Source organism: Asterias rubens, chromosome 6, assembly GCF_902459465.1.
Source record: "Asterias rubens chromosome 6, eAstRub1.3, whole genome shotgun sequence".
Classification (NCBI taxonomy): Eukaryota; Metazoa; Echinodermata; class Asteroidea; order Forcipulatida; family Asteriidae; genus Asterias; species Asterias rubens.
Window position 1 is genome coordinate 13412658 of NC_047067.1, and position 72089 is coordinate 13484746.

A 72089-nucleotide genomic window follows, 5' to 3' on the forward strand; every position below is an offset into this window, starting at 1 on the left:
ATTGTTTCGTGTCTGTGGCATAAATATGCGCAACAAGGGCGGCGAAAAAGCTACCCCTCACCCTAAGGGAGAAAAAGGCTAAAAAATTAAGTTTTTCTTCAAATAATGACACTACACGGAGGCCCATATCATATCCAAGATATTATTGGATTCGCACATACTATACACTAACGGAAAGCGCTAATCATGGGCTACAGTTTCATGTTTTTGTTTTGTGTCTGTGGCTTGGATCTAAGCGATGCAAGCCGACAAAGGAGGGAGCCATTTTCGGCAATTTTGGGCAAGTTTGAAAACGCCAGGAGACGGGGTGCCGAAAATGGTTGGCATACAAGTTCGCTCAGAGTCTGTGAACTTGACCATTATTCCTGAACTTGGTAGGCTAGAGAAATAATCTGGGTACCTGTGTGTGGCTTGACAAATACCGCATCCGATGATCAACTTGCGGAGACCCTGCATCAACTCCGTGGTCCCCCAAAAAACGTTTAAGCAAGCCTACTCCAAATGGTTGGCACGAAGAGTGTTTTCCGGACGTCAATATTAGCCATTCTGGAGAGAAATTCAAAGTACAAAGGTTATTTTGCACCCCAAGAACTTTTTTGATCCACACATACTATACACCAGAGGAAAGCCCTATTCAAGGGCTACACGTTTATAATTGTTTCGTGTCTGTGGCATAAATATGCGCAACAAGGGCGGCGAAAAAGCTACCCCTCACCCTAAGGGAGAAAAAGGCTAAAAAAGTAAGTTTTTCTTCAAATAATGACACTATACGGAGGCCTATATCATATCCAAGATATTATTGGATTCGCACATACTTTACACCAACGGAAAGCGCTAATCATGGGCTACAGTTTCAACTTTTGTTTTGTGTGTGTGGCTTGGATCTAAGCGATGCAAGCCGACAAAGGAGGGAGCCATTTTCGGCAATTTTGGGCAAGTTTGAAAACGCCAGGAGACGGGGTGCCGAAAATGGTTGGCATACAAGTTCGCTCAGAGTCTGTGAACTTGACCATTATTCCTGAACTTGGTAGGCTAGAGAAATAATCTGGGTACCTGTGTGTGGCTTGACAAATACCGCATCCGATGATCAACTTGCGGAGACCCTGCATCAACTCCGTGGTCCCCCAAAAAACGTTTAAGCAAGCCTACTCCAAATGGTTGGCACGAAGAGTGTTTTCCGGACGTCAATATTAGCCATTCTGGAGAGAAATTCAAAGTACAAAGGTTATTTTGCACCCCAAGAACTTTTTTGATCCACACATACTATACACCAGAGGAAAGCCCTATTCAAGGGCTACACGTTTATAATTGTTTCGTGTCTGTGGCATAAATATGCGCAACAAGGGCGGCGAAAAAGCTACCCCTCACCCTAAGGGAGAAAAAGGCTAAAAAATTAAGTTTTTCTTCAAATAATGACACTACACGGAGGCCCATATCATATCCAAGATATTATTGGAATCGCACATTCTATACACTAACGGAAAGCCCTAATCATGGGCTACAGTTTCATGTTTTGTTTTGTGTCTGTGGCTTGGATCTAAGCGATGCAAGCCGACAAAGGAGGGAGCCATTTTCGGCAATTTTGGGCAAGTTTGAAAACGCCAGGAGACGGGGTGCCGAAAATGGTTGGCATACAAGTTCGCTCAGAGTCTGTGAACTTGACCATTATTCCTGAACTTGGTAGGCTAGAGAAATAATCTGGGTACCTGTGTGTGGCTTGACAAATACCGCATCCGATGATCAACTTGCGGAGACCCTGCATCAACTCCGTGGTCCCCAAAAAACGTTTAAGCAAGCCTACTCCGAATGGTTGGCACGAAGAGTGTTTTCCGGACGTCAATATTAGCCATTCTGGAGAGAAATTCAAAGTACAAAGGTTATTTTGAACCCCAAGAACTTTTTTGATCCACACATACTATACACCAGAGGAAAGCCCTATTCAAGGGCTACACGTTTATAATTGTTTCGTGTCTGTGGCATAAATATGCGCAACAAGGGCGGCGAAAAAGCTACCCCTCACCCTAAGGGAGAAAAAGGCTAAAAAAGTAAGTTTTTCTTCAAATAATGACACTACACGGAGGCCCATATCATATCCAAGATATTATTGGATTCGCACATACTATACACTAACGGAAAGCGCTAATCATGGGCTACAGTTTCATGTTTTGTTTTGTGTCTGTGGCTTGGATCTAAGCGATGCAAGCCGACAAAGGAGGGAGCCATTTTCGGCAATTTTGGGCAAGTTTGAAAACGCCAGGAGACGGGGTGCCGAAAATGGTTGGCATACAAGTTCGCTCAGAGTCTGTGAACTTGACCATTATTCCTGAACTTGGTAGGCTAGAGAAATAATCTGGGTACCTGTGTGTGGCTTGACAAATACCGCATCCGATGATCAACTTGCGGAGACCCTGCATCAACTCCGTGGTCCCCCAAAAAACGTTTAAGCAAGCCTACTCCAAATGGTTGGCACGAAGAGTGTTTTCCGGACGTCAATATTAGCCATTCTGGAGAGAAATTCAAAGTACAAAGGTTATTTTGAACCCCAAGAACTGTTTTGATCCACACATACTATACACCAGAGGAAAGCCCTATTCAAGGGCTACACGTTTATAATTGTTTCGTGTCTGTGGCATAAATATGCGCAACAAGGGCGGCGAAAAAGCTACCCCTCACCCTAAGGGAGAAAAAGGCTAAAAAAGTAAGTTTCTCTTCAAATAATGACACTACACGGAGGCCCATATCATATCCAAGATATTATTGGATTCGCACATACTATACACCAACGGAAAGCGCTAATCATGGGCTACAGTTTCATGTTTTGTTTTGTATCTGTGGCTTGGATCTAAGCGATGCAAGCCGACAAAGGAGGGAGCCATTTTCGGCAATTTTGGGCAAGTTTGGAAATGCCAGGAGACGGGGTGCCGAAAATGGTTGGCATACAAGTTCGCTCAGAGTCTGTGAACTTGACCATTATTCCTGAACTTGGTAGGCTAGAGAAATAATCTGGGTACCTGTGTGTGGCTTGAAAAATACCGCATCCGATGATCAACTTGCGGAGACCCTGCATCAACTCCGTGGTCCACCAAAAAACGTTTAAGCAAGCCTACTCCGAATGGTTGGCACGAAGAGTGTTTTCCGGACGTCAATATTAGCCATTCTGGAGAGAAATTCAAAGTACAAAGGTTATTTTGAACCCCAATAATTTTTTTGATCCACACATACTATACACCAGAGGAAAGCCCTATTCAAGGGCTACACGTTTATAATTGTTTCGTGTCTGTGGCATAAATATGCGCAACAAGGGCGGCGAAAAAGCTACCCCTCACCCTAAGGGAGAAAAAGGCTAAAAAAGTAAGTTTTTCTTCAAATAATGACACTACACGGAGGCCCATATCATATCCAAGATATTATTGGATTCGCACATACTATACACTAACGGAAAGCGCTAATCATGGGCTACAGTTTTATGTTTTTGTTTTGTATCTGTGGCTTGGATCTAAGCGATGCAAGCCGACAAAAGAGGGAGCCATTTTCGGCAATTTTGGGCAAGTTTGAAAACGCCAGGAGACGGGGTGCCGAAAATGGTTGGCATACAAGTTCGCTCAGAGTCTGTGAACTTGACCATTATTCCTGAACTTGGTAGGCTAGAGAAATAATCTGGGTACCTGTGTGTGGCTTGACAAATACCGCATCCGATGATCAACTTGCGGAGACCCTGCATCAACTCCGTGGTCCCCCAAAAAACGTTTAAGCAAGCCTACTCCAAATGGTTGGCACGAAGAGTGTTTTCCGGACGTCAATATTAGCCATTCTGGAGAGAAATTCAAAGTACAAAGGTTATTTTGAACCCCAAGAACTTTTTTGATCCACACATACTATACACCAGAGGAAAGCCCTATTCAAGGGCTACACGTTTATAATTGTTTCGTGTCTGTGGCATAAATATGCGCAACAAGGGCGGCGAAAAAGCTACCCCTCACCCTAAGGGAGAAAAAGGCTAAAAAAGTAAGTTTTTCTTCAAATAATGACACTACACGGAGGCCCATATCATATCCAAGATATTATTGGATTCGCACATACTATACACTAACGGAAAGCGCTAATCATGGGCTACAGTTTCATGTTTTTGTTTTGTGTCTGTGGCTTGGATCTAAGCGATGCAAGCCGACAAAGGAGGGAGCCATTTTCGGCAATTTTGGGCAAGTTTGAAAACGCCAGGAGACGGGGTGCCGAAAATGGTTGGCATACAAGTTCGCTCAGAGTCTGTGAACTTGACCATTATTCCTGAACTTGGTAGGCTAGAGAAATAATCTGGGTACCTGTGTGGCTTGACAAATACCGCATCCGATGATCAACTTGCGGAGACCCTCCATCAACTCCGTGGTCCCCCAAAAAACGTTTAAGCAAGCCTACTCCAAATGGTTGGCAAGAAGAGTGTTTTCCGGACGTCAATATTAGCCATTCTGGAGAGAAATTCAAAGTACCAAGGTTATTTTGCACCCCAAGAACTTTTTTGATCCACACATACTATACACCAAAGGAAAGCCCTATTCAAGGGCTACACGTTTATAATTGTTTCGTGTCTGTGGCATAAATATGCGCAACAAGGGCGGCGAAAAAGCTACCCCTCACCCTAAGGGAGAAAAAGTTAAACAATTAAGTTTTTCTTCAAATAATGACACTACACGGAGGCCATATCATATCCAACACATTATTGGATCCAAACATACGATACACCAAAGGAAAGCCCTATTCAAGGGCTACACGTTTATAATTGTTTCGTGTCTGTGGCATAAATATGCGCAACAAGGGCGGCGAAAAAGCTACCCCTCACCCTAAGGGAGAAAAAGGCTAATAAAGTAAGTTTCTATTATCTAGTTACATTATACGGAGGCCCATATCATATCCAAGACATTATTGGATTCGCACATACTATACACCAACGGAAAGCCCTAATCATGGGCTACAGTTACGTGTTTTTGTTTTGTGTCTGTGGTATGGATCTAAGCGATGCAAGCCGACAAAGCCGACAATTGTGGACAAGTTTGACAACGCCAGGGGACGGGGTGCCGAAAATTGATGGCATACAAGTTCCCTCAGAGTCAGTGAACTTGACCATTACTCCTGAACTCGGTAAGCTAGAGAGGAAATCTGGGTACCTGTGTGTGGCTTAAATAATACCACATCCGATGATCGCATTAAACAGACCCTGCAACAAGTCCATGGTGCTCACAAAGACGTTTAAGCAAGCCTACTCCGAATGGTTGGCACGAACAGTATTTTCCGGACGTCAATTTTAGTCATTCTGGAAAAGACTTCAAAATACAAAGGCTATTTTCAACCTCAAGAATTTTTTTGATCCACACATATTATACATCATTGGAAAGCCCTATTCAAGGGCTACAAATTCATGCTTGTTATATGTGTGTAGCATATATCTGCGCAACAAGGACGGCGAAAAAGCTACCCCCACCCTAAGGGAGAAAAAGGCGCAAAAAGTAAGTTTCTCTTGAAATAATGACATTACACGGAGGCCATGATCACACCAATACATTATTGGATTCGCACATACTAAACAACAATGGAGAGCCCCAATCTAGGGCTACGATTTCGTGTCTTTGTTTTGTGTCTGTGGAATGAACCTACGCGATGCAAGCCAACAAAGGAAGGAACCCTTTTCGCCAATTTTGGGCAAGTTTGACCAAGTCATTCAGGAGAGAAATTCAGGAGAGAAGTACAAAAGGCTATTTTCAACCCCAAGAAACCTTCTGATCCACACATACTATACACCATCAGAAAGCCCTATTCGTAGAAAAGCCATATCTAAGGGTTAAAAGTTCATGTTTGTTTCATGTATGTAACATAAATCTGCGCAACCGGGGCGGCACAAGAGCTACCCCTCACCCTAAGGGAGAAAAATGCTCAAAAAGTTTCTCTTGAAATAATGACAAGTACGCGGAGGCCCATATCATATCCAAGACATTATTGGATTCGCACATACTATACACAAACAAAGAGCCCTAATCAAGGGCTTCATTTTCATGTCTTTGTTTTGTGTCTGTAGCATGGACCTAAGCGATGCAAGCCAACAAAGGAGGGAGCCCTATTCATATCCAAGACATTATTGGATTCGCACATACTATACTCCACCGGAGAGCCCTGATAAAGGGCTGCAATTTATGACCTAAATGATGCAAGCCGACAAAAAAGGGGAAAACACCCAATTTAAAAACAAAAATCTCCAACTTAGGGCAATGTTCACAATATCAGGGGTAGAGGTTGGCATACAAATTTATTTGTGAACCCGACCATAACTCCCCAGGGAGCTGAGATGGTTTAAGGAGTGAATTTAGGCCCAGTGACCAGGGGTAATAATTTGAAGCGCTTTGAGACACCTATTCGGGAGTGAAAAAGCGCTATATAAACTCAAAATATTTATATTATTATTAACTGGCGGGGACCCTGCAACAAGTCCATTGTGCTCAAAAAGACGTTTAAGCAAGCCTACTTTTGGCCAATATTTTCAATTCTATTTGTACATGCATAGGCCCAGATAGTAGTACAATTAAAATAACTTTCACCTCAAATTGTAATTCAAACGTTTCTTGAAACCATCAAATACAAAGCATCGAAAATGAATACAAATGTACACATTCAAGTTCAAATTGCCGTTTTTGCCTATCATTTTCACTAGTTTATGTGTGCACACGCCCTGATAGTTGTTTAATAGACCGATCCACTAAGATCCGCCCAATTGCGTATTGACCATTCACAAAGCAACGAAGGTCCGACATGCGTGCGCGTATCTTGGCGCGCGCGGCAGAGTTGTGCAGAAAAGCATTGGAGAGCCCCACGTGTTCTTGCTCACACGTGCGTCGTGAGCGGAGCCTACTGGATCGGTCTATTGATATCACTGTCACACCAAATTGTCATGCAATTGTCTCTTGAAAGTAAACCTACCAAATAAAGCATCTAAGGTGACAATAAAGTTAAACTAAATTTGTTTAATTAAAGTTACTTGCGTTTAATGCCTAACCAGAAATGCAATACTGACTGCTTTAATGTATGTCTGTCGCCTTGGACCGGTCACCACTAGAACGGAAGATATTGTAGAGGGGTTGCAAAAGTATTATCTCTAGCATGGTCATGGGGGTTTAAGTATTTTTTTGACTGAACTTAGTTTAATAAGTATCACGTCACGTATTACAATGCACTAACAATTATTGAAATAAATATGTCACTGCCCCTTTAAATTATGCTTGACACCTTAGACTGGGCGCTGCTAGGTAAGGTTGTCAACCTCCCTAACATCTACTGACCTTGTGTGGCCAGGCCTTAAAAAGGTGCAATCATTATTGCAAATATTTGTAGGGGCTTGTTACGCACGTAATCTTAATTAAACAAATTTAATTAAATTATACTGGAACCCCTATGACAGGGCTAGGGATAAACATTTTGTAAAGTTTGGAACCTCCTTAACATTTCCGACCTAGTGGTGCTCAGTCCAAGACGTCAAACATAATTTAAAGACGCAGTCATTATTGCATTACTTGTTAGTGCATAATACGCGCGTAACTTTAAATAAACAAATTCAATTAAAATGTATTTGCATTTTTGATACCTTGAATATTGCTGATACATTATTCGGGAGGGTTGCCTTGTTTCAAGAGACATATGACAATGATGTCAATTATTCTGCAACTATCAGGGCGTGTACACACATACACTAGTGAAACAGGCGAAAACAGGCAATTTTGAATTTATGCATACTTTGTTTTGGGTTGTTTCAAAATTGATTTCAAAATTTGAAGTGAAAATGATATAACTTTTACTACTATCAGGGATACATACATACATAAATGTAAATAGAGGCAAAATGGCAACTTTAAATTTTACAAACTATGCATATTTTCCCTGCTTGCTGGTTTTCTACTTTTTCGATGTGCTGTTGCAATTTCGTGTACAGGTCAAGTCTTCTAGCGCCTCCTTAGCTTATATGTACTGGTAATGCTTCAATGAACTAAGAATGGTAGATCTGTATATGACTCTTTGTCTGTACTGTAAATACGTACACTGTATTTAATAATACGAAAGTGTATGGCCGCCAGGTCTATAGGTATGGCAACTAGTACCGCGCTGTTGCATTCTTGCAGCCAACGCCCAGTCCTCCCACCGAACAAAACTCAATTTCCATTCGCCTTTGCTTTGCGTATAGGCATCAAATAGTGTTCTGTATCGGGCGACATAAAAATTACACAGACACATCAGTCTGACTCCAAAGCATGGGTAGCAGCCGCCTTGACCACTTGAGCATTGACAAAGAATATCGGTTATAATTTTTTTAAGTTTCATTACCTCGAAAAAGATCACAGTTTGCAGAAAGTGTCTTGTAGCCATCTTGGCATCTACGGTCTTTCTTAGCTCCAGTTCTTTCTTGGATGCCTCCTCTGATGCTAAAACTCTCTGTCTGTCCTCTGAGGAAATGCTGGTTTTCTCCCCTCTCTCGAGACGTTGGATGATGGTTATCCAACCAGATTTGCTTGTGTCAGTTTTCTGATTTCTGTCCGCAGAAATGAAAACGGTGCTATTTTCTCGCTATTGTAAGCTGTTGTGCCTCTCCCGCTCGAAGCTCTTTGAAACTTACATCAGCCTCGTTTGTTGTTGCGTTTGTGATCGACTGGAGCTTTCAGTCGAAATAATGCTGAAAATGTTTCGAATGGCAAGTCAGTGTTAACCCCAGTCGGCTCCTCTTTTTTTATACATCGTTTCTCGATAGTACTGATTTACTAATGTAAGGTATTGACGTGTATCCTCTGGCGTATAGCGGTCTGAATTCTTCTAGCGCCTCTTCTATACAGGGTTATGCTTCATTGAACTAGGAATGTCAACTATTTTCTTGACTTGTTGTTGGTATCAATGGATGATGTAAGATTCTCTGTGTAACAACGGGACAAACTTTAAGATGTCCCACAGCTTTCATGAGAAGTTGGCAAGGCACCATTTCGTTTTAAGATTAACTATGGTGGAAGGATGGATTAATAAATATGAGGTCCGAGTACTGAGTAGGCATGTGTACAGTGCTAACACACATCGGTGTGTGTGGGTAAAAAACAAAATGAATATTCTTTATCCCCGATGCAAATTTAACATTAATAAATCTGTCGCAGTACCCGCTGCTAAAACATAATATTCGAACTGCCTCTAGTGTAGCCACCGGGCAATCTATGTGGTTTAGTTGGTATGACACTGCTCTAGAATTTCAAGGGTCGTGGGTTCCAATCTCACCCGAGTAATATGCCTGTGATTTTACAAGTACTGAGTTTACAAGGTTGTTACACACATCTGTGCGTAAGTGTAAAAATCCTCATGTCGCGCACCCCACTTTGGTGGATCTGGAACCTGAGATCCGATCTGGGCCCAATCTCATAAATACCACAATAGCCACATTATGCAAACTTCTGTTTCTGCTAAGCAATACTTTTATGTGCTTACGTTTTTTTGTATTCCTGCATGCCTACGAAATTGGTCCCAGTATATAGCTGCTTAAAGGCAGTGGACACTATTGGTAATTACTCAAAATAATTATTGGCATAAAACCTATCTTTGTGACGAGTAATGGGGAGAGGTTGATTGTATAAAACATTGTGAGAAACGGCTCCCTCTGAAGTGCCATAGTTTTCGAGAAAGAAGTAATTTTCCACGAATTTGATTTCGAGACCGCAGATTTAGAACTTGAGGTATCGAAATCAACCATCTAAACGCACACAACTTAATCTGACAAGGGTTATTTTTCTTTCATTATTATCTCGCAACTCCGATGACCGATTGAGCTCAAATTTTCACAGGTTTGTTATTCTATGCATATGTTGAGATACACCAACTGTGAAGGCTATTCTTTGACAATTACAAATAGTGTCCACTGCCTTTAACGGCAGATTTTGCGCTTACTGTGTGATTTCCATTCCAAAGCAAATGCAATACCTAGGGCCCTTCTTCTTGGAATAAACACTTAAACCCATCGCTTAAAGGCACTGATGGACACTTTGGTAGTTACTCATATAATTGTAAGCAAACAAACTAGCTTTGTATTAAAGTCACCTGGAAGTGGTATTTTTTCAAAATAAAACTTTTGCCACTAATATATGTGTTTTGATGAGTGGAATGTGAATAAACAGTTAACTAAGGTTTTACAAAATCGGTTCTTATGTTATTTACAAATTTGAGAGTAGACCCAGACCCGAGAGGGCGCTGTTCGTGACGTCAATCGAGGCAGACTTTGCCTGTAATGCGTAGAGTAAACACAATTGCAAAGTACATGTACGGACCAAGTCGTGAGTTTGTACGTTTCAAAAAAAGTTTTACCGGCAATGCCGACCAGGTGTATTGCTGCTGAATGCAGAAAAACACTTTTTGAAACGTACCAACTCACGACTTGGACGTACATGTACTTTGCACGTGTGTTTACTATACGCATTGCAGGCAAAGTCTGCCTCGATTGACGTCACAAAAGGGGTAGGCGGAGTCAGCCCCCAAACAACTTTATATATTTTTGAAACATATAAATCGTGACAAACAATTACTAAAAAAAATGTTTTATTGTTCGTAAGCATATACTCCTATGTTTGAAAGAAAAACAATTCTATTTCCAGGTGACTTTAAACAAACAATGAAGAGCTGTTGACAGTACAAAGTATTGTGAGAAAAGGCTCCCTCTGAATGAAGTAGCGTATTTTGTTATTAATAAGTAAATTGAGACCTCAGATGAGGTCTCTAATTCAAGCATCTGTAAACACAATCTCTTGCAACTTCGACGACCAATATTGAGTCAAAATTTTCACAGGTTTATTATTTTATGCATTTCTTGAAATACACCAAGTGGTTGCTTGTACCGTGCACAGAATCGGCGCTTACGGAAGCAGGGAACAATGAACTAACCTCAAGCGTATTTCACAGGTTAGCGGCGAATTTTGGCTTATGTGCGTGTGTACTCCACGTTACTAGACATTCTACGCTTACAAGGCTAGCGCAGAAACTCGGCGCTTGCAATAGCGGGGAATCGTGATCGTCAGGGCAGAATTCGGCGGTAAGCAGAGCCATGAAGTAGGGCCCTGGTCTTTGACCAAAGGTGTCCAGTGCCTTGAATTTGGAAGCATTGCAAGATAATAATTTGCCCAATCAGTCTTCATTCCTGGTTAAATCTCTTTAAACAGATTAATGGACGAAGTTCGAGGTCCTTTCAAAATTTGGAATAAGTGGAAAGCGTAATTCCGAAAGGATGTCAGTTGCAGATGGTTTCATATTTTATTTCTTCATAGGTTCGAGGTTAATGATGTTTTTATCCAGATTGAACCATTTTTAACCATAATATTGAGGATATGGTGCACTTGTTTTGTCAACTAGCCATAAGTTTTTCAATTTTGGAAAAAAGTAAGTAAGAACAAGTTTTCTATTAAAATGTAATATTGATCTTCTGAATATATTATCATGTTTGGTTACAATTGTTTAAAGGCGCTTGACACGTTTGGTAGGTGTATCTCAACATATGCATAACATACATGTAATAAACCAGTGAAAATTCGAACTCATTTGTCGTTGCGAGATAATAATGGAGGAAACAACACCCTTGTCGCACAAGTTGTGTGCTTTCAGATGCTTGAATTCAAGACATCTTCATTGCTCGTTACCAAGTAAGTTGTTATTTGTTACAATTATTTTGAATAATTGCCAGTAGTGTCGTGAGCTTTTAACCAAGATTTGTTTAAAAAGTAATTGATTTTCCTAGGCGAGCAATACATTTATACCGATTTAGAATTGATCCAATCTCTCAATCTTTCAAGACAAATTATGGAGAGACTGGAAATTATTCAGAACGACTGAATGCTTTTATAGTAAGTGGTCTTTGATAAAGAATGAAATCAAAACCCTCTCCTACAATAATTTGCTTTGTATCCAAGTCTTCTTTGTTGTTCAATTAATTCCAAATTTATTTAGCTTAGGTTTTTTTTCTGTCTCTCTTCTCTCCTATTGTTTATTTATTTATTTGTTTATTTTTATTTTGTGTGTATTCAGTGTTGATTTGTGAAAAAAACTATTAAGATAACTTGTTGGTTGCTTAAAGGCAGTGGACACTATTGGTAGTTACTCAAAATAATTATTAGCATAAAACCTTACTTGGTGACGAGTAATGGGAACAGGTTGATAGTATTAAACATTGTGAGAAACGGCTCCCTCTGAAGTAATGTAGTTTTCGAGATAGAAGTATTTTTCCACGAATTTTATTTCGAGACCTCAGATTTAGAATTTGAGGTCTCGAAATCAAGCATCTGATAGCACACAACTTCGTGTGACAAGGGTGTTTTTTCTTTAATATTATCTCGCAACTTCGGCGACCGATTGAGCTCAAATTTTTACAGCTTTGTTAATTTATGCATAATGTTGAGATACACCAACTGTGAAGAGAAGTCTTTAAAAATTACCAATAGTGTCCACTGCCTTTAACTAAAACAAAAACGAAACAAGAAACGAGAATGTCCAAAATTCCAGACACCTAGGGAGCACCATATCGACTAGTCAAACAAGAAGTATTATTCGAGGGAGTTTACAGATCACACTGAAAGCTTAATTCACACGAGAGCACTTTAGCAAGGGTCGATTGCTAAATTGAGCATGGTTGTTAAATTTTACAAAAATGTACCTCATGTGAAAGGACAACAATTTGTTTCTACTGTCCAAGTGTTCTTGCGAAATTTTGTCAAACATTGCTACAGTTTACAACCATGCTAAAATTAAGCAAGGGACCCCAGTTAAACAGAACAAAGACCAAGAACTTGGACAGTACAATTTACCGATCAGAATGATTTTAGTGATTTGTTTTCAGTCCTTTCCTGCATACAAGATACAAGGCACTTGGCATGTAAGGCAAAATCAACCAAATAAATGTGGCGGTTCAACAATATACGTGTTAAAAGCACACCACCGTATCAATTGTTTGTTAGAATTAATTTCATCATTCTCATTTCTAAGATTTTAAAGATACCAAATAAGCCTCACAGATAGATTAAATGTGATTTGTTGTCTACCTTGAAATTCAGATACACGGCATCCTATACGCAGGAGAAAATGGTTATTTAAGTGTGAAACAATATCAGGGTGATAGTAAAATAGTGAAAGTGGCCTTTGAATAAATACTTTTTATCTTATAAGAACATGCCTAAGTTTATAACCCAAGAGGGGTTGTGGCCCAAAGATTAAAAGTAACATTTAAACATGTTTTTTAAACTGGTTAAAAACTTACTTTATTTACAGAGTTAAAACAGAGACTTGGCATTTGGCATCTTGTGAATGGCAAGACTTTCAGCAGATCAAGCCAGAAATACAATCTTATTACATAAATTTCAATGCATAAAGACGGAGGACAAGTTGCATCAAACATTGTTAAGCTAGCCTCTACATTTGAAATGTTCAAAGGCACTGGACACACTTGGTTAATGTCAAAGACCAGTTTTCTCATTGGTGTATCTCAAAATAATTTATGCTTAAAATTACAAACCTGTCAAAATTTGAAATCAATTGGTCATCGAGCTTGCAAGATAATAATGAAAGAAAAAAAACACCCTTGTCGCAAAAGTTGTGGGCTCCAGATGATTGAATTCGAGACATCATTCGATAACTCAGCTGAGGTCTCGAATTCAATGCAAATATTTTAGCTAGAAATTACATCTTTCTCAAAAACTACGTTACTTTAGAGAGATCCGTTTCTCACAATGTTTTATACCATAAACAGCTCTCCATTGCTTACAATTATTTTAGGTAATTGCCATTAATGTCCAGTGCCTTTAATAAAACAGAAAAAAGGTGAATTAAAATACATTGATTAATTTCTTCAAATTAAGAATTACCCTAGCGGGACTGCGTAGAAAGTTTGATTGCGATTTTCAATCTAACCTTGTCAAGGTAAAGACACTGAACACATTTTGGTAACTGTCAAAGACCAGTCTTCTCACTTGGTGTATCTCAAAATCTTTTTTTATGCTAACAATTATTTTGAGCAATTACCAAAAGTGTCCAGTGCTTTTTAAATAAAATAATGTCTCAGCTACTCAGGACATAATAATAAGTGACAAATGCATGAAATGCCAATTTCACCATAGTTGCATACATGAGTGTTATAGACATAATATACAGATTGTTTTCGAATTTGAACAACATTAAAACACATTACTTGAAAGTGTTTATAACTTCACAAAATGTCACTACTTTACTTCGAAGTCACACCAATTTTCGAAATGATAAATAAAACTTATTTATCAAAGGCTCTTTTTGATACAATTTTTTATTACTAATAGTTCAGGATTGAATATCATACCTCCTGATTCCTCTGGGTGTCTGACCAAACTGAACTGTTGTTTCATTCATTTTATAAGAGGTTTGCTTTGATTGGCCAAGCAAGACTTCTTGTAGTGCTCCATTTGATTGGCTGGAAGGAGTACTCTCTTGAAAAGAAGTATGTGGTGCTGACTATCTAAGAAAAATAAAGAAATCCGACAGAAATATAGTAAATAATTGACTGGGTTTCTTTTGGTGTTAGCTCTTTTTCTTTTCCAAATTAAAAAAATTACCCTTGGTTGGCCTGCCTGGTATTAACTAAAAGTAATGATAAAACTAAAGTCTTGTAATGTGCACATATCCACCATGCTGGGTGTTCAAGGCGTAGTAAAAACCAAAAACAAAATTAAAGAAAACAGACACAGCAAAATTAGTCCTAATTGAAAACCTGTGGCATAAGATAAGTTTTGATTAGATTTAAATTTTGTGGTACAAAGAAAAGATCTAAGATTAAGTGGTAGAGAGTGCCAGTACGACGCTGCACTGTTCTTAGGAGAGCCAGCCCAGTGGCCTGTCTCACTCCAAAGATTCGAGGAAGAAGCTGAGATGATGGGGATGCACACATCATGGGCAAAAACCAAGATCCAGAACTGTACCAACCTCCGCCAAACACCCGCTTCAGTCAACGTTGAGGGTAACTCTGTCGAAATTACACAGAAGTTCAGGTATCTTGACTGTGACATCCATTCCTCAGGCTCATCCTCCCCCGACATTCTCCGATGTCTTAGGCTTGCCTCATCCACCTTTGGATAATGAGATTGTGTCTGGAGGTTCACGCCTCAAGCTCACAACCAAGCTGAAGGTATTTACTACCTGTGTCCTCCTCGTCCTACTCTTTGGCTCAGAAACATGGACACTCCGAGCAGACGACACAGGAAGGCTCCAAGCCTTCAGCCTAAGGTGTCAACTTCATCACTAATGCAACAATCTTGGAGACCACCGTCATTGAGGACATCCCAGAGGATACACCTTCCCATGTGACCCTTAAGCTGAATGTCGACGCACAGGGAGGATCCCGCCCCTGCCGACCTTGCGGATTTCGAGTCTCGGCATCGCAGCTGTGGCGAAGAGCATTAGAACCCATTGGTTTGGCAGCTTAACGTCGCCATAATGTATTAAGAGAATGATGATGACGATGATGATGATGATGATGTTCCAGATGCATGGCAAAGCTGAAGAAAAAGACCTGTCACTCCATGAGTGTCGAGACTTGGGTTCAATGAGGAGAAGCATGGAACATGATCAAAGACTCCATGACGGAGTGTAAACTTGAAGTAATTCAGAGATATAGTGGGGAGCCTTGCCATGTCAATTTCCCCAAGTCCACACTTTCCTGACCCGAAATTTTCTGCAAACGCTGGCAATTAAAAAAAAAAAGCTAGGATTAATCTAGACTTGTGGACAAGTCGTTAAATCGGCCCCACGCGCTGAGATAGTGCTCTCGCGAGATCACTGCTCTCGCGCGAACTGATGGCTCCCCGATTTCGACTCCTCAGCGCGTGGGGCCGATTTAACGACTTGTCCACAAGTCTAGGATTAATCTAGACTTGTGGACAAGTCCTTAAATCAGCCCCACGCGCTGAGATAGTGCTCTTGCGAGATCACTGCTCTCCACGAACTGATGGCTCCCCGATTTAACCGATTTAATGACTTGTCCACAAGTCTAGGATTAATCCCGATCTAAAGTAAGGACAAGTAACTCATCCCAACTGAGGAAGGGTTCAATGTGTCTTAACTAGTATGGTTACGGAACTTAACTCGTATAAGCCATTAGATTAATCCTAAGTTAGGAAGAGTTTGGTGAAATCAACGGCTGGTTATACTGTGGATCACTCTCTGTATAATGAACAACTAGCATTAGTTGATTGATTGATTGATTGATTGATTGATTGATTGAATGATTGATTGATTGATTGATTGATTGATTGAAGTTATTTGGTTAAAAATACAGTAAGAACATGCCAAAAAAACACACACAACAACATGAGAAAAGACAATGAAATAAGATAAACCAACACAAGATAGAAATACTGCACAATTATAACCCCCAAAAATCAACCTTACAATATCAAAGACCAACAAGGTTTTATACCAATCTTCACAAACTATTATTTTGTCTGTAGTTATTTTGTTTTTCTCTATTGTTACAAACAAGTACAGTACCATCAGCTATTGTTGTAATCCTAATGAATTATATGAATGTTTTTGATTCAATTGAAAACAATACCTTCTTTAAAAACTCTGGCAAGCGTATTGGGCAGTCTTCCCTGTACCAGTCTTTCCAAGCACGGTTCAAAGAAAGGCAAGGACCTGGAGATACAGATAAGAAGTAGGATGATAAACTAGCAACACCCCCTGAATACAAAACATTACAAGATATGTTGAAATAAAAATGAATAACGAAATAAATCACAGCAGGACTGGGCACCTATCAATGTGGTGGGTGTTGGTACTGAACAAGAAAAATAATGAGAGCAGAGAAATAAGTAAGTGAAATCCTTGTAAAGAGAAGTTCATATGCTCATTAAAGGCAGTGGACACTATTGGTAATGACTCAAAATAATTATTAGCATAACACCTTACTTGGTGACGAGTAATGGGGAGAGTTTGATAGTAAACATTGTGAGAAACAGCTCCCTCTGAAGTGACATAGTTTTCGAGTAAGAAGTAGTTTTCCATGAATTTGATTTCGAGACCTCAGATTATTTGCTAACAAGTGACGGACAATCCTGCAATCAAATGGCAAGGATCTGCTTGGGTGTTATATAATAGAAAACATTGCGAGAAACAGCTCCCTCTGAAGTGACGTAGTAGAAAGAAGTAATTTCCACAAATTTGATTTCAAGACCTCAGATTTAGAATTTGAGGTCTCGAAATCAAGCATCTGAAAGCACACAACTTCGTGTGACAAGGGTGTTTTTTATTTCATTCATATCTTGCAACTTCGACGACCAACTGAGCTCTAGTTTTCACATGTCTGTTATTTTATGCATATGTTTAGATACACCAAGTGCGAAGACTGTTCCTTGACAATTACCAATAGCGTCCACTGTCTTTAAAGCAGATAATATTCCTGCTTGATGCCCTAACACTCATAACAAGTAATTAGTCGTACCTGAACTGTTTTTCCCAATCCCATGCCATCTCCCCATATAGCACCCTCGCCCATCTTATAATGCTGGCACAAGAACTTCACTCCCTCCCTTTGGTAATCTCTCAAATATCGGTTGATAGTTACAGGAACCTACTGGGTGATCACAAAGAAAACAAATATAGGGTGATCACAAAGAAAACAAAGATAGGATGAGTTGCTTAGTGTTTTTCAATTACAAGTCATTAATGGTTTGTGAGTTTTGTCTAAAATTGCGTCTAGTTACAAGAATGCCACTTGAAATAAATAAGATGTAAGATGGAAAAACCTACATAGCACATGAAAACAATTATCATTACTAATAATTATAACAATCAAGCCTTGTCAGTCAACACATTTTTTGTGTCGCCAGACACACATGGCCTGATGGCAACTTCAAGTTATTGCCTACAATCAACTATTTTTCTACAGGATTACCCCCTTTACAGTCCATACAGATGTAGGCTTGGGTATCATCTATCTGAAGCCTGGCTGGAAGAGCAGAAAGCACTACCTCCCCAACTTTTATGAAGCAATTATGGTTACGTGTTTTGCTTAAGAACACAAGTGTAACGACCAGGACTCAAACCTACGTACACTCTACTGATCTAACGCCAGAGCTTGAATCTGCCGCTCTTAACTGCTAGGCCATTACTCGTTACAAAGTGAGGTTTTATGCTGATAATTATTTTGAGTAATTACCAATAGTGTCCATTGCCTTTAAAAGCAGTGGACACTATTGGTAATTACTCAAAATTTTTTTAGCATAAAACCTCACTTGGTATTGAGTAATGGGGAGAGGTTGATAGTATAAAACTTTGTGAGAAACGGCTCCCTCTGAAGTGACGTAGTTTTCGAGAAAGAAGTAATTTTCCACGAATTTTATTTCGAGACCTCTTAGTTTAGAATTTGAGGTTTCGAAATCAAGCATCTGAAAGCACACAACTTCGTGTGACAATGGTGTTTTTTATTTCATTCATATCTCGCAACTTAGACGACCAATTGAGCTCAAATTTTCACAGGTTTGTTATTTTATGCATATAGATGTTGAGATACAGAAGACTGGTCTTTGACAACAACCAATAGTGTCCACTGTCTTTAAATGATGCTGTTAAATATTCATCATCTCTATCTGTGTTTGTTAAAAACCTACATAACAGCTCAGTTCTTTGACTCTTTTTCAATAAGTTGTGTTGGCCTTGTCTCATCCAGTAGCCCAGAGCACTTTGGTTAAACGAACAAGGTACCAATATTTGAGTACAAGAATGTTTACTGGATAACCTGACATAGTCAGATATGGATGTCTGCCGAGGCGCATGGACACCCAACAAAGAGGCAACATAATGAGCTGAATCAAACATTGTATGTATCACCTGAAACCAAGTCGAAATGACCAGTAACGATATTCTTCGTACAAGTATCAACCGCCAGACACGCCCCCCCCCAACATTAGAGGAGCCACCTGAAACCATGTTGAAATGACCAAAATCAATATTTCCTATACGACGTATGAGCCGCCAGACAAATGTTTTGCTGCATTAGGCCCGCCAGACAAAACCCCCTCCCCGCCTCCTGGGTTAACCATCAGAGTAACCACCTGAACCATGTTGAAATGACCAAATTGGAGGAACCACCTGAAACCAAGTTGAAATGACCAGTAACACTATTCCCAATGAAAAGATCAACAGCCAGACAAATTGTCTGCTGCATTTTGCCCCCCAGACACCCCCTCCCCCCTCCCTGGGTTAAACATCTGAGGAACTACCTGCAACCATGTTGAAATGACCAACAACACTAATCTCCATACAAGTATCAACCACCAGACAAGTTTTCTGCTGCATTAAGCCCGCCAGACACACCCCCCCCCCCACATCAGAGGAGCCCCATGAAACCATGTTTAAATGACCCAAAACACTAATCTCAATACAAAGTATCCTCTGCTTTGCTGCATTAGGCCTATCATGGACAACACCCCCCCCCCCCCCCCATCGGAAGTCCCACCTGAAACCAAGTTCAAATGACCAATAACAGCATTGCCAATGAAAAGTATCAGCCACGAGACAAATTGTCTGCTTCATTTTGCGCCCAGACACCCCCCCCCCCCCTCCCTGGGTTTACCATCTGAGGAACTACCTCCAAGCAAGTTCAAATGACCAATAAAAACACTATTCTTCCAACAAGTATCAACAACCAGACAACATGTCTTCTGCATTAGGCCCGCCAGACACACCCCCCTTCCTCCCCCAACATTGGAAGAGCTATCTGAAACCATGTTGAAATGACCAATAACACTATCCCAATAAAAAGTATCAACTGCTAGACAAATTGTCCGCTGCATTTTGCCCCAAGGGACACCCACCCCCTTCCCCTTTCTGAGTCAAAACCAAGTTGAAATGACCAATAACACTTTTCTCCATACAAGCATTAACCGCCATACAAACTGTCTGTTGCTTTAGGCTGCCATACAACCCCCCCCCCCACATTGGAGGAACCACCTGATGAAACAATGTTGAAATGACCAAAAACACTATTTCCTAAACAACGTATGAGCCGCCAGACAAATGTTTTGCTGCATTAGGCCCACCAGACAAACCCCCTCCGCGGCCCCTGGGTTAACCATCAGAGTAACCACCTGAAACCATGTTGAAATGACCAAAAAAAGTATACCGAATACATAGTATCAGCCACCAACAATGTTTTGCTGTGTAAGGATGCAGACACCCCCCCCCCCAACATTGGAGTAACCACTTGAAACCAAGTACACTATTCCCAATGAAAAGATCAACAGCCGTACAAATTGTCTGCTGCATTTTGCCTGCAGACACCCTCGATCCCCTCTCCCCGTGTTTACCATCTCAGAAAGTACCTGCAACCAAGTTGAAATTACCAATAACACTATTCTTCATACAAGTATCAACCACCAGACAAGTTTTCTGCTGCATTAGGCCCGCCAGTCACACCCCCTCCCCCCCCCCAACATCAGAGGAGCCTAATAAAACCATGTTTAAATGACCCAAAACACTAATCCCAATACAAAGTAACCTCTGCTTTGTTCGATTGTTGACTTTGATGTATTTGAATCTTGTAAAAGTTACCTCACACTCAGCCACAACAGCAATCTCATCGTATCCATTCTTCTGCATGGTGTATTTTCCTCCCATTTCATCGATTCTCAATCCCAACTGCGAGACGTCTCCCTACTTCGAGCCACCTTCTCATCGAACCTGGGCGAAGAACGCTTCTTCCTACACAGGGATGTCCCTGACACCTGTTTTGTCTTGGGCTTAGGAAAATGTCTTGAAAGTTTACCTGTGTGCGTGTTGACATTGGGATGTTAACAGCTACACTGGGATCTAGCTTGTAAATTCTGTAAGAAGAAAGACAAAAATCAGTTAATTTATTTTTGCAGATTACTAGATTGTTTTAAGACTAATTCTGTCATAGCGCTGACATGAACTAGCAGTTAAACATGTATGAAGCTATTTACATGTAGTATTGTATTGGTCTGTCATGATGAATTTGGAATAATCTATGGCATGTGATTTATGCCTAGATGTATGATACTTCATGAAGGCACCAAAGGCGATTGCCTGCGTGGCCCCTGGTCATTGCCTTGGTGCCCTTGAAATGCTCCAGTACAAATTTTCAATTTCCTCCCCTTTTCCAAGGAGAAAATGCCTTGGTGCGCTTGCCCTTTCAAAAACGAAGCAATAGCATACAGGCCTGATGTATTGTATTGGTCTGTCATGATGAATTTGGAATATGGCATGGGATTTAGGCCTAGATGTATGTAAAAAGCACATCGAAAAAGAGTAAATTTACAACCATAAATCACAAAATAATATGGACACAATAAAACTCACCAAAATAACTAAACTGCACCAACAAAGTATTTAACTACTTACAAATGGTCAGATTTATCGGAAACTGAATTAGTATGCAATAAAATAATTAGTTGATTCGATTCACAGTTATCTTCTGCGCATTTTGACACATATTGTGTTGCGCTATGATGTTGTCTAGCGGATTTAAAGGCAGTGGACACTATTCGTAATTGTCAAAGACTAGCCTCCACAGTTGGTGTATCATAACATATGCATAAAATAACTAACCTGTGAAAATTTGAGCTCAATCGGTCATCGAAAGTTGCGAGATAATAATGAAAGCAAAAACACCCTTGTCACACGAAGTTGTGTGCGTTTAGACATGTTAGATGGTCGATTTCGAGACATCAAGTTCTAAATCTGAGGTCTCGAAATCAAATTCATGGAAAATTACTGCTTTCTCGAAAACTATGGCACTTCAGAGGGAGCCGTTTCTCACAATGTTTTATTCCATCAACCTATTACTCCTCACCAAGAAAAGATTTATGCTAATAATTATTTTGAGTATTTACCAATAGTGTCCAACTGCCTTTAAGGGCACTCGAGTGGCTTAAAGATGCTATATCAGATTTTTGGCCCCAAACATAAAAAAAAAGATTTTTTTTAGTGAATGGTATTTCAAAGAGTATCACCCGCTCTAAAAAAAAAGTTTAACTTTTACTTTTAATGGTCAGGAACCATGACAAAAATTTGAAACGCTTCTTATAAAACACATAAGAATTGGTTAAGTGATACAGCCGTATAAATTGTCTGCTGCATTTTGCCCGCCAGACACCCTCTATCCCCTCTCCCTGGGTTTTCCATCTGAGAAAGTACCTGCAACCAAGTTGAAATTACCAATAACACTATTCTTCATACAAGTATCAACCACCAGACAAGTTTTCTGCTGCATTAGGCCCGCCAGACACACCCCCTCCCCCCCCCACCCCCACATCAGAGGAGCCCAATAAGACCATGTTTAAATGACCCAAAAAACTAATCCCAATACAAAGTATCCTCTGCTTTGCTGCATTAGGCCTGCCATGGACAACACCCTCCCCCCCACCCCCCCCCCCCCCCCCACCATCGGAAGTACCACCTGAAACCAAGTTCAAATGACCAATAACACCATTGCCAATGAAAAATATCAGCCACGAGACAAATTGTCTGCTGCATTTTGCGCCCAGACACCCCCTTCCCCCCCCCCTCCCTGGGTTTACCATTTGAGGAACTACCTCCCAGCAAGTTGAAATGACCAATAAAAACACTATTCTTCCAACAAGTATCAACAACCAGACAACATGTCTTCTGCATTAGGCCAGCCAGACACACCCCCTCCCTCCCCCCACATCGGAGGAGCTATCTGAAACCATGTTGAAATGACCAATAACACTATCCCATTGAAAAGTATCAACTGCTAGACAAATTGTCGGCTGCATTTTGCCCCAAGGGACAACCACCCCCACCCCCACTCTGGGTCAAAACCAAGTTGAAATGACAAATAACACTTTTCTCCATACAAGCATTAACCGCCAGATAAATTGTCTGCTGCATTAGGCCCGCCAGACAACCCCCCCCCCCCTCCCTGCCCCCTGGGTTAACCATCAGAGTAGCCACCTGAAACCATGTTGAAATTACAAAAAAAAAGTATACTGAATACAGAGTATCAGCCAACAGACAATGTTTGCAGACACCCCCTCCCCCCCCCCAACATTGGAGTAACCACCTGAAACCAAGTTGAAATTACCAGTAACACTATTCCCAATGAAAAGATCAACAGCCAAACAAATTGTCTGCTGCGTTTTGCCCGCCAGACACCCTCGATCCCCTCTCCCTAGGTTTACCATCTGAGAAAGTACCTGCAACCAAGTTGAAATGACCAATAACACTATTCATCATACAATAAGTATCAACCACCAGAGACAAGTTTTCTGCTGCATTAGGCCCGCCAGACACACCCCCGTCCCCCCCCCCACATCAGATAAGCCCAATAAAACCATGTTTAAATGACCCAAAACACTAATCCCAATACAAAGTAACCTCTGTTTTGCTCGATTGTTGACTTTGATGGATTTGAATCTTGTAAAAGTTACCTCAAACTCAGCCACAACAGCATACTCATTGTATCCATTCTTCTGCATGGTGTATTTTCCTCCCATTTCGTCGATTCTCAATTCCGACTGCGAGACGTCTCCCTACTTCGAGCCACCTTCTCATCGGACCTGGGCGAAGAACGCTTCTTCCTACACAGGGATGTCCCTGACACCTGTTTTGTCTTTGGCTTAGGAAAATGTCTTGAAAGTTTACTTGTGTGCATGTTGACATTGGGATGTTAACGGCGTCACTGGGATCTAGATCATCTTTCTTCTGTAAGAAGAAAGACAGACAAAAATCAGTTAATTTATTTTTGCAGATTACTAGATTGTTTAAAGACTAATTCTGTCATAGCGCTGACATGAACTAACAGTAAAACATGTATGAAGCTATTTACATGTAGTATTGTATTGGTCTGTCATGATTAATTTGGAATAATCTATGGAAAACTATGGCACTTCAGAGGGAGCCGTTTCTCACAATGTTTTATTCCATCAACCTATTACTCGTCACCAAGAAAAGATTTATGCTAATAATTATTTTGAGTATTTACCAATAGTGTCCAACTGCCTTTAAGGGCACTCGAGTGGCTTAAAGATGCTAGGTAAGATGCTTTGCTGCATTAGGCCTGAGATGGACAACACCCCCCCCCCCCCCACCATCGGAAGTACCACCTGAAACCAAGTTCAAATGACCAATAATACCATTGCCAATGAAAAATATCAGCCACGAGACAAATTGTCTGCTGCATTTTGCGCCCAGACACCCCCTCCCCCCCCCCTCCCTGGGTTTACCATCTGAGGAACTACCTCCCAGCAAGTTGAAATGACCAATAAAAACACTATTCTTCCAACAAGTATCAACAACCAGACAACATGTCTTCTGCATTAGGCCAGCCAGACACACCCCCTCCCTCCCCCACATCGGAGGAGCTTCTGAAACCATGTTGAAATGACCAATAACACTATCCCAATGAAAAGTATCAACTGCTAGACAAATTGTCGGCTGCATTTTGCCCCAAGGGACAACCACCCCCTCCCCCTCTCTGGGTCAAAACCAAGTTGAAATGACAAATAACACTTTTCTCCATACAAGCATTAACCGCCAGATAAATTGTCTGCTGCATTAGGCCCGCCAGTAGTGACAACCCCCCCTCCCCGCCCCCTGGGTTAACCATCAGAGTAGCCACCTGAAACCATGTTGAAATTACAAAAAAAAGTATACTGAATACAGAGTATCAGCCAACAGACAATGTTTGCAGACACCCCCCCCCCCAACATTGGAGATAACCACCTGAAACCAAGTTGAAATTACCAGTAACACTATTCCCAATGAAAAGATCAACAGCCAAATAAATTGTCTGCTGCATTTTGCCCGCCAGACACCCTCGATCCCCTCTCCCTAGGTTTACCATCTGAGAAAGTACCTGCAACCAAGTTGAAATGACCAATAACACTATTCATCATACAATAAGTATCAACCACCAGAGACAAGTTTTCTGCTGCATTAGGCCCGCCAGACACACCCCCCTCCCCACCCCCACAACAGGGGAGCCCAATAAAACCATGTTTAAATGACCCAAACACTAATCCCAATACAAAGTAACCTCTGCTTTGCTCGATTGTTGACTTTGATGGATTTGAATCTTGTAAAAGTTACCTCAAACTCAGCCACAACAGCATACTCATCGTATCCATTCTTCTGCATGGTGTATTTTCCTCCCATTTCGTCGATTCTCAATCCCGACTGCGAGACGTCTCCCTACTTCGAGCCACGCTTCTTCCTACACAGGGATGTCCCTGACACCTGTTTTGTCTTTGGCTTAGGAAAATGTCTTGAAAGTTTACTTGTGTGCATGTTGACATTGGGGTGTTAACGGCGTCACTGGGATCTAGATCATCTTTCTTCTGTAAGAAGAAAGACAGACAAAAATCAGTTAATTTATTTTTGCAGATTACTAGATTGTTTAAAGACTAATTCTGTCATAGCGCTGACATGAACTAACAGTAAAACATTTATGAAGCTATTTACATGTAGTATTGTATTGGTCTGTCATGATGAATTTGGAATAATCTATGGAAAACTATGGCACTTCAGAGGGAGCCGTTTCTCACAATGTTTTATTCCATCAACCTATTACTCGTCACCAAGAAAAGATTTATGCTAATAATTATTTTGAGTATTTACCAATAGTGTCCAACTGCCTTTAAGGGCACTCGAGTGGCTTAAAGATGCTAGGTAAGATGCTTTGCTGCATTAGGCCTGAGATGGACAACACCCCCCCCCCCCACCATCGGAAGTACCACCTGAAACCAAGTTCAAATGACCAATAACACCATTGCCAATGAAAAATATCAGCCACGAGACAAATTGTCTGCTGCATTTTGTGCCCAGACACCCCCTCCCCCCCCCTGGGTTTACTATCTGAGGAACTACCTCCCAGCAAGTTGAAATGACCAATAAAAACACTATTCTTCCAACAAGTATCAACAACCAGACAACATGTCTTCTGCATTAGGCCAGCCAGACACACCCCCTCCCTCCCCCACATCGGAGGAGCTATCTGAAACCATGTTGAAATGACCAATAACACTATCCCAATGAAAAGTATCAACTGCTGGACAAATTGTCGGCGACATTTTGCTCCAAGGGACAACCACCCCCTCCCCCTCTCTGGGTCAAAACCAAGTTGAAATGACAAATAACACTTTTCTCCATACAAGCATTAACCGCCAGATAAATTGTCTGCTGCATTAGGCCCGCCAGTAGTGACAACCCCCCTCCCCGCCCCCTGGGTTAACCATCAGAGTAGCCACCTGAAACCATGTTGAAATTACAAAAGAAAGTATACTGAATACAGAGTATCAGCCACCAGACAATGTTTGCAGACACCCCCCCCCCCATTATTGGAGTAACCACCTGAAACCAAGTTCAAATTACCAGTAACACTATTCCCAATGAAAGATCAACAGCCAAACAAATTGTCTGCTGCATTTTGCCCGCCAGACACCCTCGATCCCCTCTCCCTAGGTTTACCATCTGAGAAAGTACCTGCAACCAAGTTGAAATGACCAATAACACTATTCATCATACAATAAGTATCAACCACCAGAGACAAGTTTTCTGCTGCATTAGGCCCGCCAGACACACCCCCCTCCCCACCCCCACAACAGGGGAGCCCAATAAAACCATGTTTAAATGACCCAAACACTAATCCCAATACAAAGTAACCTCTGCTTTGCTCGATTGTTGACTTTGATGGATTTGAATCTTGTAAAAGTTACCTCAAACTCAGCCACAACAGCATACTCATCGTATCCATTCTTCTGCATGGTGTATTTTCCTCCCATTTCGTCGATTCTCAACCCCGACTGCGAGACATCTCCCTACTTCGAGCCACCTTCTCATCGAACCTGGGCGAAGAACGCTTCTTCCTACACAGGGATGTCCCTGACACCTGTTTTGTCTTTGGCTTAGGAAAATGTCTTGAAAGTTTACTTGTGTGCATGTTGACATTGGGGTGTTAACGGCGTCACTGGGATCTAGATCATCTTTCTTCTGTAAGAAGAAAGACAGACAAAAATCAGTTAATTTATTTTTGCAGATTACTAGATTGTTTAAAGACTAATTCTGTCATAGCACTGGCATAAACTAACAGTAAAACATGTATGAAGCTATTTACATGTAGTATTGTATTGGTCTGTCATGATGAATTTGGAATAATCTATGGAAAACTATGGCACTTCAGAGGGAGCCGTTTCTCACAATGTTTTATTCCATCAACCTATTACTCGTCACCAAGAAAAGATTTATGCTAATAATTATTTTGAGTATTTACCAATAGTGTCCAACTGCCTTTAAGGGCACTCGAGTGGCTTAAAGATGCTAGGTAAGATGCTTTGCTGCATTAGGCCTGAGATGGACAACACCCCCCCCCCCCCCACCATCGGAAGTACCACCTGAAACCAAGTTCAAATGACCAATAACACCATTGCCAATGAAAAATATCAGCCACGAGACAAATTGTCTGCTGCATTTTGCGCCCAGACACCCCCTCCCCCCCCCTCCCTGGGTTTACCATCTGAGGAACTACCTCCCAGCAAGTTGAAATGACCAATAAAAACACTATTCTTCCAACAAGTATCAACAACCAGACAACATGTCTTCTGCATTAGGCCAGCCAGACACACCCCCTCCCTCCCCCACATCGGAGGAGCTATCTGAAACCATGTTGAAATGACCAATAACACTATCCCAATGAAAAGTATCAACTGCTAGACAAATTGTCGGCGACATTTTGCCCCAAGGGACAACCACCCCCTCCCCCTCTCTGGGTCAAAACCAAGTTGAAATGACAAATAACACTTTTCTCCATACAAGCATTAACCACCAGATAAATTGTCTGCTGCATTAGGCCCGCCAGTAGTGACAACCCCCCTCCCGCCCCCTGGGTTAACCATCAGAGTAGCCACCTGAAACCATGTTGAAATTACAAAAGAAAGTATACTGAATACAGAGTATCAGCCACCAGACAATGTTTGCAGGCACCCCCCCCCCATTATAGGAGTAACCACCTGAAACCAAGTTCAAATTACCAGTAACACTATTCCCAATGAAAAGATCAACAGCCAAACAAATTGTCTGCTGCATTTTGCCCGCCAGACACCCTCGATCCCCTCTCCCTAGGTTTACCATCTGAGAAAGTACCTGCAACCAAGTTGAAATGACCAATAACACTATTCATCATACAATAAGTATCAACCACCAGAGACAAGTTTTCTGCTGCATTAGGCCCGCCAGACACACACCCCTTCCCCCCCCCCCCACATCAGAGAAGCCCAAAATAACCACGTTTAAATGACCCAAAACACTAATCCCAATACAAAGTAACCTCTGCTTTGCTCGATTATTGACTTTGATAGATTTGAATCTTGTAAAAGTTACCTCAAACTCAGCCACAACAGCATACTCATCGTATCCATTCTTCTGCATGGTGTATTTTCCTCCCATTTCGTCGATTCTCAACCCCGACTGCGAGACGTCTCCCTACTTCGAGCCACCTTCTCATCGGACCTGGGCGAAGAACGCTTCTTCCTACACAGGGATGTCCCTGACACCTGTTTTGTCTTTGGCTTAGGAAAATGTCTTGAAAGTTTACTTGTGTGCATGTTGACATTGGGGTGTTAACGGCGTCACTGGGATCTAGATCATCTTTCTTCTGTAAGAAGAAAGACAGACAAAAATCAGTAATAATTTATTTTTGCAGATTACTAGATAGTTTAAAGACTAATTCTGTCATAGCGCTGACATGAACTAACAGTAAAACATGTATGAAGCTATTTACATGTAGTATTGTATTGGTCTGTCATGATGAATTTGGAATAATCTATGGAAAACTATGGCACTTCAGAGGGAGCCGTTTCTCACAATGTTTTATTCCATCAACCTATTACTCGTCACCAAGAAAAGATTTATGCTAATAATTATTTTGAGTAATTACCAATAGTGTCCAACTGCCTTTAAGGGCACTCGAGTGGCTTAAAGATGCTAGGTAAGATGCTTTGCTGCATTAGGCCTGAGATGGACAACACCCCCCCCCCCCCACCATCGGAAGTACCACCTGAAACCAAGTTCAAATGACCAATAACACCATTGCCAATGAAAAATATCAGCCACGAGACAAATTGTCTGCTGCATTTTGCGCCCAGACACCCCCTCCCCCCCCTCCATGGGTTTACCATCTGAGGAACTACCTCCCAGCAAGTTGAAATGACCAATAAAAACACTATTCTTCCAACAAGTATCAACAACCAGACAACATGTCTTCTGCATTAGGCCAGCCAGACACACCCCCTCCCTCCCCCACATCGGAGGAGCTATCTGAAACCATGTTGAAAAGACCAATAACACTATCCCAATGAAAAGTATCAACTGCTAGACAAATTGTCGGCGACATTTTGCCCCAAGGGACAACCACCCCCTCCCCCTCTCTGGGTCAAAACCAAGTTGAAATGACAAATAACACTTTTCTCCATACAAGCATTAACCACCAGATAAATTGTCTGCTGCATTAGGCCCGCCAGTAGTGACAACCCCCCCTCCCCGCCCCCTGGGTTAACCATCAGAGTAGCCACCTGAAACCATGTTGAAATTACAAAAGAAAGTATACTGAATACAGAGTATCAGCCACCAGACAATGTTTGCAGACACCCCCCCCCCCCATTATTGGAGTAACCACCTGAAACCAAGTTCAAATTACCAGTAACACTATTCCCAATGAAAGATCAACAGCCAAACAAATTGTCTGCTGCATTTTGCCCGCCAGACACCCTCGATCCCCTCTCCCTAGGTTTACCATCTGAGAAAGTACCTGCAACCAAGTTGAAATGACCAATAACACTATTCATCATACAATAAGTATCAACCACCAGAGACAAGTTTTCTGCTGCATTAGGCCCGCCAGACACACCCCCCTCCCCACCCCCACAACAGAGGAGCCCAATAAAACCATGTTTAAATGACCCAAACACTAATCCCAATACAAAGTAACCTCTGCTTTGCTCGATTGTTGACTTTGATGGATTTGAATCTTGTAAAAGTTACCTCAAACTCAGCCACAACAGCATACTCATCGTATCCATTCTTCTGCATGGTGTATTTTCCTCCCATTTCGTCGATTCTCAATCCCGACTGCGAGACGTCTCCCTACTACGAGCCACGCTTCTTCCTACACAGGGATGTCCCTGACACCTGTTTTGTCTTTGGCTTAGGAAAATGTCTTGAAAGTTTACTTGTGTGCATGTTGACATTGGGATGTTAACGGCGTCACTGGGATCTAGATCATCTTTCTTCTGTAAGAAGAAAGACAGACAAAAATCAGTTAATTTATTTTTGCAGATTACTAGATTGTTTAAAGACTAATTCTGTCATAGCGCTGACATGAACTAACAGTAAAACATGTATGAAGCTATTTACATGTAGTATTGTATTGGTCTGTCATGATGAATTTGGAATAATCTATGGCATGTGGTTTAGGCCTATGTATGATACTTCACGGAGGCACCAAAGGCGATTGCCTCCGTGGCCCCTGGTCATTGCCTTGGTGCCCTTGAAATGCTCCAGAACAAATTTATAATTTCCTCCCCTTTTCCGAGGAGAAAATGCCTTGGTGACCTTGCCCTTTCAAAAACGAAGCAATAGCATACAGGCCTGATGTATTGTATTGGTCTGTCATGATAAATTTGGAATATGGCATGGGATTTAGGCCTAGATGTATGTAAAAAGCACATCGAAAAAGAGTAAATTTACAACTATAAATCACAAAATAATATGGACACAATAAAACTCACCAAAATAACTAAACTGCACCAACAAAGTATTTAACTACTTACAAATGGTCAGATTTATCGGAACCTGAATTAGTATGCAATAAAATAATTAGTTGATTCGATTCACAGTTACCTTCTGCGCATTTTGACACATATTGTGTTGCGCTATGATGTTGTCTAGCGGATTTAAAGGCAGTGGACACTATTGGTAATTGTCAAAGACTAGCCTCCACAATTGGTGTATCTCAACATATGCATAAAATAACTAACCTGTGAAAATTTGAGCTCAATCGGTCATCAAAGTTGCGAGATAATAATGAAAGAAAAAACACCCTTGTCACATGAAGTTGTGTGCGTTTAGACATGTTACGTAGATGGTCGATTTCGAGGCCTCAAGTTGTAAATCTGAGGTCTCGAAATCAAATTCGTGGAAAATTACTTCTTGCTCGAGAACTATGGCACTTCAGAGGGAGCCGTTTCTCAAAATGTTTTTTACCATTAACCTCTCCCCATTACTCGTTACCAAGTAAGGTTTTATGCTAATAATTATTTTAAGTAATTACCAATAGTGTCCACTGCCTTTAAAGTCGAATTTGAAAAGTTGCAAAAGCCCATTCACCCAATTCCAGAACCTTGGGAACTTGCACTTAAGCATCACATATACTAGTTGCGATAACGTAACTCTCCTCCCGACGGCCGCCAGGCCGGAGGGTTACGAGATTCTTTTGATCGGAAACGGTTGATCTGGTCCAACACGTACAATTTCGACAGCTAGTCACCAGATTTGCTCCATTTTTACCACTTTCAAAAATCATGACACAAATTCTGAGGGTACAAACCTAATCCGCAATGTCTAGTGCAGCCTGCCATAATACTCAAAACACCATTTAGAATATATTTCGAAGAAAAATGGACAAAAACTTCCCAGATCCCAGAGCGAATTCCCAGGTTCATATTTTGAACCTGTCGCACCAAACAAATTATTTTGTTGTTGGGCTAAACCATTCTGTAAAATGGTTCCTGACCATTAAAAGTAAAAGTTAAACTTTTTTTGGTTAGAGCGGGTGATACTCTTTGAAATACCATTCACTCAAAAAAATCTATTTTTTAATGTTTGGGGCCAAAAATCTGACATAGCATCTTTAAGCCACTCAAGCGCCCTTAAAGGCAGTTGGACACTATTGGTAATTACTCAAAATAATTATTAGCATAAATCTTTCCTTGGTGACGAGTAATAGGGAGATTGTATAAAACATTGTGAGAAACGGCTCCCTCAGGTGCTCATAATAAATCCGCAAAACAACATCATCATCATTCAATCATACTCATAGTGCAACATACTGGTGTCAATCAAAATGCTCAGTCAGTAACTGTGAACCGAATTAACAAACTATTTTGTTGCCTACTAAACTCAAGTTACGCTAAATCTGACCATTTGTAAAGTGTTTAGATACATTATTGGTGCAGGCTAGATAATACTGCAGAAGTACTGTATCTGGTATTGCACAGGCCTTATGATGTACACATGTACTGTGTGCTATGCATTGGAATAGGCAAGTTGGGCAATTTCGAGTAAATAAATGAAGTACGCTTGTTTGAACACTGAAGTAAGGTACGCTACCAAAATAAATAATTTGCTTTGGTTTTCCATAACATACCTTGATAGATCTTCTTTTGCCAGAATACTTATTGTAAGCCTTACAATTATGAAAATACACACCGGCTGTGGGTCCAGTTCACGGACCAGTTTCACTCAGGATCTCCGCCGTTTCAGCAGCCGAGAAATACACCGCCAATTGGTGGCGCTACAACATCAGGGTTCGTTTTATCTTGGCGTTTTAGAAACGGCAAATGGATATAGCAGGCTTTGAGTACTTTTGGATCCTGACCTGGGAAAATGCCTACGTTTCGAAAATACCAGGGTATTTTCGTAACGTAGACATTTTCAAAGTTCAGGCTTTTAAAGCCTGCTTTTCCAAGTCCGCCATTTCGAAAATACAGGGTATTTGCGAAACGGCGGACTGGAATTAATAGGCTTTGAGAGCCTGAACTGGGAAAATGCCTACGTTTCGAAAATACTTTGGTATTTTCGAAACGTACGCATTTTCCAAGTTCAGGCTTTAAAGCCTGCTTTTCCAAGTCCGCCATTTCGAAAATACCAGAGTATTTGCGAAACGGCGGACTGGAATTAATAGGCTTTGAGAGCCTGAACTGGAAAAATGCCTACGTTTCGAAAATACTTAGGTATTTTCGAAACGTACGCATTTTCAAAGTTCAGGCTTTTAAAGCCTGCTTTTCCAAGTCCGCCATTTCGAAAATACCAGAGTATTTGCGAAACGGCGGACTGGAATTAATAGGCTTTGAGAGCCTGAACTGGGAAACCGCCTACGTTTCGAAAATACTTAGGTATTTTCGAAACGTACGCATTTTCCAAGTTCAGGCTTTAAAGCCTGCTTTTCCAAGTCCGCCATTTCGAAATACCAGAGTATTTGCGAAACGGCGGACTGGAATTAATAGGCTTTGAGAGCCTGAACTGGGAAAATGCCTACGTTTCGAAAAAACTTAGGTATTTTCGAAACGTACGCATTTTCCAAGTTCAGGCTTTAAAGCCTGCTTTTCCAAGTCCGCCATTTCGAAAATACCAGAGTATTTGCGAAACGGCGGACTGGAATTAATAGGCTTTGAGAGCCTGAACTGGGAAAATGCCTACGTTTCGAAAATACTTAGGTATTTTCGAAACGTACGCATTTTTCAAGTTCAGGCTTTAAAGCCTGTCTTTTCCAGTCGGCCGTTTCGAAAACACCTGGTATTTTCGAAACTGCGGTTTTTCTAGGCTTTCAGAGCCTGAACTGGGAAATGCCTACGTTTCGAGAATAGGTATTTTCGAAACGTAGCCATTTTCGACGTTCAGGCTTTTAAAGCCTGCTTTTTCCAGTCCACCGTTTCGAAAATACCAGAGTATTTGCGAAACGGCGGACTGGAATTAATAGGCTTTGAAAGCCTGAACTGGGAAAAAGCCTACGTTTCGAAAATACCAGTCGGCCGTTTCGAATATACCAGGGTGTTTTCGAAACGGCGGTTTTATTAGGCTTCAGAGCCTGGGAAAATGCCTACGTTTCGAAATTACTTAGGTGTTTTCGAAAAGTAGGCATTTTCCCAGTTCAGGCTTAAGGGTATTTTCGAAACGCAGGTTTTTTCCAATTCAGGCTTAAAAGGCTGCTCATTCCTCTTCGCCGTTTCGAACCGCAGGCATTTTCACAGTTCAGGGTCCAAAAATACTATAAACCAGCTAAATCAATGAGAAGTTTCTCAAACGCCGAGATAAGGATCTTTTCGAAACGCATGCTTCAAACAAATTGTTGTAGGTGTGATGCTTATCGAATAAATGAAATTTGGTATGAATTCACACAATATACTATCAAGTGAATATAAATACTTTTAAAAAGGTAAAACTGTGTGATTCGTTTTATCAGATTGAATTACTTTAGACCATTACCTCCGCGGCAGTTTTGTCAAAGACTAGCCTTCACAGTTGGTGTATCTCAACATGAAAAAAAATAAAACAAAAACTGTGAAAATTTAAGATAAATCAGTCATCGAACTTGCGAGATATAATGAAAGAAAAAAGCACCCTTGTCACACGAAGCTGTGTGCGTTTAGATGGTTGATTTCGAGCCCTCAAGTTCTGAAATATGAGGTCTCCAAGCTCGTGGAAAACTACTTCTTTCTCAAAAACTATGGCACTTCAGAGGGAGCCGTTTCTCACAATGTTTTATACCAGCAACCTCTCCCCATTACTCGTCACCAAGAAAGGTTTTATGCTAATAATTATTTTGAGTAATTACCAATAGTGTCCACTGTCTTTAATGTCCCCTTGATCCAAGGGAAAGTCACACGGCCGATTTTCTACCCGAGGAAGTTCCTAAAGGCAAGATTCTTTTTCGGAACTATAAAGTCTCCTGATGTATGAGTAAATACAAAACAAGCAATACACAACATTGTGGCTGGTTTAAATATTATTGCTTCTTTATTTGAATAAAACTCCAACATAAAATAATTGGTAAATGATAAATTTTATATAATATATTTATAAGTTTCAATAGGCCGATGGTATACTACAACACATAGTTAAAACTTTAGTTATACGTATTGTGAAATAAATAACTAAAAGCTCTGTAATTAAAAACAATAAATTTGTCCAACGAGATCATGAAAACAACGTTTGCACAGGAAAGCAAGCGTCAGGTCAGGGATGGATTCCTCAGAACCATCACTCATTGCTTCCTTAATTTAGTTTAGATAACAAAATGACACACCAGGACAGGTCGAACCATCACATCACACTCAAAAAGAGCGGGAAACTTTCCAAGTCCAACTTCTTATCCAAATGCCATTTTTACCCATTGTTGTCAAATGCAAAATCTCGTTTGAGTAAAATAAGATAGGGGCCTACTTTATTTTATTTATAACAAACAAGTAAATGTGGAACTTTCACCAAACGTGCAAACAAATTGTGGAACTTTGTTGTAGTAGCTTTGTTTGTTGTGAAGAGTGAATATCAATATATGGGTAAATTGGACCCCTTAAAGAAACTGGACACCTTTGGTTATTGTGAAAATTTGAACTCAATTGGTCGTCGAAGTAGTAACATAATGAAAGAAAAACACCCTTGTTACACGATCTCTTGTGCTTTTAGATGCTTGATTTTGAGACCTTAAAATCAAATTGTGAGTCCCGAAATCAATTTTTTGTTCATATACTAGTGGAAAATTACTTCTTTCTCATTACTTCAGAGGGAGCCATTTCTCACAATGTTTTAAACTATCAACAGCTCTCCATTGCCCTTTAACAAGTAAGTCTTTATGCTGACAGTGATTCCCAATAGTGTCCAGTGCCTTTAGGGTCAACCTAATAACTCGCTATTAAAAGTACAATCGATTGGTTCCATATAAAGGCTTTGTACTATATATTTTAGTACTTTATACAATGTAACGAACGGTGGATTGTAGAATGAAACTATGGTTCTATTCTGGTTTTTCATTTAAAGATTACCAAGTGGTACTTTTAATTAAACATATCATACAACATAAACTGAAATAATAAGATACTATTAAAAGCTTTAAGCTCAATACTCTACAGATAGTCTGAAACAGCAATAACATTTAATAAACCTCCCCCGGAATAGATAGCATAGAATAATAATTTTCTGGAAGTTTGAGTCCAGACACCAATTGTAAAACTATAATTAAGTTCAGGGAACAAATAAAATGCAAACAAAAACCAGAACCTTAAAAAAAAAACAATAATGCTGAAAAGTACTGATACTGATTTCATGTAGCTGCTTAAACAGACAATTCTGCTTAACATTTCCTTGTCTGCTGAACAAATTTAAGTAGGAAACAAGTAAAAGATGGACCATGTGACGTGGTTCCTTGCTAGTATCTTTATAGTCTGGTAACAAGAAATGTGTTTGTGCTTGCTAAAAGTAGCTATATGAAATTGGGCACTGATGTTAATGCTACTGTACAAGTACATTGCATGGTTTGTTAACACTATCACAGGCAGTGCAAATCTTAATTTAAAAAAACAAACAAAGAACATTAAGGACTGAACACGTTTGGTTATTGTCAAAGACCAGTATTCTCACTCAGTGTATCCCAACATTATGCATAAAATAACAAGCCTGTGGAAATTTGGACTCAATTGATTATTGAAGTTGAAAGAAAATGATGAAAGAAAACCACCCTTGTTGTATGTACCAAATAGTGTGCTTTCAGATGGGAATAAAAGGCTTCTGGCCAGAATTGTTTTTATTTTTTGTGTGAGAAGTTACCTCTTTCTCAAAAACTACGTAACCTTAGAGGGAGTCGTTTCTCACAACGTTTTATACTATCAACAGCTCTCCCTTGCTCGTTACCAAGTAATGTTTTATGCTAATATATATTTTGAGTCACACCAAACGTGTACAGAGCCTTTAAAACAGTATGTAATTTTGTGAGATAACTATGAAAGAAAAAACACCCTTGTCACACGAAGTTGTGTGCCTTCAGATGCTTGATTTCGAGACCTCAAATTCTAAACTTGAGGTTTCCAAATCAAATTCGTGGAAAATTACTTCTTTCTCAAAAACTATGGGATTTTCACTTCACAGAGAGCCGTTTCTCAGTGTTTTATAGCAACCTCTTCCCATTACTCGTTACCAAATGAGGTTTTATGCTGATAATTATTTTGAGTAATAACCCATAGTGTCCACTGCCTTTAATACATTTTAAAGCAACCGGTACATGTGTTGCATCATAGTTGCAGTTAATATGTATACAACTCAAGGATAAAAAAACCCAATAAAACCTAATTAAAAAATTTCGGGATTGGAGCCTTCTTCGGGTACTTTCTTATAGGAGATGCTTCTGGTGTGATGACCAGGAAACGGTGCAGAGAGCTCAGTACTTGAGATTTTTGTGGTGAACCCCAAGGTGATGGGATGACAGCGTTTTTTCTTAGAGATTCCTCCGTTGATCGTGTTGGTGATGGAGGCTGTGAACCGACTGACTTTGGTGAAGCATTACCAGGTTCGTCACTGGTTCCCTGTGATGAAAACGACGATGTCTGCGCGACTGGACTTCAATAAGGTTGACCTCACCAGTCTTATCTGACCTCTCCTTAGGATTTTGCTCGATGACCACCTGAACCTCAAGGTTCCCATTGGTGTTCCGGTCCAGCATGAAGGAGTGTAGTTCCTCAGCGCTGGTCAAGCCAATGTCTCGTTCCAGTGTGTCTACAAAGGAGAGACATCTTCTCCCACGCGAAGCTTTGCCTTGGGTGGGCTCCCAGAGGATGATTGGGCAAGGGGCAAGCTCTGAGTGGCGGACACAGTGCCCAGCAAGCTTGGGGCGGTGTTCACGGATCTTCTCTGTAGCCTTTGGCCAGTCAGCATGCAGATTGGAGTTTCTCATGTGGTCTTACCAGGGGATGTTTAGGGCCATATGCAGCATCCTGGTGTAGCAACCATCCAGAGACTTCTCCATCCTGGTGGTGAGGGTCTAGGTCTCAGCTCCGTATAGTAGCACTGACTCCACTGTTGCGACAAAAGGTGATCTTTTCACACCCACTCCAGCGCTGCTGCGTGCTGCAAATGAACAAACATTACACAATAACTTTACATTTCTAATATAAGCAATTTGGACAGAAACAACAAGAATTTTCACTACTGGCACTATAACTTTTGTTATTGTTAATAGGGTTAAAGGTCACTCAGTTTTTCAAACCCAGGATTTGAGCTGCCTCTAGCCATCGGGCTAGCTCGGTGGTCTAGTTGTAGGACATCTGCTTTAGGAATGCAAAGGTCACTCAAGTGATTTGCATGTGATATTTTTTTTCTCAAAACGTTAGGACCAATTCAAGAACTGGATAGTGATTTGGTTCCCTATTGGGCAATCCCTATAGGCTTCTGCTTGCTTTTTGTTGATATGTCTCTAATTATTTTACTAATAATGTAAAAATTATACATTTCTACTTATTGTTGCTGTGTGTTTTTAAGTTTTTAAAGCCTAAGTGAATAAATAAATAAACAAATAAATAAATTACTTGATGGATTGGAATTGGACCAAAATTAAGTACAGTTTCAAGAAAAAGGACAAAGCTTATTGAAAGATTTCTCCAAACTGTAATAACCTGTGGAGCTCCTGGTTGTCTCTTCGTCTTTTATCCATATGCTTCAAGTTCTCTGCATTCTTCTCACTCAGCCTCTTCCTTGATTCAACCTCTTCCCTGCAAACAGTCAATCAAAACAAACAAAGCTCGGTAAATAACACCAAACTCACAAATCTCAACTCATGTTAATCCGGCATGGGTAGGCCTATCGTCTTCTTGATACTCCAAGGGTTTATGAAGACGCACCAAAAATTCAATCCATACTCAGTGATACCGCCTCTTGAAATACCTAATTCTAAAAACTCCCCCTTTCTGGAGCTCCGGCCCTGGCCCCACGCGTCGACCTGGTATTCTTTTAAAACATAAGAGCCCATTATTTAATAACAACAAGTATGCTAGTAATAGTACAATAATTTCGCTGCATTGGCCTGCAACCCCCCCCCCCCCCTCCCCCTGGGTTAAACAACAGAGGAACCGCAGTTGAAATGACCAGATAGAGAAAGGACCAATAACACTATAATTAATACCAGTATCAGCCGCCAGACTTGAGATTTGCTGAATTGGGCCCGCCAGACACCCCCCCCCCCCCCCTTCCTGGGTTAAACATCTGAGGAACCACCTAAAACCAAGTTGAAATGACCAATGATGACACTATTCCCAATACCAGTATCAGCCACCAGACAACAGTTTTGCTGCATTACGCCCGCTAGAACCCCCCCCCCCCCCACGTTAAACATCAGACCCCCTTGTAAACCAAGTTGAAATGACAAATGATGACACTATTCCCAATACCAGTATCAGCCGCCTGACAAAAGTTTTGCTGCATCCATGGGCCCGCCAGACACCCCCCCCCCCTACTTAAGTAAACATCAGAAGAACCACCTCAAACAAAGTTAAAATGACCAATGACACTATTCCCCAAACCAGTATCAGCTGCCAGACAAGGGTTTTGCTGCATTGGGCCCGCCAGACTCCTCCCCTCCCAACCCCCAGGTTAAACATCGGGGGAGCCACATAAACCAAGTTGAGATGACCAATAACACCATTCCCTATACAAAGTTGGGGGCGGGGGGGGGGAGCAGAGCGTCTGCCAGGCCAAATGCAGCAAAACATTTGTCTGGCGGGTGACACTTTCTTTTTGGAAAAGTGTTTTTGGTCATTTCCACTTGGTTGCAGGTGGTTCCTCCGATATTAAGTCAAAGGGGCGGAGGAGCAGGATGTCTGCAGGCCTAAGCAATTTGTCTAGCGGTTGATACATGTGGATGTAAAGGGTTTTAAACCAGAAAGGGCTTTCAACCTTTTTCAGTTGCTCAGATCTCTTGGTATTATCTCCTTTCATAAATTTTTAACAAAAGGTTGTATAAACCAAGAGTTTTCAAAGTAGCAGAGTATAGCTTTTGCCCTTTTCAGATATCCATAAATTTAATAAAAAATGACAAGGGTCGACAGACAACTCATTTTGCTTTAATGCATCATTGTACAAACTTAACAGCCCAATAAAACTTCTGTCCAGAAATTAATCACAGAAGATGTTCAACTGCCTCACTGGCTGATGACCATTATGCAATACAAGACCTACCATTTGAACTAGTTGTGGTATTGGAAGTCTGTTTTTCAGCGGAAGTGCCGGGCGGAGATTGTCAGTACTGGGCAGGCCCGCCCACCGTCACCCACCGTCGCCCACCGTGGCTACAACACTGATCATCACCAATGAAGGTAAGTATTACGGTTCCAACATCAAGAGTACTGTACTGTAAACAAAAAAGGTGAAAGCAAATGAGAAAATTGGGAAGAAGTTGTTAATTCTTCACTTACCTTCATCCATTGTTGAATAAATGAACGAGCTTTACCACTGATGTCTTTACCTCTTCCACAGAATAGAAGAAGCAGGCGTGGGTAAACAAAGCACACATCACATATCCGTAGACAACGAAACACATCGGGCATCTAGGCCTAGCTAGTGCCATTTATTAATATTATTTTTTTATAGGCAATATTATTGCCAATACAGCATGTACACAAAACAATGAGATCAACTGGATTATTATAATAATAATCCAGTTGATATACAGCACTAGTAACCTTAATAATCAACAACTTTGATGATTGAGTACTCCGGAACTTCTGTAACTACGGTAAAACACTACCATATCGTAACTGGTAAATAACAAACTTTCCCATGCACGCAGCTGACCATCAATGATTGATCATCACTGATCACGAGCCCCATACTTACCAATATCCCATCTTTAGAGATAACAAAATAAGAAAAGTCCTACTCACTTTTATACTGCACGCACGGGCGAGAATTAGGTGGTTGATGGATGAAGAATAATCTGTGATTTTTAAGGTGATTTCGTAAAATTATTGGAGAACATTGATGAAGAACAATTGGCGATATAATTTGAATCATAATGAAATTAGCCTGTCAATAGAGGGCGCTATCAAAGTTCAATTTGTATGACTTTTTCCAATATTATTTTTGTGCAGAAATCCAGCCTTCTATTTATTTGGTCGTTATTATACAGCATTTTTCATAATAATGAGCAGTGGAATGTATTGCCTGCCAGGAAATAGACTGGAACGTAGGACTAATTTCATTATGCCTGGAAGCACAAAAACTTGCTAAGCACAGAAAAATAGCTTAAAGGCAGTGGACACTATTGGTAATTACTAAAAATAATTATTAGCATAAAACCTTACTTGGTAATGAGTAATGGGGAGAGGTTCGTAGTATAAAGCATTGTGAGAAACGGCTCCCTCTGAAGTGGGTAGTTTTCGAGAAAGAAGTATTTTTCCACGAATTCGATTTCGAGACCTCAAGTTTAGAATTTGAGGTCCCGAAATCAAGCATCTGAAAGCACACAACTTTGTGTGACAAGGGTATTTTTTCCTTTCATAGTTATCTCGCAACTCCGACGACCAATCGAGCTCAAATTTTCACAGGTTTGTTATTATATGCATATGTTGAGATACAGCAAGTGGGAAGACAGGTCTTTGACAATGACCAATAGTGTCCAATGGCTTAAACAGAAACTGGCCACCCCAAAATTTAATGTAAGAAGCGTCACTGCGGTAATGCTTCGCAGATTGTGTTTCTATATGAACTATTCTTCCTATTATGACAATGAAACTCTGAAAATCTAATGTCAACAAAATGTAAGTGGTAAGAAGTGCAACAGCTTTGGAATTACATTGCATCGTTTGAGAAGTACACACGTCCGAGTATGGAAAACGGGGTACCACTTTTTATTACCCCAAAATTGAGTATAAAAGCATTACCGCAGTAACGCTTCTCAGATTGTATACCTATTGTATCCTATTTTGACTAAATTCTTTACAGTTGGACCATATTGAGCTCTGGAATGCCATACAACTTTATACATGCGGTGAGGAGTAGGGCCTACAGCAGTTTGATAGTAGGCCCTATAAAGCAAATTATTTTGAGAAGAAAAAAAAGTATACTTCGCTTCTTGGTACAAATGCTTGACCCCCCCCCCCCCCCCGATCATAACACGCATTACCGCGGTAATGCTTCTCATATTATATTCCTATATGGATTATCCTTCCTATTTTGTATTCTCCCAAAAAATTAAAATGAGAAGCGTTAAAGGGAAGGTACACGTTTGGTAGTTACTCAAAACAATTAACTTAAAAACTGACTTGGTAACGAGCATTGGAGAGCTGTTGGTGGTATAAAACATTGTGGGAAACGACTCCCTCTGAAGTAACGTAGTTTTTGAGAAAGGGGTAATTTCAAACTAAGAAATGAATTATCTGAAAGCACACAAAATCGTTCAACAAGGGTGTTTTTTCTTCATCGTTTTCTCGCAACTTCGATGACCAATTGAGCCCAAATTTTCAAAGGCTTGTTATTTTATGCTTTTTATGCTGTTTATGGTATACACCAAGTGAGAATACTGGGCTTTGACAATTACCAAACGTGAACAGTGCCTTTATAAAAAAAATGCCTCCCAGATTGTATTCCTATAGATAATATTCAACTTTCAAATAATGGGTCAGTAAAAACTTATAACTGCGGTGAAGCTTAGTACACAGCTTTAGATAATTGCATTTTGAGAAACATTTCACCTTTTTTGTACATATGGGGATGAAAAAGGGGCAACAATTTTGAACCCCACTCACAAACTGAAGATAAGAATCGTTACAGCGGTAATGCTTTCCAGCTTGTATTCCTATATATAGGGAAAATTCTTCCCATGTTGAGACAAATGACACAGGTTTTTAAAAACGCAATCACTTTTTGAAATGATTTTTTTTGCAGATTAATTCTATAGGTTTGAAGTTCTGGAAGAAAGAGTCGTTACCAACGGTTTTTAAAACAAACACTTCTCAAAACAGATGTTTTACTGTGTACTTTCTCTTTAATAAAACTTCCACCGTGCAAAGTTTCAAATCATATCAAGGGAAATTACTGATTGGGCAAATTGTAAATGATTTTGGGGTGAACAAAGACAAATTCACTGGAGTGGGATACAAACCAAAGAACTTAAGGTTTTGCCGGATTTTTTATAGGTTAACAAATCATAATTCACACAGGCCCCTTTTCATTTGACATTTTGACAAAACAATGCACGGTTGTTTTACAGGGCGGAGTATTTCAATTTGTTTTTCTTTTTTACAATGATCAGTCTACATCACACAGTTGTTTCCTGTTTCACATGACCAATGCATTTATTTTACTAAAAAGCCATAATTGTACACTGAATGTTAAACTCTATTTTTCTCTGCCTCAATAAATAGCTTTGTTTATTGGTTATCCTTTAAAAAAACAAATTGTTTGTACTTGATTTCATGAACATAAATGTAAGTTTGAAGGAATAAAAACCTGGCAACATAAATTGAACATTTTAAAACTTACTATAGCTTTATTAGACCCAATGGCAAATAAAAAACACTTCAAAGTAAAGTGATTGATAATTATGTTAATGAGCATTACTAGCAATGACATACGGATACTAAAAATAACATATATGCCAGGGAGCTGATACACAGTTGAGTTATGATAATTCATTAAAGTTCATAAAGGGCAAAGAAAGCTTATTTTAGACGGAAGTTTTACTGAAAATTCATGAAGTTTTACTGAAAATTCATGAAATTTATTAAAATCCATTCATAAATACCCAAGACAGTTTCGCTACTCCTATTGGTGGAGAGCGCACCACGTGGGGGTGTTTAAACGGTTGAGAATGACCAGGGCCCAATTTAATGGCTCTGTGTACCGCCGAATTCCGCGCTTACCATCACGATTCCCCGCTTACGTGCAAGCGCCGAATTTCTGAGCTAGCCTTTTAAGCGTAGAATGCCTAAAAACGTGGAGTACGCACGCAAAAGCCAAAATTCGCCGCTAACCCATGAAATACGCTTGCCCTATACACAGAATTCCCTGCTTCCGCAAGCGCTGATTCTTTGCTTACGGTAAGCAGTGCCATGAAATTGGGCCCAGCTGTAGCTGTTTATAACCGGCTTTCTGTGCTAGCCTTTTAAGCGTAGAATGCCTAGAAACGTGGAGTAGGCACCCGCAAAAGCCAAAATTCGCCGCTAACCCATGAAATACGCTTGCCGTATACACAGAATTCCCTGCTTCCGTAAGCGCTGATTTTTTGCTTACGGTAAGCAGAGCCATGAAATTGGGCCCAGCTGGAGCTGTTTATAACCGGCTGGCTTCCGCGTGTCAGGCTTATACGTACGCCAATATACTCATGCCGAACGCGTAATTCATAGCTTTTAGTAACAAGGCGTAATCTATTTCTAAGCGCGCGCGAATATCTATTTCTAAGCGCGCTTTTGAACAAACGGGCATTTATGAATGGGAATAAAAGAGTAGTGACTTGTTCTTAAACGTATGTTGCCGTGCGATAAAGGCCCTCGCCTTCTGCTCGGGCCTTTATCACCTGGCAACGACCCTGCTGGTTTTAAACGGCCAATAAAGAACTCGTCGCTTTCTCTTTTGTTCCCCTATAAATGTCCATCAATTGAACACATAAACAGTTCTTGAACCTGGTTCATGAACTGCTCTAATGAACATGTTATGAACTGTTTAAGGCATGTTCATGGACTGATCATGAACATTTTTGAAAGTTCATCGAGTCAAATTCCATCTTACCTGATGGGGTAGATTGGTTAGATGCATAGAGCTATATATACATACGTATATACAGCTGTATTGTTTGATGACAATTAGTTAACAACAGGGTGGACCACGTGAAGGTTGTCATCTCCCACCCCACAAAAGGGATCGTAATACATCCGAGTGTGTAACCATTACAACAATTGCTTCTTTGTAATGTTACCCCTCTCTGATTATTATTTATTATTATTATTATTTTATGTTATTTTTATATTATAAAACCTTGTTCATGAGTACTCTATACAACTAAGACCATGGCATGATCTTTGTAATTATAAAACCTTGTTAATGAGTACTCTATACAGCTAACACAATGTCATGACCTTTGTAATTATAAAACCTTGTTAATGAGTACTCTATACAGCTAAGACAATGTCATGACCTTTGTAATTATAAAACCTTGGTAATGAGTACGCAATACAGATAAGACAATGTCATGACCTTTGTAATTATAAAACCTTGTTAATGAGTACTCTATACAGCTAAGACAATGTCATGACCTTTGTAATTATAAAACCTTGTTAATGAGTACTGTTTACAGCTAAGACAATGTCATGACCTTTGTAATGATAAAACCTTGTTAATGAGTACTCTTTACAGCTAAGACAATGTCATGGCCTTTATAATTATAAAACCTTGTTAATGAGTACTCTATACAGCTAAGACAATGTCATGACCTTTGTAATTATAAAACCTTGTTAATGAGTACTCTATACAGCTAAGACAAAGTCATGACCTTTATAATTATAAAACCTTGTTAATGAGTACTCTATACAGCTAAGACAATGTCATGACCTTTGTAATTATAAAACCTTGTTAATGAGTACTCTATACAGCTAAGACAATGTCATGACCTTTGTAATTATAAAACCTTGTTAATGAGTACTCTATATAGCTAAGACAATGACATGACCTTTGTTATTATAAAACCTTGTTAATGAGTACTCTATACAGCTAAGACAATGTCATGACATTTATAATTATATTAACCTATTAATGAGTACTCTGTACAGCTAAGACAATGTCAAGACCTTTGTAATTAAATCACTTCGTTAATGAGTACTCTATGACTTTGTCATGACCTTTATAATTGAAATAACCTCGTTAATGAGTACTCTATGACATTGTCATGACCTTTGTAATTAAATCACCTCGTTAATGAGTACTCTATGACATTGTCATGACCTTTGTAATTAAATCACCTCGTTAATGAGGACTCTATGACATTGTCATGACCTTTGTAATTAAATAACCTCGTTAATGAGTACTCTATGACATTGTCATGACCCTTGTAATTAAACAAACTCGTTAAATGAGTACTCTTAAACAACCTCCATATTCACACAACACAATGTCATGACCTTTCACATTAAAAGCTTTATTAAGAGTTACCAACAAAACAACATGGTGGCCACCATGTAAGCTACCCCAGAACAAATACCATGTAAACAATTAGACTAATAAAATAATAATTGAAAGACAAATTTAGTAGTAACAATACAAAACTTAATGTCTAATAAACACTTAAACACACTCCTTAAAAAAATTGTTCTCTTTTTATTTGTTATGAATTTACTACAAATAAACTTATGTTGTTTCGTATTTTGTAATGAGCAAACTGCATTACAAATTAACTTAACTTGTTTCACGGTTGTAATGCGGTACTTCGTTACGCACATGAAACGTTTACATACTTGCAATAAGGTACTTCATTGCAAGCATGTAATATAATTACATGATTGTAATGAAGTACCTCATTACAAACATGCAGTTTTTGTATGTGAATACATGAACTTGTATAGTACCTCGATACAAGTTTAACATGTATTCTGTCTACATACTTGTAATGAAGTACCTCATTTCAAGTATGTTGACAATAATTCGAAAAGCACATATACTTCCAAGAATGAATTAAATAGGCCAACGAAATGTGAAATCTTCACAAAACTTGTTGTGTGTTATTTTAAGTGACATAATATCTAGCCTATGTGGCTCCATACTGCAGAAGGAAGGCCTCTTCATCACCATTCCACCTTGATCTTTCTTGTGCTTGTTGCATCCGAGTGACGCTTGTAAATTCTCTGATGTCATCCATCTATCGCCAACTTGGTCTGTCTCTTCGTCTCATTCGTGTTCTTGGGGTTCATTCTGTTGACAATGTGTCCATCTGTTGTCATGACGCCTTAGATGAGGTGGTGATGATGATGTTGTATGCTATGCTGATTTGTAATGGTACTGCATAAGGTGGCTCAGCATCTTGATGTGTCCAACTCAAAGTTGTTCGACTGTGTCAGTCCTGTATTATGATCAAAAAAGGACAGAAAATACAGTTAGATTGCGACTTGGATTTAAAGATCGAAGATTTGTGCATAATAGTAACAATAATGGCTTTTTATAAAGCATGCATATCCCTCACTCAGTGACGCTCCTGGCGCTTTAACATGCAGTATTCGTGCAATGTAAATGGGACTAACTTTAATTATGACACCCAAGAAATGTCTATTTAATGCACTTCAATGGATTTCTAAACTTTCAACTCAAGCTTAACTAAAAGACATCTTACCTTCAAATTCCATTTGGGACCCTGGTATGTAGCTGCCTCAAGCCATGATGTATCTCTCTCTCTGTACTATGATGTCACATCTTCATGGTCCATGTTGACGGGATGGCTGGAAAGCAGGCGTCACAATCATCTGAAAGAAAATTACAATCAGTACAAACCATATAAAGACATAGATCATCAGGGGCAAATTTCATAGAGCTGCTTATAGGCACAAAAAGGATCCAAGCATAAAATAATAGAGAATTGTTTTAGCAATATTTTCTGCCTAAACAGCTCAATAAAATTGGTCATCACAGGACTACTGCTTAAAAGAAAAAAAGTGTTAAACTGACATACAACTCCTCATAGATCCACAAAAAAAAACTTGGCTATGGCAAGCACTTTTAAAGGCATTTATCGAAGGAAAGGAACCTTGTAGGGGATGGGACTTCCAACACCGTTTGGGGGTCTAAACCAACATGTTTTCTAAGAGGGACCAAGTGTTAAATCGAGACCCCGTGAATTAACAAGATCATTTTCTAGCCATCTACCAATGTTTGATGTGCTTCAATCACATGGGATGATGTCCTCTAGGCAGGCACCCTCTGGGATGTGGCTTGTAGTCAGGCACCCTCTGGGATGTGGCTTGTAGTCAGGCACCCTCTGGGATGTGGCTTGTAGTCAGGCACCCTCTGGGATGTGGCTCGTAGTCAGGCACCCTCTGGGATGTGGCTCGTAGTCAGGCACCCTCTGGGATGTGGCTCGTAGTCAGGCACCCTCTGGGATGTGGCTTGTAGTCAGGTACCCTCTGGGATGTGGCTTGTAGTCAGGCACCCTCTGGGATGTGGCTTGAAGTCAGGCACCCTCTGGGATGTGGCTTGTAGTCAGGCTGGAAAGCAGTCGTCACAATCATCTGAAAGAAAATTACAATGTACTACATCAGTACAAACCATATAAAGACACAGATCATCAGGGGCAAATTTCATAGAGCTGCTTATAGGCACAAAAAGATCCAAGCATAAAATAATAGAGAACTGTTTTAGCAATATTTTCTGCCTAAACAGCTCAATAAAATTGGTGCCAGATGATCATCACAGGACTACTGCTTAAAAGAAAAAAGTGCTTAAACTGACATAAAACTCCTTATAGATCCACACAAAAAAACTTGGCTAGGACAAGCACTTTTAAAGGCATTTATCGAAGGAAAGGAACCTTGTAGGGGATGGGACTTCCAACACCATTTGGGGGTCTAAACCAACATGTTTTCTAAAAGGGACCAAGTGTTAAACCGAGACCCCTTGAATTAACAAGATCATTTTCTAGCCATCTACCAATGTTTGATGTGCTTCAACCACATGGGATGATGTCCTCTAGGCAGGCACCCTCTGGGATGTGGCTTGTAGTCAGGCACCCTCTGGGATGTGGCTTGTAGTCAGGCACCCTCTGGGATGTGGCTTGTAGTCAGGCACCCTCTGGGATGTAGCTCGCAGCCAGGCACCCTCTGGGATGTTGTCAGCAGCAGGTAGCACCACATCCCCAGCAGAACTGCAGACTCCTGAAATAAATACCAATCGAGTCAACACTGCATGTCTCTATGTGGGTCTGTACATAAGCCCTTTTGATTAATATGATCAGAATTTGGAAATTTACTTATGTTTGGTGCGCTTCAATCATACACTGGGATGTTATCCTCAAGCATCGGCAGGTAGTGCACCCCATCCCCAGCAGAACTGCAGACTCCTGCAGAAGTCATTACAATACATTATTCTCATCTATTAACTGTGTAATAATATTCAAGCTGAAAGGTTTCTATTTGGCACACATTCATGTACCAGAGTGTACCAGAGTGTGTGATGTGCATTGCTGTCAAACACACTCTGTACACAAGAGCGTGTACGGTTCGCATTGTTGGGGATGGGACGTCCGACACCACTTGGGGTCTAAACCAACTTGTTTTCTAAAAGGGAACAAATGTTAAATTGAGAACACTTGAATGAACGAGATCATTCTCTAGCAATCTACCTATGTTTGGTACTCCAATCACAGTGGGCTGTTGCCGTCAAGCATCGGCAGGTAGTAGAGGTCACATCCCCAGCAGAACTGCAGACTCCTGAAATATATGTCAATCAAGTCATTACAATAACATTATTCATGTTAAATACTTTTCACTGTAGAACAATTATATTGTGTTGCAAGTTTTGTATTTGGCACATTTATGTATCACAAAGTATGCCCCAAATATATTTAAATTGTAATTGATAGGTATCGAATACAATAGCATTTTACGAAGTTTACACACTCATAATTTAACCCCCCCTCCCCAGTTTCATGAGGACTCTTGCAAATGGAAATATGGTGATTTACAAAGACAAACTTGACCATGGAGCCCCTTGTTTAAATTTAAACAAAAAAATTATTTAAGGATTAATCTTAACAAGTTATGGTCCCTCATTACTTCCCCAGCTAGCAATCAAACTGAAAATAAACTTACCTTGTGCTGTTGCCTTCCTCACAGCGTACACAGCTCCCGTGGATGTCTTCGTGATCGACTCTGGATGGCGTGTGCAGTTTCCATTGGACTCCCATAGGCAGATGGTTCCAGTTCACCGTCGCCGTAGAAAATAAAAGACAAACATAAACAGTGAGAAAAGTGCACTTCGAAACAGAGTTATTCATGTTAAGTTTATGATTGTCAGGTGTAAAAAAATGGTGTGCGTGGTTGTTACATGACGTGTAAACAATGACGGATGGTGTAGAGTTAGAGATTAAGATGTCACATGCAAGCATGCTGGGATATGAGCTTAGTAGATTTAGGTTAGTGTGCAACGCTGCGCAAGCAGTAACCGGGTAGGACGTGCAAGTTTGGTTAGTATAGCAGAGTTATAAATAAATTAGTGATAGTAAGGTTGACAATATACCTTTCTGGGTGGACGTGATCCCTCTGTTTGGTAATGCAACTCAGTAAATTCCCATGAATTAAAGATGTGTCCAAGTAATTGAGTACCGCTTTATCATCAACAGGATTCTAGTGGTTGCAGGGCATGTGAAGATGAGAAGGACTCCATACCAGGTCACCAGACTCAGTCATTGCATGTAGGAAAAAAGGGTGACATTTCTAAGTTAGACAACAAAAATCAGAGTAGTGGTACTATAGAGCAATTTTAGAATAGTTTTTGCATTATTAAGCACAATTATGAGCCGGCACAAGGTGCTTCAGAACAAGAATGTTTGCATGGGAATGCTATTCATCTTGTTAAAAATGTGTTTGTTTGGGCGCTATAACACAACATCATCGTGGAGTTGTGTTGTTGCGAGCCCCTGCTGAAAGGTCAGGACAATGTTCCGTTTGGGAAAGACGTGATCTTAACAGGCTTGTTGTTTTAACTGTTGCTGTGCAAGGATGTACAAGGTGTTCTGTGTAAAGACATGACCCGCGTATATCATTTCGTGAGCTAAAATACTAGGTGTCAAATAATTGGGGTCTCGTCTTTCGCGCGCTCTATGGTACCGAGTTGACCACGGGGTCTTGTATTTCGGATTAATTATATTAGAGGTATTTGACCCCAACACAAAACCGTAAAGGCTTTGATTCGGTGACTACACGTAACACGCGCAAACCCCCACTATTGATTATACAGCTCGGACGAGAAGGTAGATCGGATGAGTTACGCGGCGTTAATATAGTAAACCTGAAACAATCACTAAAACATATTTTTAAATCCTCCAAAGCATCGTATCACGCGCACACTAATGACTACTGCAAAACACAGTTTAGGCGGGAAGGTAGCTCAAACAAGTTGCGCGGCACAAAGAGCGGCAATGTCAAGTCTTCTTCGGTTTTCCTGTCGCTCGAACTAGACGCCCACGGATGCAGCTATTTTACACGAACGCATAGAGAGAGAGCTAGCCCAGCCCCTTCTTGTGCCATATTTCTGCTAACAATCCAAGTTTCGTTTTCACCCTTAAATACAAGAGCGCCCCTTGTGCCGTAGTTTCGCCAACACTTAAGATATTTTGTAATTTTTTATATATTTTTAAGAATTAAATATTTCATAAACTATAATTTTTTAACTTTACTTTGTAAACATTCTATATCTTTTTTAAATTTGGATTTATGATTTGTTTCATTTATACAATTTTCTTTTTTAAATTTTATTCAATTTTATACATTTTGTAAACTTAAATTTTTTAATACTTAATCGACTTTAAATATTTAGTAAAATTTTGTAAATGTTTTCCACTTTTTTGTTTAATAATTAATAGACTTTACATGATTTTTTTATTTTATTTTTTTATTTTTTATAATACATAGACTTTACATAGATTTTGTAATTTTTTTTTACATTTTTTTAATACTTTTTTTTAACTTTGTTTTATAATTAATAGACTTCACATATTTTGGTAAAACTTTATACATTTTTATAATTAATAGACTTTACATATTTCGTACAATTTCTTAATTTTTTTTAAAGTAATAGACCTTTAATATATGTATATTTATAAATGTTCAAACATTTACATGTCCATAGAAAAAGAGGAGAAAGGTATTAAAAGAAGGACCCAGAAAAAAGGTTAAATTATAGCCAATCAAAGTCTCTAGAAAACATTCGGTGGCTATGAACCATGAGAGTAAAGTGCTGAGAGGATGGTCCAGGAAAGGAGAGTACGATTTTTTTTAAATAGGTATGAGGAACCTGTGGAAATATATATTTATATAAAACTATACATTTATATAGTATAATTATATAAATTATATATATTGCACTATATCCTATACAAATTTGTTTAATTTATACAATTAGTATAAGTAGTATTAGAGTGCGGCGCCTGTGGTTTATTTCATACTCAATATAGTAGCTCACAAAGATTTATAAGTTGGATTTACTGGAAGCCAATGTAAACTATGTCCGCACTGTAGTTATGTGAAGTGTTGTCGTGCTTACCGTTGTCAACTATTCAACAGTGATGTGATAACGGTGAGAATTTCTTTTGCATTTTTTTTGGGCGGGCTGGATTGTTTTCCTGGACCCACGCTGAGCTCACTATGACAAGAACTTAGTGACTTATTTTTGCGAGATCCAGTTTCAAAACAGCACTCCAGGTGTGTAAAAGGAAATGTGTAATAGAGGTTCGAGGAGACGGTCGATAGTTACATAAATGTTGCAGAATGAATTTATGTTGTCGTTATAGTTCTAGGAGTCCTAAACAAACCTGGAAAGTATCGAAGAAAAACCAGTACTCACAAAACATATCACAGCGAAGCAAAACAGCACAGCACATAGGTCCACAAACAAGCACTCCCAACCGCGGCATATCGTCGAGTCACTCAACCGTGCTGTGTGTAGGTTTCGGAGCAGAAATTTCCACTCAATCACGTGCTTACTTGAGAAGAACTATTGTAATACTTTCGCAACTGGGCTATTCATATTAAATTAGCCAAGGAGCATGCAAGCCCCACACCAAAATAACAAAGAAATTGGATCACAAAAGCGCTCTTCTTAATCACCGCGATCTTATAGCAGTAGCGATCAATGGAATCTTCACGGGCTTTTACTTTCTGCGTTATGATTGGTCAGCTATGAAATGACGTACGAAGTCATACATCCATGGGCTAGTTTCATAAAGCTGTTAAAGGCACTCTTTGTAATTACTAAAAAAGATGATTTTTTTAGCATATACCCCCCGGAAAGTAGACAATCGGACGTGAAATGAAAATTATTACTCACTAATAAAACTCCAAAAGCACCAAAGTGCGCTCGCTTTAGGCAGAATTGCCCCTACATTAAAGCCATTGGACCCTTTCGGTCCAGAAGTTCACAGATTTACAAATAACTTACAGGGTTTACAGAAGGCAATGGTGAAACACTTCTCTTGAAATATTATTCCATGAAATGCTTTACTTTTTGAGAAAACAGCAACACAATATAAATTCTCGTTAACGAGAATTACGGATTTGTTTTAAACACATGTCATGACACGGCGAAAAGCGCGGAAACAAGGGTGGGATTTTCCGTTGTTTTCTCCCGACTCCGATGACCGATTGAGCCTAAATTGTCACAGGTTTGTTATTTGAGATAGAAGTTGTCGTACACAAAGTGTGGGCCTTGGACAACACTGTTTACCAAAAGGGTCCAATGGCTTTAACAAATTCTCGAGACTAATGATTGGAAAAAAAACGAATATTAATCAAATAAGTTTACTTCACGTCAGATTTTTGCAAAGTTCTTTTTTTCGCACCATGACTAGAACTACGTACCCAAAATACCCCCTTGCCAAATGTCGTCTCTGGTCAAATATTTAACAACAAAACCATACTGCGGATGTAAACATACATCCAGCCCCGGGGGCCACGAAGTACAAAGTGGCTCTCTAAAAAAGCTAACGACAGATAAAAAACGCTATTCTAACGACTAAACAAGAAACCCTTGAAATGAGTAAAAATCTTGTTCAATACAAACAGTGAGTGCTATCTTAATATCAAAATCGACAAATCTAATACTTATTACAAACAGAAAAGAGGTGAATGTCTTTACCGATAGGGTGCATGGACATAATCGCTCCATATTTTCGACGGTATCTCTATAACACACACACCTTTTGAAAAGCAACGTTCACAACTGATATTTTTATTGTATATTTCTATATTTCAGATTTGCATATTAGAGAGAAGGCAAAATCATTTTTGAACAGATACTAGTCATCTGCATGTCATAGATCCGATATAGACAGGGAAATACTTTTGTTTTCTATTCAAGGGAAAAGTCAACTGCATTGCATCGGCTTACATATATTATATCAAAGCTTATTATATGACATTTGTAAGAATGGATAATTCAGTCGGCACAAACGCCTGCAATTATATTATGTCTGAGCAAAATTACATCTTCCGTGCAACTGATTAGCAAAATTGGTCTACCATGGCCCCATTCCCTCGTAGCCCAGGGCTGTATGTATCTCACCATAATCTTTACGTCTACAGTATTTTTGGTTGAAAAATATTTAACCGTATACGGAAACTTGGTAAGGTGGTAATTTGGGTACGTAGTTGAAGTCATGGTTAGCATGTAGAAAATTGGACGTGAAATACAAGAAAACCAAATAAGTTATTGGTTTTTGTTTTGTGTCTGTGGTATGGATCTAAGCGATGCAAGCCGACAATGGAGGGAGCCTTTTTCGGCAATTTTGGGCTGTGAACTTGACCATTATTCCTAAACTTGGTAGGCTAGAGAAATAATCTGGGTACCTGTGTGTGGCTTGAAATATACCGCATCCGATGATCAACTTGCGGAGACCCTGCATCAACTCCGTGGTCCCCCCAAAAACGTTTAAGAAAGCCTACTCCGAATGGTTGGCACGAAGAGTGTTTTCCGAACGTCAATATAAGCCATTCTGGAGAGAAATTCAAAGTACAAAGGTTATTTTCAAGCCCAAGAATTTTTTTTTTATCCACACATACTATACACCATAGGAAAGCCCTATTCAAGGGCTACACGTTTATAATTGTTTCGTATCTGTGGTATAATTCTGCGCAACAAGGGCGGCGAAAAAACTACCCCTCACCCTAAGGGAGAAAAAGGCTAAAAAAGTAACTTTCTCTTCAAATAATGACAGTACACGGAAGCCCATATCATATCCAAGACATTATTGGATTCGCACATACTATACACCAACGGAAAGCGCTAATCATGGGCTACAGTTTCATGTTTTTGTTTTGTGTCTGTGGCATGGATCTAAGCGATGCAAGCCGACAAAGGAGGGAGCCATTTTCGGAAATGTTGGGCAAGTTTGAAAACGCCAGGAGACGGGGTGCCGAAAATGGTTGGTATACAAGTTCGCTCAGAGTCTGTGAACTTGACCATTATTCCTGAACTTGGTAGGCTAGAGAAATAATCTGGGTACCTGCGTGTGACTTGAAAAATACCGCATCCGATGATTACCTAGCGGAGACCCTGCATCAACTCCGTGGTCCTCAAAAAAACGTTTAAGCAAGCCTACTCCGAATGGTTGGCACGAAGAGTGTTTTCCGGACGTCAATGTTAGCCATTCTGGAGAGAAATTCAAAGTACAAAGGTTATTTTGAATCCCAAGAAATGTTTTGATCCACACATACTATACACCAGAGGAAAGCCCTATTGAAGGGCCACACGTTTATAATTGTTTCGTGTTTGTGTTTCGAACAAGTTCGCTGTGCACTTGACCATAACTCCTGAACTGGGCATGCTAGAGAGAACATTTGGGTACCTGTGTGTGGCTTGGATATTGCCGAGTCGATGATCAACTTCCGGGAAGCCCGCAACAAGTCCGTGGTGCTCAAAAAGACGTCCGAGCAAGCCCACTCAAAATGACTGGGTTGAAGATTGCAACCCGGAAGTCAACATTAGCCATTCTGGAGAGAAATTCAAAGTACAAAGGCTCTCATCACCCTCAATAAATCACCCGATCCGCACATACTATACACCAAAAGAATTAGAAAGCCCCACTCGAGGGCTACCAGTTCATGTTTGTTGTGTATATGTGGCACAAGTCTGCGCGACGAGGGCGGCGAAAGAGCTACCCCTCACCCCAAGCGACAACATTGAACAAAGTGCAAGTTTCTATGGAAATAATGACAACACACGAAGGCCCTTTTCATACCCAAGACAATTTTAGATTGGCACATACTATACACCACCGGAGAGCCCTAATCAAGGGCTACAATTTCATGCCCTTGTTTGATTTTTGTGGCCTAGACCTAACCGATGCAAGCCGACAATAGAGGGAGCTTGTTTCGGTCAAATTTGGGCAAGGTTGTCAACTCATGGCAGGGAAAAATGTGGCGAAAACTGTCGGCATAACAAGTTCGCTGTGCACTTGACCTTAACTCCTGAACTTGGCATGCTAGAGAGAAAATGTGGGTACCTGTGTGTGGCTTGGATATTGCCGAGTCCGATGATCAACTTTCGGGGAGCCCGCAAAATGTCCGTGGTGCTCAAAAAGACGTCCAACCAAAAATAATAGTCATTCAAAAATAGGCCCGGACAATTAAACACTTTCAGCAATGCTCTGGAATAACTCTGAAACTAAAAATGCTAGAGAGATGCAGTTTGTACCTTAGTCATCCTAGCATGTCCCTGCATCCATTGTTTGAAAGTTTAGGGCCACTTGCACACTCCTTGATAGCAAAAGGCTCAAGTATGCGGGGTTGCTCAGAAACGATTTCAACAACCTAATATTCTATATGAGACATATTTCAGAGCCCCCTGAAGGAGTTTCAATGTACAAAAATGTTGCCCAATTGTGACCTGGGGGTTGTTGACATCCAGCTTGAGTTATGTTAGATGACTTAGACCCTGAACTAAATGGTCCTCTTTGCTGAGATGTGTAGGGACATTTTTCGGACGTTTTTAAAATTAGACCTGTGAAGGGGTGTTTTTACTTGGAGGGTAAATAACTCGACGGGCCCAGGGACTCCCCATATAAAATTGAGCAGAGAATACAAATTTCAAGAATCTATCAATAATTTTCCCTTTCAAGTTAAAAGCTGTAAGACTTTTAAGTATTTTTTGTGAATTTTTGATTATTTAGCAATTTGCACTATGTGCTATGGGAGATTTTTGGGTGGGTGGCACCCTTAACTTTTTGGTGTGTTTTATTCAGTTTGTCATAATTTTTACATGAAAATATGCTGTTATACACTTTGAACAAGAGTCAAGATAGTGTATAAAATGTTTACCCTGCGAAAGTGCATTTTTACGTTTTCCCCAGAAACCGTACACAAATCTCTCATTGACATAACTACAAAGCACAAGCCGACTCTGCAAAAAATTGTCTAATAAAATTAGGTTGGTACTTTTTTACACTAAAAATATTTCAAAATTCAATATGGCCGCCATTTTGCATAAAAAAAGGGGGAGGAAAATATGGGAAAATTTTCAGGCAAATTAATTTGGTAATAAACAAAACTAGGAATCTTGGTTAAAAATCACGATCCAGCAGTTTACAATGATATTCATTCAAAAATTTGCCCGAAAAAATAAATATTTCAGCCATGCTCTGAAATAATTATGGAACTAAAAATGCTAAAGAGATGAAGTTTGTACCTGAATCATCCTGGCATGTCCCTGCATCAGATTTTTAAAAGTATAGGGCGACTTCATAACAAAAAGCTCCAGTAAGCGGGGTTGCTCAGACACGATTTCAACAGCCTCCCCGATGGGAGTTTTGTGCACAGAGCTGTCTGACAAAAAAAAACAGTTTCAACGGGTTAATTGGATCCCAGTTTCATGCTCAATCTTAACAATTTTACCACAATCGGATCGCCATTTTCAAGGGCTTTCTTCTCGTATCAAAGATAAATTAATGACGCATGAACTGTGTTTCGTCATCATCAAACCTTGTTTTTTGACAGAAATTAGTATATTTTTTCCGCAAACAAATAATAATCCTGTATTTCTTTCAATATTCTCAACACGGATCCTTAAAACAAATTAAAACAAAATTGTTCCTTTTAATATCAAGGGCCCCCTTTTGATCTTAAAATCAAAATAGTTGCTGGCAGTGTAAGCACTTTATGTAGTCCACCATATACATAAACTGACAAATCCGTGAAAGTTTCAAATTGATCGGCCATCTGGGTCACGAGAAATAGTAAAAAAAAAAACGATTACACATTTGCATGACATTGATGCAAACAAAAAAATTAACAAAACGCTCACTGAGCGATAAACTCCAAACGCAAAGTTAAATTATTTATTTCTTATCAAATATGAGATTTCAGACATAAATAGTTCAAGTGATGTTTTCAACCATCATTATCATTAGACCGTGTAAGTTTTATGTAAATCTGTGATTTCCACGATTTTGTTTCTTACCAATTATGTAACGTTCCTTTAAACAGGATACTATTCTATACACAAAAAAAACAAGAGTTTCCAACAAGATACGAAAACAATGTGTTTTCACTAAGGCAGTAGCTCCCTCCTTTTCAAACAAAATTGAACCCGCCTTCGTATTAGAGAGAACAAGTCTGACCTAGTTAATTAATGTAAACACTGTTTAAAACAATTACCAGATACATACCAGTTATACCAGTATGCGTGATAAATAATAACAACAATAACAATATGTAAAAATAAATATTATAGAGAAAATTAATTTTGTTTTTGACCCATACACCGATGTGTGTTAGCACTGTAAACTCAGGATACTTTCCAATATCCCGTGAACAAAATATCATGTTCCTCGGGTGGGATTCGAACCCGGGACCCCTGAAGTTCAAGAGCAGTGTATTGTCAACTAGGCTACCGAGGTTGCCCGATAACTAGAGGAAGTTTGAATCCTAATGTTTTGGCAGCGGGTAAGACAAAATGAACAATAAAGAAATTGAAGAATGCAAATTTAATCTGGTGGAAAAATAGAAAAGGTTACGCTCCGGAAGTGTCAGGCATTCAGGCGCCGGTTCAGTTAGTGGCACACACTGGCCCCTCCCCTTTGCCATATAGAACCCTTCAGGATTTGCATCCGACCCAGTGCACATCCCCCCCTGCCTCGAACCCTAGCCACCACGCGGGCCCTGTCCCTTTAGGGGAGAAAACAAGGCAGATCCCAATCACACTGTCCCATCAGGGGCAGCAAAAAGCCTTGAATCTATATTAGAGACAGACGGTATTCGAACCCGGACCGGATGATCCGAGTTGCTGAAACAGTCCCAGCACCTCACGCACTGCGCTACAGTGTTGGTGCTTAAAAACTGGTGTTTTCATGGTCATAATCAATTGACCGATTGAGCTCCGTGCCTCACGTGACATAGTGGGTAAAATGTAAACAAACACGGCGTACTGCATATAAACGTGCTACAAGAAGACACAATTACTGTTGCAATTTCTTGCTCAATAAAAACTCAATTCGAAGAATATTCCGGACTTTGTCATATGAGACCTTACGGATGGCTGAACAAATGCCAGTAACAGGTAAAACCAACAGTCGCCCAACTAGGAAATTCCACGAGAATGTTCACACGATGTCATGTGTTTATGCACGGAAAGTGAGGTTTCATTGCCCTCGTTGTAATGATTTTGCTGCTAATATTGTAAATACAAATCTCCTGAAGAAGCTGCAAATTCATTTATTTTCACCCTCAAGTTATTTTAAATTGGAAGGGGTAGCTAGAGTCGGACGCCTTAAAAATTGCGGGCTCGGCCATTGGTCCAGCCCGACTTCGCGCCCTGCACAGCGCAAAATCCACGGCGCGTGAGCTCGCTCTAACCTCAGTAATTTACGTAATCTAACAATACTCTCAAAAGAACCCGTTTTGTAGAAGAATACTTGAAACATCAAACAGCAAAAGTGATTTAAATCAACAGCACAACATTCAACTTAACGATAGAGCTTCGTTTTTAGTTGAAAATACAGCCGATAGTGGCCCATCGGCGCGAGTTTCCCCATATCTTTCCTGTGCAGCTTTGTTTTTCTATAACAAAGTGAAAATAATATAATAAAAAAATCACAAAAACAAAAAGCCTGGCAGAAATGTACAAACAGTTTGACTACATATTTTTAAAGGGTCTATATACAATGTCCACATATTTACATTAAACTGACACAGTTTAAAGAGAATGATAGTAGAAAGCTTCCCTGAAGTTATTACCTACTGAGGTGTTGTAGTTTTTTACAAATGAGTAAAACATTGTCATGAAAACAATTTTCAGTGATCATGAGACGAAAATTATTTTAGCATGTAAAAACGTAATTCCATGACATTATTTTACTCACTCAAAAACTACAGCATCTCAGCAACTCATATCATTATCTTTAAACGGTGAAATTTTAATGTAAATCTGTGGACACTGTGTTTTGTGTAAAAAAATACCCAAACCCTTTAAAACCAGAAAATTTAGCAAGACATTAAAATGGTTTTAGGTGTTCAGGAGCTTGGTGAGGTATTTTGATCTCTGTTGGTTTTACAGCTAAACAAAGCAATCTTGGCTCTTTGGCGCAATTGCAGGGACGAGTTGTTTTCAGACGCAGTGAACCACCTCGAAAATTTCACAGAATCTCACATAATTGTGTGCTATGTGTGATTAAAATTTATGAAGACATTTTAACTCGCACAACAAGTTTAAAATGCGACAATTGCTATGCCCTCAAGTACAAAAACATAATGCCGTATTGCACTTGCGCCCTTCAGCATCTGTGCGCCCCTACCCAGCATCTGCGCCCGTCCCAGCATCTACGGGTGAGACCAGAAGCTTGAACCCAGCAAACTGTGTCCCTGATGTGCCAAAGCAAGGGCTTGCTCTGTGTCCAAATGGACAGAGAAAACTTACCAAAGACAACAAAATTGATTCAGATGAATATTGAAATAAGGACTTCACATCATTCGGCCATCACAATCCTGTCCACTTGGGTTGTTTTTCTGACCATGATGTTGTCTTTGTTTCCTCGTCACTTAATCGTACAGTTTTTACGGATAATACCATCAAAAGTCAACCCACGGGCTGGTCCAGGGAGACTGGAAACAAACTAGTGTCGGCACTGAAGGCTTTGTCTTAAAGAACTGGGAAGCTGACCGTAATACATGCAGTGACTTCGAGAGCATTCACCCACCCGAAGTACAGTTTAAGATGACCAAGTATTGTAGTAAATTAACTTCGTCATTCTTTGTATGACGAACCAGGAATGTTCTTTTGTTAAGGTTGGCATACTGCACATCCATTTGGTGTTTGAGATGTATGTATACCCCCCTCCCCCCCCAAAAAACAAAAAAACAAAACACCCTCCTCATGTGTCTCCATTGTGTTCTGGGATCTCAAAGTACAAAGGCACTCATCACCCTCAATAAATCACCCGATCCACACATACTATACACCAAAAGAATTAGAAAGCCCCACTCGAGGGCTACCAGTTCATGTTTGTTGTGTGTATGTGGCACAAGTCTGCGCGACGAGGGCGGCGAAAGAGCTACCCCTCACCCCAAGCGACAACATTGAACAAAGTGCAAGTTTCTATGGAAATAATAACAACACACGAAGGCCCTTTTCATACCCAAGACAATTTTAGATTGGCACATACTATACACCACCGGAGAGCCCTAATCAAGGGCTACAATTTCATGCCCTTGTTTGATTTTTGTGGCCTAGACCTAACCAATGCAAGCCGACAATAGAGGGAGCTTGTTTCGGTCAAATTTGGGCAAGGTTGTCAACTCATGGCAGGGAAAAATGTGGCGAAAACTGTCGGCATAACAAGTTTGCTGTGCACTTGACCTTAACTCCTGAACTTGGCATGCTAGAGAGAAAATGTGGGTACCTGTGTGTGGCTTGGATATTGCCGAGTCCGATGATCAACTTTCGGGGAGCCCGCAAAATGTCCGTGGTGCTCAAAAAGACGTCCAACCAAAAATAATAGTCATTCAAAAATAGGCCCGGACAATTAAAAACTTTCAGCAATGCTCTGGAATAACTCTGAAACTAAAAATGCTAGAGAGATGCAGTTTGTACCTTAGTCATCCTAGCATGTCCCTGCATCCATTGTTTGAAAGTTTAGGGCCACTTGCACACTCCTTGATAGCAAAAGGCTCAAGTATGCGGGGTTGCTCAGAAACGATTTCAACAACCTAATATTCTATATGAGACATATTTCAGAGCCCCCTGAAGGAGTTTCAATGTACAAAAATGTTGCCCAATTGTGACCTGGGGGTTGTTGACATCCAGCTTGAGTTATGTTAGATGACTTAGACCCTGAACTAAATGGTCCTCTTTGCTGAGATGTGTAGGGACATTTTTCGGACGTTTTTAAAATTAGACCTGTGAAGGGGTGTTTTTACTTGGAGGGTAAATAACTCGACGGGCCCAGGGACTCCCCATATAAAATTGAGCAGAGAATACAAATTTCAAGAATCTATCAATAATTTTCCCTTTCAAGTTAAAAGCTGTAAGACTTTTAAGTATTTTTTGTGAATTTTTGATTATTTAGCAATTTGCACTATGTGCTATGGGAGATTTTTGGGTGGGTGGCACCCTTAACTTTTTGGTGTGTTTTATTCAGTTTGTCATAATTTTTACATGAAAATATGCTGTTATACACTTTGAACAAGAGTCAAGATAGTGTATAAAATGTTTACCCTGCGAAAGTGCATTTTTACGTTTTCCCCAGAAACCGTACACAAATCTCTCATTGACATAACTACAAAGCACAAGCCGACTCTGCGAAAAATTGTCTAATAAAATTAGGTTGGTACTTTTTTACACTAAAAATATTTCAAAATTCAATATGGCCGCCATTTTGCATAAAAATAGGGGGAGGAAAATATGGGAAAATTTTCAGGCAAATTAATTTGGTAAGAAACAAAACTAGGAATCTTGGTTAAAAATCACGATCCAGCTGTTTACAATGATATTCATTCAAAAATTTGCCCGAAAAAATAAATATTTCAGCCATGCTCTGAAATAATTATGGAACTAAAAATGCTAAAGAGATGAAGTTTGTACCTGAATCATCCTGGCATGTCCCTGCATCAGATTTTTAAAAGTATAGGGCGACTTCATAACAAAAAGCTCCAGTAAGCGGGGTTGCTCAGACACGATTTCAACAGCCTCCCCGATGGGAGTTTTGTGCACAGAGCTGTCTGACAAAAAAAAACAGTTTCAACGGGTTAATTGGATCCCAGTTTCATGCTCAATCTTAACAATTTTACCACAATCGGATCGCCATTTTCAAGGGCTTTCTTCTCGTATCAAAGATAAATTAATGACGCATGAACTGTGTTTCGTCATCATCAAACCTTGTTTTTTGACAGAAATTAGTATATTTTTTCCGCAAACAAACAATAATCCTGTATTTCTTTCAATATTCTCAACACAGATCCTTAAAACAAATTAAAACAAAATTGTTCCTTTTAATATCAAGGGCCCCCTTTTGATCTTAAAATCAAAATAGTTGCTGGCAGTGTAAGCACTTTATGTAATCCACCATATACATAAACTGACAAATCCGTGAAAGTTTCAAATTGATCGGCCATCTGGGTCACGAGAAATAGTAAAAAAAAAAACGATTACACATTTTGCATGACATTGATGCAAACAAAAAAATTAACAAAACGCTCACTGAGCGATAAACTCCAAACGCAAAGTTAAATTATTTATTTCTTATCAAATATGAGATTTCAGACATAAATAGTTCAAGTGATGTTTTCAACCATCATTATCATTAGACCGTGTAAGTTTTATGTAAATCTGTGATTTCCACGATTTTGTTTCTTACCAATTATGTAACGTTCCTTTAAACAGGATACTATTCTATACACACAAAAAACAAGAGTTTCCAACAAGATACGAAAACAATGTGTTTTCACTAAGGCAGTAGCTCCCTCCTTTTCAAACAAAATTGAACCCGCCTTCGTATTAGAGAGAACAAGTCTGACCTAGTTAATTAATGTAAACACTGTTTAAAACAATTACCAGATACATACCAGTTATACCAGTATGCGTGATAAATAATAACAACAATAACAATATGTAAAAATAAATATTATAGAGAAAATTAATTTTGTTTTTGACCCATACACCGATGTGTGTTAGCACTGTAAACTCAGGATACTTTCCAATATCCCGTGAACAAAATATCATGTTCCTCGGGTGGGATTCGAACCCGGGACCCCTGAAGTTCAAGAGCAGTGTATTGTCAACTAGGCTACCGAGGTTGCCCGATAACTAGAGGAAGTTTGAATCCTAATGTTTTGGCAGCGGGTAAGACAAAATGAACAATAAAGAAATTGAAGAATGCAAATTTAATCTGGTGGAAAAATAGAAAAGGTTACGCTCCGGAAGTGTCAGGCATTCAGGCGCCGGTTCAGTTAGTGGCACACACTGGCCCCTCCCCTTTGCCATATAGAACCCTTCAGGATTTGCATCCGACCCAGTGCACATCCCCCCCTGCCTCGAACCCTAGCCATCACGCGGGCCCTGTCCCTTTAGGGGAGAAAACAAGGCAGATCCCAATCACACTGTCCCATCAGGGGCAGCAAAAAGCCTTGAATCTATATTAGAGACAGACGGTATTCGAACCCGGACCGGATGATCCGAGTTGCTGAAACAGTCCCAGCACCTCACGCACTGCGCTACAGTGTTGGTGCTTAAAAACTGGTGTTTTCATGGTCATAATCAATTGACCGATTGAGCTCCGTGCCTCACGTGACATAGTGGGTAAAATGTAAACAAACACGGCGTACTGCATATAAACGTGCTACAAGAAGACACAATTACTGTTGCAATTTCTTGCTCAATAAAAACTCAATTCGAAGAATATTCCGGACTTTGTCATATGAGACCTTACGGATGGCTGAACAAATGCCAGTAACAGGTAAAACCAACAGTCGCCCAACTAGGAAATTCCACGAGAATGTTCACACGATGTCATGTGTTTATGCACGGAAAGTGAGGTTTCATTGCCCTCGTTGTAATGATTTTGCTGCTAATATTGTAAATACAAATCTCCTGAAGAAGCTGCAAATTCATTTATTTTCACCCTCAAGTTATTTTAAATTGGAAGGGGTAGCTAGAGTCGGACGCCTTAAATATTGCGGGCTCGGCCATTGGTCCAGCCCGACTTCGCGCCCTGCACAGCGCAAAATCCACGGCGCGTGAGCTCGCTCTAACCTCAGTAATTTACGTAATCTAACAATACTCTCAAAAGAACCCGTTTTGTGGAAGAATACTTGAAACATCAAACAGCAAAAGTGATTTAAATCAACAGCACAACATTCAACTTAACGATAGAGCTTCGTTTTTAGTTGAAAATACAGCCGATAGTGGCCCATCGGCGCGAGTTTCCCCATATCTTTCCTGTGCAGCTTTGTTTTTCTATAACAAAGTGAAAATAATATAATAAAAAAATCACAAAAACAAAAAGCCTGGCAGAAATGTACAAACAGTTTGACTACATATTTTTAAAGGGTCTATATACAATGTCCACATATTTACATTAAACTGACACAGTTTAAAGAGAATGATAGTAGAAAGCTTCCCTGAAGTTATTACCTACTGAGGTGTTGTAGTTTTTTACAAATGAGTAAAACATTGTCATGAAAACAATTTTCAGTGATCATGAGACGAAAATTATTTTAGCATGTAAAAACGTAATTCCATGACATTATTTTACTCACTCAAAAACTACAGCATCTCAGCAACTCATATCATTATCTTTAAACGGTGAAATTTTAATGTAAATCTGTGGACACTGTGTTTTGTGTAAAAAAATACCCAAACCCTTTAAAACCAGAAAATTTAGCAAGACATTAAAATGGTTTTAGGTGTTCAGGAGCTTGGTGAGGTATTTTGATCTCTGTTGGTTTTACAGCTAAACAAAGCAAACTTGGCTCTTTGGCGCAATTGCAGGGACGAGTTGTTTTCAGACGCAGTGAACCACCTCGAAAATTTCACAGAATCTCACATAATTGTGTGCTATGTGTGATTAAAATTTATGAAGACATTTTAACTCGCACAACAAGTTTAAAATGCGACAATTGCTATGCCCTCACGTACAAAAACATAATGCCGTATTGCACTTGCGCCCTCCAGCATCTGTGCGCCCCTACCCAGCATCTGCGCCCGTCCCAGCATCTACGGGTGAGACCAGAAGCTTGAACCCAGCAAACTGTGTCCCTGATGTGCCAAAGCAAGGGCTTGCTCTGTGTCCAAATGGACAGAGAAAACTTACCAAAGACAACAAAATTGATTCAGATGAATATTGAAATAAGGACTTCACATCATTCGGCCATCACAATCCTGTCCACTTGGGTTGTTTTTCTGACCATGATGTTGTCTTTGTTTCCTCGTCACTTAATCGTACAGTTTTTACGGATAATACCATCAAAAGTCAACCCACGGGCTGGTCCAGGGAGACTGGAAACAAACTAGTGTCGGCACTGAAGGCTTTGTCTTAAAGAACTGGGAAGCTGACCGTAATACATACAGTGACTTCGAGAGCATTCACCCACCCGAAGTACAGTTTAAGATGACCAAGTATTGTAGTAAATTAACTTCGTCATTCTTTGTATGACGAACCAGGAATGTTCTTTTGTTAAGGTTGGCATACTGCACATCCATTTGGTGTTTGAGATGTATGTATACCCCCTCCCCCCCCCCAAAAAAAAAAAAAAAAAAAAAAAAAAACACCCTCCTCATGTGTCTCCATTGTGTTCTGGGATCTCAGGAATGAATTCTTTCGAGAATTTAAGAGGGTTTGGTATTTGTGTACAACAGGGAAGTGTGTGTTAGAACAATTGGGTCACCATCTGTCACATACCAGCAGTGTTCAGCGTTTGGTTTCTTGCCAAAGTGGCGGTAATTCAATGGCATACGCCAACACAAAATTGTCATGAGTGGTTGACTCCCTGTGAAAGCAATCGCAATCCCCCTTTCTTCGTATTTTGTTTTCATTATGTTCTGTGTATGTCGATAATTAATTTTTTCCATGATTTTAGAGGTTTTTAATAGATCTGTACAAGAGTAGATAGTGTGTTAAATTATGAGATCATTATGGGCACACCTCCTGCCACATTTCGGCCACTGAAAGTGGCGGCATTTCGTGTCAAACGCCACCACCAATTATTCAGGAAATAGGTATGGTCGACTCATTGCAAAAGCAATTACATTTACCCCACCCCCTCCACTGCAGAGCCATTCAATTCATCAATTCAATTAAATTCATCAACATTTATTTCCACCAAGGAAAATCACTTTAGAAAAAAGGAATGCCTAAAATGCAATATTGAACAATATTTAGTTGATCGAAATGTGTACCCCCCCCCCACGACAATTATTTGTCTTCGTTGTGTTCTGTGAATCTTAGGAATTAATTCTTTCGAGAATTTTAGAAGGCGGTTGGGTAATTCTGTACACGAGAAAAAAAGTGTGTTAAAGATTATGAACATTGTGGACATGCCCTCTTCAAGCAGTGGCACACCCTTTTAAGCATGTCGGGCAAAGCTCAGCTTGCTTTCGGTTGCGTTGCAAAACACAAAATTGTAGTAAAATGTGGCTATGAATTTAAAACGATATTTTTTTTATTCACATGTTCAATTGGAACTAATAATCCATTACAGGTTCCTCACAACACACCTGGAAAAGCTATCGAAGTATAATTATTCGCTTTCAGGGAAGGTTTTGTCTCGCTTGTGGTCCGTCAGCAATTTTTACACTGTGTTTCAACGACAAACAAAGCCCAGAATTTGAGACGGAACTTAAGCCGAGATTTTTAAAAAGCCCTAATTTCTGGAAGAAAAAAAAAACACTTTGCCAAAAGCAGTATGCCATTTTTAGCCCTATAGGCTAGATAAAGATGTCTTTAAAGCATTTATGTTTGTTAATATTAAATTTTGCCATCCAGCGGAAGAGTCACCTACTTTGTTGCCGCCATGCACTTTGTATGTAATTCTGTCTGCTGCAGAGTATGTCCCTCCCCCGTATAGAAAATTAACGTGTGCTGAAGGAGGATGTTTCAAAATAGTACTTTGTACACAATTTGCAGTATGGGGCGGGGGGCAGAATCGCTGGTGGACAGAATCTCCGGCCACAAAGTCACTATAGCTACCGACGTCATCACCTTGAAAGTTTAAAGGCAGTTGACTCTATTGGTAATTACTCAAAATAATTATTGGCACAAAACCTTACTTGGTAACGAGTAATGGGGAGAGGTTGATAGTATAACAAAATTGTTAGAAACGGCTCCCTCTGAAGTGACGTAGTTTTTGAGAAAGAAGTAATTTTCCACTATAATAGTTACATTTCGAGACCTCAGAATTAGATTTTGTGGTCTCAAAATCGAGCACTAAAAGCACCCACCTTTGTGTGGCAAAGGTGTTTTGTTTTTTCATAGTTATCTCGCAACTTCGACGACCATTATTTTGAGCTCAATTTTCACATGTTTGTCATTTTTTATGCATATGTTGAGATACACGGGTGTGCGGAGACTGGTCTTTCACACAAATTATTTGCATTGGGCCTACTTCATCGATCTTTTCGTCCAATATGAAATAATTTTTAAAAGTTCGTTAGTTTTTCTTTCACAGAAGTTGACGTTGGAAAACTGGTACCACACACTCAGAGACGTGGAACGACCGAGAGTTCTCATGATCCACGGGCAACTAGCTCATTCTTTTCACGGCGGCATCCTTGGACTCGAACTGTTTTGTACATGAAATCAGTTAATAATGGACTATCTTACTAAAGCGTACATCAGTGCGTAAGAGATCATAGTCTAGTTGGTAGAAAAAATGTGAATGTTGATGGATGGGCTCATTGGCAGATTATGTATATTAGAGCAAACATTTGGAGGGGGTTGTGCCATTATGTGATGATAAAAGCGTTGACTTTGACACACAGTACTGTCATTTAAAAATTATACAAAGGGTTTGTTTTCATAGTGACTGGGGACACGACCAAAACAAACCCGCTCATGAATCAAGCAGTATTTTATTCTCTTTTGGTGGTGGGGGGGGGGGGGGGGGTCCCGCTATTAATTGTTACTAGAGACGCGGAACAAAGGAGGCCATAGCCTTTTTTTTGTCAAGGCCTTTATGGCTTGGACAGCTTCGTAGAGCCGGTTTTAAGGCAAGTCTCTGGCGTTATTTTTGACGACCCTCGAAGTGTGACGTCAGATGTTCAGGCTATTCATGAGGTTGGATTAGACAATAATTAATGAAAACGGAGGGCGCACTTGGGTTCCTACTGTACGTTTTGCTTGCACCTTTATGAGAAATACTAACTGAAATGTATTTAACTGTAATTTTTACTATTTGCCAAATAATAAATGGAAGTATTAAAAACCGAACAAATGGCGTAATTGTATGATATGTAAATGGCTCATGCTTGCAATTTGTGCAAAGACATCCAATCCCATAGACCTCCACCATTTAACCCAAAGCACCCCGCGCCCCGCCCCCATAATAATGTAGACGCGTGAGTGCTGCGCTTGCTGTGCCGCCCTCAAGTGCTCGAGCTCCAAATGGTCGGTGACCCAAAATGTGTACTATGATAATGCATTGGTACACCAAGTGGTGACGTTCAGGTGTTTTTTCGTGCTTGAAGTGTGCACTTTCGAGATTTTTTGTTTGGCAACAAATGCATTGATTGGCGGCATTGCAAGGTAAGTGGATTGATTTTGATATCAATTTTAAGGTGATCTACTAATACTATTTTACCACATAGTACTATATTACTTAGTACATAGACAAAGTTTATTTCCCCACACTGCCATGGCAGCACCACTGCTCAATAAAGCTTTCAAAATGTTGTGCTTGTCTTTTATTTTTATAAATTTTAATATCTGCTTAATAATAATATTATAAATAAATAATGGGTGTTGGTAAAAGTCGGAGGTCGGAGGTACACCCTAAATAATAATTTAAAATAGGGGTAAATTAAAATACGTTTTTTTATAGCCTATTAATTATTTTATTATATAATACTATAGTTATAGTACTAGTAGTTAGTATTATTATTAATTTTAGGGTCTAGTGATGCAACACCCTACCAAGTACGATTACAAGTGGATTTGCTCTATCTAGACGACAGCCTTCCTGTATCTGTATGTAACAACAATACAACAATGCTGTAGGTGTAGCGGTTTCACAACAAGCAAGGGCAGAAAGGGCTATCAGAAAGTAAGCTGATGTTGTTGTTAGATCTAGAACTTGGGCGCCTTTCTCGTCTTGTAAAAAATTGAGTTGGTAGATCAACATTCATCCTACTACTGCAATGGCCTGCTAATCTCAGTAATCTGTACGTATATTACATGTACTTGTACCGGTCATTGGAACTCGGGCTGAAGTAAGCTCAGTCTAAAGTCAATAAAGTCCGAAGCCAACTCAGTCTGAAAAAGTGTAAATAAAGTGTGGTTGACTGAATTGGCTGTGTCCCAGAAATTATTAATAATCGCCGTTTAAGTATTTTAGTGCTGTGATATTCATAGACATTTTTTAAGAGAACATTTTTGAATTTACCCATGCTTGTTGTTCTATTGATGTACAGTGAATGACACTTGAGATTCTAAAATGAAGATAGCAGTAGAAGGATGTTGCCATGGAGAATTGGAGAATATCTATTCAACAATTCAACACTTGGAGGCTAAAGAAGGTAATTTCAAACCCTAAAGTTCATACTTCTTGCGAATGCGATGCAAATTTTTATGTCACATGGCTGTTTTTCACAGCGAACATTTCGCAGGAGTTGAGCACAAGTCAACTGATACGATTTATGAATTGCCAATTTGTGTCATCAACATTGGTATCGCAATAACATGAAGTACGAACCCAGCTTGACATTCCCAACCTCTTCCCTATCCAATAGCTTAAGCATGTTAAGTAAAGCTTAAGTGAAGGATCCAGAAGGGCTGGGCTAGTAGTAGTATGCCCATAATAACACTTGCTTACCATAGGGTCAGGCATACTAATCTTATTCAAAAAGTGGCATACGAAGAGTTTAACAAAAACAAACACTAGCTAAAATACCCTGTCTGTATTAAGTTTACGTACACATGAATCATTTTAACTTCTCTAACATGTTTTTTTTTTTTAGTTAAGGGGTTTGGGGCATTGCATGGTAAGGAATCGATGCATTAAATTTTAACAGTAACACCGTGTATAATCATTGTACCTTGTTACAAGAAACTTTTTAAAGAACTTATATCTAATTTGTTTGTTTCTTGACTAGGTATCAAAGTGGATTTGCTGCTGTGTTGTGGAGACTTTCAAGCTGTCCGAAACGAAAGTGATTTAGAATGCATGGCTGTACCCAAGAAATTCCGTCAAATCAACTCTTTCTACAAGTAATTGCTACAAACCTCATTACTATTAATAATCAAAAAATCTAAATTGAAAAGTACCTGAACTGAATACATTGGCAAGATTTGTTTTTTCTATTTGGGCCCTGTTTCATATGTATACTTATAAAGCCAACAACAGGATAAACAAGAAATGAAAAAAAATGTTGTGTTTTAGATGAAGTTGGGAAACCCAATAAGAAAAGCATAGACGATCAGGTAGGGACAGATGAGTACCCAAACCACATGCAAGGCTCTGGTCTGAGGTTATTGCGCAAATGGACTAACGCAGTTGCAGAAAGTTTTGTGAAATTGGCTGATGAAGTCATTTATTGTTTGAGTGAGAAACTACCTCTTTCTCAAAAACTATGTTACTTCAGAGAGGGCCTTTTTTTAAAATTGTTATACTATCAACAGCTCTCCATTTCTTGTTTCCTAAGTAAGTTTTCATGCAACAATTATTTTGAGTAATTACCAATAGTGTCCAGTGCCTATCAATGCAGAATTCAGAAAGCACTTTGTCACACTCTGGAGTCAATCACAATTATGGTTATTTTTTAATACAGATACTACTCTGGTGAGAAGAAGGCCCCTGTACTGACGCTTGTAATAGGAGGTAACCATGAGGCATCCAATTATCTTGGAGAGCTGTCTTATGGAGGTTGGATGGCACCAAATATATATTACATGGGTAAGTGAAAAGGATGGAAAAGGTTCCTTCTATGCACAAGGTTTTGTCGTTCATATATCTACGAAACAAGGGAAACCATACCAAAAGTGTCCAGTCTAAACTACAGATATACTAGCTTAACTTATTCTCAACCTGTTTTCTTAGCTAGTGGTGTGTCATGGCTTAGCGGTTTAAGAGCACCGTATTCAAACTGTGCTGTTTCTGCGCAGCAGAATGTGGGTTCAAGAGTTGTAGCATCCTTCAGATGGGACATAAGGTCGTTGGTGCTGTGCTTAGTGTAATGTATGTAAAGAACCCATTAACACTTTTTGCTAAGAGAAGGGGCTTGCCTCAGTGTTCCTGGCAGTGGCTGCTGAATGCACTGTAGCACCTTGTAATTCCTTATAAGGTGCTACATAATTGGGTCTCAGAATTCATATCTTCAGTAACCTATCTTTCTGCAAAAAATGTATGTACTAA

General features: G+C 39.8%; 1 protein-coding gene and 3 long non-coding RNA genes across 12 annotated transcripts in view; 1 reads left to right on the forward strand and 3 right to left on the reverse strand.

The window, feature by feature from the left end:
* Window positions 1–14017: 14017 nt before the first annotated feature.
* On the reverse strand, window positions 14018–32565 carry LOC117291620. Of its 6 annotated transcripts, none has more exons than XR_004519178.1 (10): window positions 32521–32565; window positions 30076–30323; window positions 28417–28690; window positions 26757–27030; window positions 25132–25379; window positions 23472–23745; window positions 20611–20882; window positions 17501–17632; window positions 16613–16695; window positions 14018–14521 (listed from the first exon to the last, which is right to left on the reverse strand). It is a non-coding gene; the product is annotated as an uncharacterized LOC117291620 (long non-coding RNA). The 6 variants fall into 6 exon arrangements; XR_004519175.1 differs by having other exon boundaries at window positions 14018–14517; window positions 32459–32559; XR_004519174.1 differs by having other exon boundaries at window positions 32459–32559.
* Window positions 32566–46388: 13823 nt separating this feature from the next.
* Window positions 46389–48494, reverse strand: LOC117291951. Of its 2 annotated transcripts, none has more exons than XR_004519226.1 (3): window positions 48475–48494; window positions 47165–47294; window positions 46389–46897 (listed from the first exon to the last, which is right to left on the reverse strand). It is a non-coding gene; the product is annotated as an uncharacterized LOC117291951 (long non-coding RNA). The 2 variants fall into 2 exon arrangements; XR_004519225.1 differs by lacking the exon at window positions 48475–48494 and adding an exon at window positions 47695–47735.
* Window positions 48495–48657: 163 nt separating this feature from the next.
* Window positions 48658–49786, reverse strand: LOC117291833. Of its 2 annotated transcripts, XR_004519207.1 has the most exons (4): window positions 49635–49786; window positions 49166–49253; window positions 48794–48883; window positions 48662–48698 (listed from the first exon to the last, which is right to left on the reverse strand). It is a non-coding gene; the product is annotated as an uncharacterized LOC117291833 (long non-coding RNA). The 2 variants fall into 2 exon arrangements; XR_004519208.1 differs by lacking the exon at window positions 48794–48883 and having other exon boundaries at window positions 48658–48698.
* Window positions 49787–69210: 19424 nt separating this feature from the next.
* The window catches only part of LOC117291791 (lariat debranching enzyme A-like), a 10449-nt gene continuing 7570 nt past the window's right edge, over window positions 69211–72089 (forward strand). The window contains exons 1-5 of one of the 2 annotated variants that reach the window (XM_033773701.1): window positions 69211–69265; window positions 69630–69782; window positions 70150–70254; window positions 70831–70945; window positions 71506–71630. In XM_033773701.1, coding sequence (XP_033629592.1) covers window positions 70173–70254; window positions 70831–70945; window positions 71506–71630 — 322 coding nt within the window. In that variant the 5' untranslated portion in view covers window positions 69211–69265; window positions 69630–69782; window positions 70150–70172. The remainder of the gene's footprint in view (window positions 69266–69629; window positions 69783–70149; window positions 70255–70830; window positions 70946–71505; window positions 71631–72089) is intronic. The other variant, XM_033773702.1, reaches the window with a different exon arrangement.